The sequence below is a fragment of the Lynx rufus genome, unplaced genomic scaffold (genome assembly GCF_022079265.1).
Source record: "Lynx rufus isolate CCGP_SWC_20201006 ecotype Redwood Valley unplaced genomic scaffold, mLynRuf1.p SCAF_8, whole genome shotgun sequence".
NCBI lineage: Eukaryota > Metazoa > Chordata > Mammalia > Carnivora > Felidae > Lynx > Lynx rufus.
In genome coordinates this window covers 27794844-27856063 of record NW_025814896.1, presented here as the reverse complement: position 1 = coordinate 27856063, position 61220 = coordinate 27794844, and the positions used below count along the sequence as shown (strand labels likewise).

The 61220-nt window shown below is 52.3% G+C and overlaps 1 protein-coding gene and 1 non-coding gene across 2 annotated transcripts; one reads left to right on the top strand and one right to left on the bottom strand.

The window, feature by feature from the left end:
• Positions 1-15187: 15187 nt before the first annotated feature.
• On the bottom strand, positions 15188-15295 carry LOC124504460 (U6 spliceosomal RNA). Its single transcript, XR_006960435.1, has one exon. It is a non-coding gene; the product is annotated as a U6 spliceosomal RNA (small nuclear RNA).
• Positions 15296-31900: 16605 nt separating this feature from the next.
• Positions 31901-37823, top strand: TCF15 (transcription factor 15). Its single transcript, XM_047069848.1, has 2 exons — positions 31901-32419; positions 37399-37823. The coding sequence occupies exons 1-2, from the start codon at positions 31901-31903 to the stop codon at positions 37471-37473; spliced, it is 594 nt and encodes a 197-aa protein (XP_046925804.1). The 3' UTR covers positions 37474-37823.
• Positions 37824-61220: the final 23397 nt, after the last annotated feature.

Sequence of the window (61220 nt, the reverse complement as noted above, 5' to 3'; positions counted from 1 at the left end):
TGTGCTCTCTCAACTGCCCCCCCCCCCAGGGGAGGGACTGCCTAGCTGACACCTAGCTCAATTTCTAACTTCTAAGGTCCTAGCAGATTGCTCCCCGGAGTGGCCATTCCAAATGCCTTTTCCTCCAGCAGAGTTTGGGGGGCTGCTTTCCTTCCCTGCACTCCAACCAGTGCCTCACCTTTTGTGAGTTGAGAATCCAAAAAACAAACAAACAAACAAACAAACAAACAAACAAAACCCCATGAGCCCTTTCTCCTTCAGAAACACTAATATTTTGGGCAATTTCTGGGGTTCCTTGGACTTGATGGCCTCATCCCCCAGGGGACCCTGTATTGAAAGTTTAGAAGTCTGATTGTCCCGTTGTGTGGATGGGAACACTGAGGCACACACGGATGGGGGTGTGAATGAATGAATGAATACATGGGATGTCGTTTGGGGGGATAGAGAAAAGTGTTCAGACCCAATCTGCCTCCAGTCAGAAAAAGGGAGTGGGGGTGGGGAGGTTCCAGCCCTGCTCTACCCTGAGGACCAGAGGCTTTGGGGGATGGGCACCAGGGCTCCCTGGATTCGAGTCTAGGCAGCCCCACCTGTCAGCCCCGGACAAAAGGCAGGCCCCGTCTGGCATCCAGGGTCAAAGTGGGGAACCCGGGCAGAGGCCCTGACTTCGCTGGGCCAGAGGAAGACGCCAGGCCTCCCATGCACATGCGTCTTCGCCACCACATTTGCTTGCTTGCGACTCTGCGCCTGGGGTGCGTTCCCCACTCTAGCACTCCCACGGAGCGGGAAGGCAGGAAGGGCTCATCACAGGAAGGCCTTCGGCGGCGGAATCAGGGCTCCCACACTTGATGCGGTAGTCCCGCAGGCGGACAGGGCAGCGCGATCTTCCCTGCTGGATAGCTGGGTAAACTGAGGCCGCGGCGGCGCGGCGGCCGCCCCAGGGCATCCGGCGAGCGCGGCCTCGTTAACCGCCCGCACACACGGACCCCCGCCGGCCATCCGCCCGGCCCTCCCTCGCGGCCCCTTCCCCGGGCCTGACCCCCGGCGCTGCCTGACAGATGACCTCAGCTGCCGCCAATCCATTGGTTCCAGCTCCCGGGGGGCGCGCAGAACAAAGCGCGCTTTGTGGCGGGGCCGTCCCCTCGGCCGGCGTGTCCGCCGCCGGGACCCCCTCCGGAACTCCGAGCGACGCCCCCCGGCCGACAGCCGTGTAATGTCTTCCAGGCCGTGCGGCTCCTTGCAGAGCCCGAGGGCCTCGCTCGCCTCCCCCGGGGGGCTCCCCGGGCCGCCCAGGGCTCCCCCACCCCCGGCCCCCCAGGCGGCGGGATTGGGGGGCGCCCCCAGCGGGAGGTCGCGGTGGCCGCCAACCTGTCCTTGCGGAGGGAGTCAGGAGCAGCCAGTCCTGGCTGGCTGTGGCCGCGAGGCAGGTGCCGCCACCTGATAAACTTCCTCTCTAACCCTTGGAGCTCCCAAATGGGGTGGAAATGAATTGAGCTGATGGTGGTGGTCGTGTTGCTGTCCTTGTGGCCATTACGATTATGGTCATTGTTTCGTGTCTGAGAGGGGGAGTCACTTTAGACTCACGCCGACCTGGGTTTGAACCTTGACTTTGCCACCTGCTGGCTGTGATAGGTTCACCTCTCAGAGCAACAGCAGTAGCAGCCAGCATTGCTTGAGCACCTACTGTGTGCCGGACCCTAATCAGTGCTTAAAGGCTTTATTTAATTCGTTTAATCCTGGCCACAACCTTAAGAGGGAGGAGGTATTAACCTTCTTTTACAGAGGAGGGAACCGAGGCCCCAGCCGTCCTGAAGACAGATTCACCACCCTGAGCCTCAGTCTTCTTTTTTTTTTTTTCTTTTTTCAACGTTTTTTTAAATTTATTTTTGGGACAGAGAGAGACAGAGCATGAACGGGGGAGGGGCAGAGAGAGAGGGAGACACAGAATCGGAAACAGGCTCCAGGCTCCGAGCCATCAGCCCAGAGCCCGACGCGGGGCTCGAACTCACGGACCGCGAGATCGTGACCTGGCTGAAGTCGGACGCTTAACCGACTGCGCCACCCAGGCGCCCCGAGCCTCAGTCTTCTTGTCTGTACAATACACCCTCAACGGTCATCCGGTCTCATCGCTTCCCTCTTTCCAGATGAGAACACGGGGCTGGGAGGAGGGTGACCACAGAAATCCAGCGCGTTCTGCCCCCAGGTCCCTCTGTCTTTTGAGGGTTCCCCATGGCTCCCCACAGGCTTGTCGGGAAGAGAGCAGTTGACCTGCAGCTGGAAACCTCTCCCCGGAGAGGCAAGCTTCGCCAGTCCTGTCCCACCCTTGGGGGGGTGAGGGACGATGGCGGGAACAGAAGGAAACCATGACCAGAGAGGGAACCAGAGGGCAGGGCTCACTGCCTCCCTACCCTTCACACACCTCCCTGGACTCTCACCCTAGAAATTGGTGCGGGATACCTATGGCACAACAGGCACGTTCCAGGCTCTGGGGTCATCAGAGTATAAAACAGATGCAAAGCCCTGTCCTCTTGAGGTCCATTCAGGGGAGATGGGCAAGAAACACACATGAAACACGCACACGGTGTAAAAATGCAGTACCGAGTAGTGATAAGCGCTATGAGAGAAGAGCAGGGCAAGGCGGAAGAACGAGATGGAAAATCTTGAATTTCGTAAGGTGGTGAGCCTCTCTGAGGTGGGGGTGAACAGAACAGAGAGGAGGGAAACCCTGTAGATGTCAGAGGGAAGCATGTTCCAAGCGGAAGGAACAGCCCACGCAAAAGCCCTGAGGTGGGAAACTGCTCGGAGGGTCCAAGAAAGAGCCAGGAGGGCCCTGTGGTGGAGGCAGCCGGGATGGGACAAAGGCCGGGGCTGGCCCGGTGACAAAGCGGGAGAGACGGGCACCGTCAGCTTGGGAGGGGCCTTGTAGGGGGTGAGGACTTTGGTTTCTCCCTCCAAGGTACCTGGGAGCCGTGTGAGGCCTGGAGAAGAGGAAAGGCCTGCTCTGGCTCTAGCTGCTGAGAGGAGCGGGGATGGGAATGGAGGGGGCGGGGGAGTCTGCTGCTGTCACCAGGGCGCAGATGGTGGCTGGTAGACGGGACCAGGGTAGAGAAAAGCGATCAGAAGCCAGATGTAATATGAAGATAGAGTCCCAGGATTTTCCAGTGGGTGGAACTGAATCTGAGGGACGAGAGAGGAAGGACCCTGGTGACCCCCAGGTTTGGGAGTCCCCGAGCCCTTTCTGCAACGCTCATGCAGACCTGAATGTGGACAGAGTCCCTGAGGCGAATCCCGCTCTCGCACTGGGGTCCTGGTAGGCCTGGCCCAGCACAGAACACAATGCAGGTCCTCTGGTTCCCCCGAGAGCGCAGTGAGGAGGTTAGAAAAACATCTCTCAAAACCCGTCAAGAGCCTCCTTCGCAATATGGGCCACTTGGGACAGGCGGGCTTCGTATCACCTTCAGGGACCATTGTTTTTGAATCGGTAAATCTATTTGCTTTTGTTTTACTTAAAGACATTTTTGCGGGGGGGGGGGGGGAGGTTAAAGGAAACTTGAGAGAGCCAGACCAAATGGAAAATCAGTAGCACGTGACATCAATAAATGTGGCTGTCAGTATGAACAATGTAAACACCGGACTGTCTCTGGCTTCTCCAGATCTGGCTAGGGTTGCTCTCTCTTTGTGGCAAGGGTCTGAAGGACCCGCCCCCCGCCAACCCAGGGCCCTTTTCTTGCAGGAGTCAGAAATGGAAGAGATGGAAAAAGGATTCATCGTCTCGCCGTCTGCAAGCCTCACATTTTGTTTTGTTTTGTTTTGTGTAACCAACAGAAAGCACTTCTGATTTTGTTTAAATGCTTCCCGGGGCGCCTGGGTGGCTCCGTCGGTTAAGCGTCCAACTTCGGCTCAGGTCACGATCTCACGGTCCGTGAGTTCGAGCCCCGCGTTGGGCTCTGTGCTGACAGCCCAGAGCCTGGAGCCTGTTTGAGATGCTGTGTCTCCCTTTCTCTCTGACCCTCCCCCGTTCATGCTCTGTCTCTCTCTGTCTCAAAAATTAATAAACGTTAAAAAAAAATGCTTCCCAAATACGAAGTCATGTAATACAACAACCCCATGAGGTGGGCACACTTCTTATCCCCATTTTGCAGATAAAGAAACTGAGGCTCGGAGAGATGAGGTCCCCGGCCCACGGTCACACGGCGAGGATGAGGCAGGGCCAAGATTCAAACCCGGTCAGGCCCGTCGCGGAGGCCACTCATTTCATTGACAACCACACAGTCTGTCCCTTGAAGGCATTTCATTATCCCTTTGGAAGTGCCAAACTACCGGAACTGGAAAAACCTTCAGTTAATTTTAATTCGGTAAGAGTGTCTACTAAAATGTAAGTATATCAATCATACCACTCTTTGCTTAAAAGTGTTTGAGGATTGGATTTAAAAATAATCCCAGACTCTTCACCATCATTGCTCTGAATGACCTGCCCGTGCCCAACCCACTCCAGCCCGACTGACTGCCCCGTAATTCCCCATTGCTTTCTGACCTCAGGGCCTTTGCACTTGCTCTTGCCTCAGCCTGGAACGCCCTTCCTCTGGTTCTTCCAGCTCCTTCACATCCTTCAGGACTCAGCTCAAATGCCAACTCCTTAGAAAGGCTTTCCCTGTTTCCTCATCCTCCCCATGGTCTCCCTGATATTCTAACCCTTTTTTTTTTCCTTCAGAGCTTGTAATTATTTGCTTTATTTGCCCATGTACTTGTTCTTTTTCCTGCTGCCCCACCGTGATGTATGCCCCGTGCCAGCAGAATCTGGTGGGCAGAGAAGCTTAGCATCTGAGACAAAGAACTCAGAGTAGAGCAGACTGGTGGCATTTGCCCTGTCCCCAGAGAGGGGAGTAGATGTGTCTGTGAAGTGCAAGGGGCAGGGGATCACTAGGAAAATGAACTTAATATGAGGAAAGGCCTTTCACACAGTCCTAGTGAAAGGATGATATCATAAGGTAGTGAGTGTCCCATCACAGGAGATACGCAAGTTGAGATAGGACACCCCCCGATCGTGACCATCTGATGTATGGGGACGATGCAGAGTGAACTCATCACCATAGATGAAGTAGATATTCATTCACTTGCTCATTTAGTCATTCATTCATTCATTCATTCATTCATTCATTCTGTCTCTTATCTATCCCTTTATTCATTGACTCCACGTTTCCCCCACTTTCCTGTGACTTTGGCCTCACCCACAGGGCATCTGCACTTAATAGCTCATGCACGTATATCTTATGTACATAATATCTTCAGTCAGCCTTGGGAGGTTCTACGTGTTCTGAAATGAACTTTGTTGAGGTATGACGTGCATACAGCGAAATACCTTCATTTAAAGCGTTCGGCGTGATGCATTTTGACAGAGGTTCACACCCACGTCCAGACGCAGAACGTCTCCACCACCCCTGCGCGCTCCCTCGTGCCCCTGTCGTCAGGCCCCCATTGCCACCCTGGCCCTGGACCATCACTTTATCAGAAAGCACCAGCCGCTTCAGAGTTTCTCCAGGACCGGTTGGCACCACCCTCAGCCATATCCACACAAAACCGAAACATCGGAATCCCTTGCCACACATGAAAAGTAACTGGCCCAAAGGAATAAAATGGACGCAAAAAGAATATTCTCAAGTTCTAGCTGGTACCATGGCGTGCAGGAGCCCCAGGCCCCAGACCAGCTTTCTCCAGGTTATAAGAAGAAAGAGAGAGAGAGGCAGACACCCACGGGTGTTAGAAAGGTGTTACTGGCATCTTGGAGACTTGCTCCTGGCCTAGGGGAAGGCCTGGCAGGTACTGAAAAAAGAAGGACTTTCTCACTGTGGACGTGTGATTTAAGACCATGCTGCTGTTTACCCACATCGGCTTTTGTCCGCTCCCCCCCCCACCACCACCACGGTGATGCGGGCTCCACATTTGGGACACATGGCAGCCCCCCCGTCTCCTCTTTCATCGGCCCACTCCTTCATTTACCCACATAGCGAGTGTTTGGGGCTACAGAGAAAAGCCGTGTTCCAGGCACTGTGTCAGCCTTGAAGGTGGCGTGGCACCAGCACATAGTAGATGCTGAGCAAATCTGCTGAAAGAGTTGCTGTGAGACGAAAGACACAACCACCCGTCTTCTTTTTCATACTCTGAGCCATCGCCCTTAGCAAAATCTTCACGAGCAACCAAGGAGGACTTCCTCGAGGAGGCGGCCCTCGAGCCAAAAACTTGACCCCCTCCTTCCACGCACTCACGTGGCAGGTGCAGAAATGGAGACAAAGAGGTGAAATGACTTGCTCAAGGCCACACAGGGAGAAGAGAAGGAAGAGGGCCGCATCCAGGACTCAGGGCCCCAGCCCCCTGTTTCTCCCAAGCGCTGTGCTAGGTCCCAGCCCAGCAGACAGGACAGCCGGCCTGGGGAGGGAGCTTCTCGGCCCTGAGTCTGGAATCCATTTGCTCCGGCCCAGTAATGTTTTCCCAGGGACAAGTGGGAGGCCCTGGCCCTGGCCCTCCCTGTACCCCCCCCCCCACCATCTGCTCCCTGTTTATTTATTTATACTTAAGTCTCACCTCCCAACCCTGCCGGGGGCACCAAACATACCCGGCACCCCTGCAGAGAGGGGGATGAGGGGGACAGAGGCACTGTCAGCCCCCTTGGCCAGGGGAAGCCCCGGTCTGAGATCAGCCAGGATGACTGGGGGTTCAAATCCCAGCTAGTGGGGCTTCCCGGCTGTGTCAACTGCTCTGACTTCCACCTCCCCCTCTGGACAATGGGGTTCATGATCGTCGTCACCTCGTGGGGGTGATGGTGAGGATTCAGTAAAGTGCGTGGACGGGGTCTGGCCACACGCACTCAATGGGTATCTGTGTCAGACTCTCTCTCTCTGGCCTATGAGCAGCTAGCCGCAGCTTCTCAGGGCCTCCGATGCAATGTCCCAGGATTTGGGAGGGCTTTGCCAACGCTGTCCCCTCCCTGGAACGCGCACCCCTGGTGTCGGGATAACTGATGCCAGCCCCCTGCCTCCAGTCGATACCGCCCTCCAGCCATCTTCTAATTTGCAGGGGAGGCCACCGAACACCTTCCCCAGCCCGGCACGAGGCCAGGGAAGCCCTTCCAGCAATCTACCTCTGTCCCCTGAATGGCGCCCTCTGGAAGGCTAGCGCCACCACAGAGGTGCTGATATGCTGACTGCGGTTGCGAATTCCAGGAACCTGTGCCCGGCTGCTCAGTAAGGACCATCTGCCCAGGGGCTGTGTGCTGGGAAGGAGCTGCTGGCCTGGGCTGCTCCCCCCCCCCACCCCGGGGGCTTTATTCTGGTGCCACCCTCCACTGGAATGGCCTCCCCCGCTGCCTGAGCCACAGGGGGCTGTGTGCAGTCATCCCTTCCTTTGTTTCCCCGTTCTGCTGTATGGGCCTTTAACCTCCCCCCCCCCACCCCCCACAGATTCCAGTCCCCTCCTGGAGTCTACAGCCCTCCATCTGAGCCCCACTCTCTCCCTGCCCTGCTCGCTCCTTCCTGTGCCCTGAGCCTCTCTCGGAGACCCTGTCACCCTCACCAATTGCCTGTCTATTTCACTGAATCTTCTTCCTCGCTGTGTTCACATCTCTGAATGTCTCTCACTGAGCCCCACTCCTCTGCCCCCCAGCCTCCTCTCTGAGCCCCCATGCGCCCCTAGCCCCCCACCTCCATGCATGCCACACAATGCTTGGGTGCCTACCAGAGATGCCCATGCCATCTAAAGGTCTTTGGGGGGGGTGGGGGTCACAGGGCATATAGGCAGACTCCCCACTCTGGGGACCACACTGCCTTGAAGAAGCCACAGGGGGGCAGATTTCTGCAAAGGAGAAAGGCAGAGCTCAGGGGCCACCTCGCTAGGGAATGAGCGGCCATCACCAGAGGCCATGGCTGTGCCAGGGCTCTCCCAGCACGTGATGCGACAGCTCCAGGTGCCCCAGCCCAGAGGCCCCATTGGGTCAACAAGCCTGACCCCAGGAGCTGTGTTCCTTCTGGGGTGCGGAGAGTTGGGGAAGACGGCTAGGGGCTTCCAGAACCAGAGAGGGACCAAGCAGTGGGAGTTTTAAGAGGCCAGTAAGGGGCCATGGGGACATATACTGGCCATGCCCTGCTGCCTGCTAGACCCATGTGAGGCCTGTTTCTTCCTCACTGCCCGAAGGCAACTGAGGCTCAGGAAGAGGTATCATCTGCCTGACTCTCACAGGAGGGCCTGGGCTGCCCGTCAAACCAAGCAGGGTGCATTTCATATCTTGACTTCTCTCCGCTACACCCCAGGCCTCCCAGGCCAGGGGAAAGGAGAGGCCATGGGGTGAGCCCCACCCCACATGGGAGGAGTTGGGGGGGAGTCAAAGTTCTGAGGAGGGTGGGAATGGTGGGGGAGGGGGAGAAGAGGCAGGTGTCTGTGGGATCCTCTATCCTTGCCTTCCTCAGTCTTCCATCTCCCACCCAAGTGGGCCCCTGACCACCCCCCCCACCCCGTTCTCATCTGGCCTCCATGTGCTCAGCCTGCACCTGAATACACACTCCCCAACGATCTGTCTTGGGCTGTCAGAGGATCAATGGGGCTCCCAAGGCCTGGCCCAGCAGGGAGCTGGAGGGAAGTCCCTAACAAGAACTAAGAAGGGGACCCCGGGGATTGAGGAGGCAGTGGGGACAAGCCAGGCTGGGAACGCAGACGCGAGCCTGGGTCTGGCATCTTGTTGGGGCAGGCCCCCGAAAGGCCTGGCTCCCCGGTGGTGAGACCTGTCAACTCCCTCGTGCAGGGGTCCTGGACTGCTTTCCAGGTCTGTTTTGCCTTCTAACTTTGGGGACCCTGCCCTCCCTCACTCCAAGCCTCCGTTTCCTTATCTGCGAACATGAAGCGTTGCATCTCAGGCGGACATAAGGTTCTAAAACCAAGAAGAGATCGCTCTTATGCAAATAGAAAATGGCCTCCAAAATGTCAAGCAAAATAAAGCAAGATGCAGAGCAGTGTGTATATTCACTTACCTGTTATGTGCATGTAACTCTAAAAGAGGATACATGTGTGTATCAGCTTGCCTGTGCATAGAACAATCTGGAAGGACACAGGAACCAGCAGGAGAGGACCTGGGTGGCTGGGGGAGGGAGTAGGAGGGAGACTCGCGTTATACTTTTTTATACTGTTGAATTATCGGCAAATGCTCGTGTACTCCCTGGTCGAGTAATAATTACCTTTAATGCAAAATATATCATTCTACTAGGAAGTATGTGGGTAGAAGTATGAAGAGCGCAGAATATTTGCATAGTCTCAATGTATCTCCCCACAGATATTTATTAATTACAAAGAAAAATAGTGCCTTTATAGCGGTGAAAACGGGCAGACAGCACCTTAACCAAGCGATCAAGGTGAACATCACTAGCAACAGGGCAAATTGACATCATGTGCCCCCCGACAGGACAGACTGCGAAATACACAGCATCACTGCTGATCTGAATCTCATTATAAGGAAATATCAGAAATACGCAACTAGGCGGACGGGTTACTAAACAACTGGTCTATGCACATGAAAAATGTCAAGGTCAGAAAGGTAAAAAAACAAAACAACAATAAAAAAAAACTGAGGAACTCATTCTAGATAAAAGGAAACTAAAGAAACATAAACTAAATGCAACATGTATCCTGGATCGGATACTGGATCAGAAAAAAAAGTTTGTGTGCAACATTTCACAGTGTATAATATAGACAATAGTATTGTAACAATGTTGATGTCCTGATTTTTGTATCTGCACTGTGGTTTTTTTAAGAATGTTCTTGGAAAAAAAAAAAGTTTGTGTGCAACATTTCACAGTGTATAATATAGACAATAGTATTGTAACAATGTTGATGTCCTGATTTTTGTATCTGCACTGTGGTTTTTTTAAGAATGTTCTTGGAGGGGCGCCTGGGTGGCGCAGTCGGTTAAGTGTCCGACTTCAGCCAGGTCACGATCTCACGGTCCGTGGGTTCGAGCCCCGCGTCGGGCTCTGGGCTGACCGCTCAGAGCCTGGAGCCTGTTTCAGATTCTGTGTCTCCCTCTCTCTCTGCCCCTCCCCCGTTCATGCTCTGTCTCTCTCTGTCCCAAAAATAAATAAACGTTGAAAAAAAAAAATCTTTAAAAAAAAAAAAAAAAAGAATGTTCTTGGAAAAAAAAAAAAGTTTGTGTGCAACATTTCACAGTGTATAATATAGACAATAGTATTGTAACAATGTTGATGTCCTGATTTTTGTATCTGCACTGTGGTTTTTTTAAGAATGTTCTTGGAGGGGCGCCTGGGTGGCGCAGTCGGTTGAGCGTCCGACTTCAGCCAGGTCACGATCTCGCGGTCCGGGAGTTCGAGCCCCGCGTCAGGCTCTGGGCTGATGGCTCAGAGCCTGGAGCCTGTTTCCGATTCTGTGTCTCCCTCTCTCTCTGCCCCTCCCCCGTTCATGCTCTGTCTCTCTCTGTCCCAAAAATAAATAAACGTTGAAAAAAAAAGAATGTTCTTGGAAAAAAAAAAAAAGAATGTTCTTGGGGCGCCTGGGTGGCTCGGTTGGTTAAGCGTCTGACTTCGGCTCAGGTCATGATCTCACGGTCTGTGAGTTCGAGCCCTGCGTCGGGCTCTGTGCTGACAGCTCAGAGCCTGGAGCCTGTTTCAGATTCTGTGTCTCCCTCTCTCTGACCCTCCCCTGTTCATGCTCTGTCTCTCTCTGTCTCAAAAATAAATAAACGTTAAAAAAATTAAAAAAAAAGAATGTTTTTGTTTTGGGGTGCCTGGGTGGCTCAGTCCGTTAAGTGTCTGACTTTGGCTCAGGTCATGATCTCACAGCTGGCGAGTTCAAGCCCTGCATCGGGCTCTGTGCTGCTGACAGCTTGGAGCCTGGAACCTGATTGGGGTTCTGTGTCTCCCTCTCTCTCTCTGACCCTCCCCTGCTCGTGCTTTGTCTTTCTCTTGCTCTCTCAAAAATAAATAAACATTAAAAAAATTTTTTTAAAGGATGTTCTTGCTTTTAGGAAATATACATGAAATAATTTAGAGATAAAGAGGCATCCTGTCTGCAACTTACTCCTACCCACACAGAAATGTAAGCAGAGAGAGAATGATAAAGCAAGGGTAGTAAAATGTGAGCATTTGAGGAATCTGGGTAAAGGTATACAGGAATTCTTTGTATTATTTTTGCAACCTTTCTGTAAGTCTGAAATTGTTTCAAAATAAGTCCTGGTATAGATATAGGTCACTGGCTTTGCTAACACTTAGTAGGTCTACATGATGTCCAGGGGCTGTCACAGATGCGAAGATGAAATTTGTCCCTGTGTGCCAAGCACTTAGACACCACATCTGCCTACTAAAATGGTAGTATTGTATATTAACATAATGGAATATTAGATTATAACATACCCAATATATTACATTATAATACATGTAATATATAACATTATGTCATTAATCTAATGAAATATTATATTAGTGAAAAAGAACCGCAGTTATCTGCCTCAATAGGATGGATCTTCAAAGCATATTGTGGAAGAAACAAAGCAAGTAAGATAGGACCATGTTATAAATAGAAATGTATATATTATATCGTGGGCATTTATTTCTATACTTCGGAGAATGAAATATAGTCCTCTACATTGTGTAAGAATTTATGTATATGTTGGGGCACCTGGGTGGCTCAGTTGGTTAAGTGTCAGACTTCGGCTCAGGTCACGATCTCGCGGCTTGTGAGTTTCAGCCCCACATAGGGCTCTGTGCTGACAGCTCATAGCCTGGAGCCTGCTTGGGATTCTGTGTCTCCCTTTCTCTCTCTCTCTCTCTCTGCCGCTCCCCTGCTCTGTCTCTCTCTCTGTCTCTCTCTCTCTCAAAAAAAAAAAAAAAGAAACATAAACAAAAATTTAAAAAAGAATTTATGTATGCGTAGTAAAAGTTAAAACATTCATGGGAATGGTAACTATCGGGATCGTGGTTTCTTTGGGGTGGTGAGGGGGACTCTTATTGGGAAAGGCTACTGGGACCTTCTGTATTAGCTCTTTATCCTGCATAACAAGTAACCCCACAGCATGGTGCTTTAAAGCAACAATAGCCATTTATTACATCTCATAGTGTCTGAGGACCAGGAATTTGGGAGTGGTTGAGCTGGGCAGGTCCGGTCCTCAGGAGGCTGCATTCAGATGTCAGCTGGGGCTGCACTCAGCCGAAAGCCCGACTGGGGCTGAGAATCTGCTGCCAAAGGGGTGCATTTGCATCACTGGCAAGTTGGCACTGGTTGTTGGCTAGAGACAGGGAGCAGGGGAGAGGAGAGGGCCTCTCCATGTGACCTGGATTCCATCACATCATGGTGACTGGATTTCAAAAGTGAGCACTGACAGCCTGGGTACCTACTCCTCTGAAGTCCCCCCACCACTCCTGTTCCCTACACTTGGCTCTTGTCCCCAGAAGCAACCACTTGGATTAGTTTCTGAAATATTCTTTTTTTTTTTTAAGTTTACTTATTTTTGAGAGAGAGACAGAGTATGAGTGGGGAAGGGGCAGAGAGAGCGGGAGACACAGAATCTGAAGCAGGCTCCAGGCTCTGAGCTGTCAGCACAGAGCCTGACATGGGGCTCAAAACCATGAACCATGAGATCATGACCTGAGCTGAAGCCGGATACTTAAGTGACTGAGCCACCTAGGCACCCCTCTTTTTTTTTTTTTTTTTTAGTTTATTTATTTTGAGAGAGAGAGTGGGGGAGGGGCAGAGAGCGGGGGAGAGAGAATCCAAAGCAGGATCCGAGCTATCAGCGCAGAGCCCAGCACGGGTCTCAGTCCCACAAACTAGGAGATCATGACCTGAGATGAAATCAGGAGTTAGATGCTTAAATGACTGAGCCACCCAGGGGCCTTTGGGATATTCTTCCATAGAGATGCCACTTGTTTATAAAACGTATATACAAATACACATACTTTCATTCCCCTCCCCTCCCCCCCCCCCCCACTGAATGGAAGCCTATGATACATACCCTTCTACATCATTTCTGCTCCCCATGGATAGACCTTGCAGACTCTTACATATTACTACATAGCAAACCTCAACATTTGTTTTCATGGCTTAATAAGTACTCCATCATGTGGATGTGCTGTAATTTATTCAATCAACGCTCTATTTATGGACATGCGTTTTGTCTACCTTTGCTATCACTTTTTAGGCTTCAAATGTGGAGAGTTGAGTTAAAAACAAAAAACAAAACAGTCCTCAGTTCATGGCAGATTATCATGTTGACCCCTGTATGCCCCTCTTTTGTTTTTCTCTATTCTCTTTCATCCATTTCCCCTTCCCATTTTAAGCTCTTGCAAAGACCCATATTAGGGGTGCCTGGGTGGCCCAGTCGGTTAAGCGTCCGACTTCGGCTCAGGTCATGATCTCACGGTTCGTGAGTTCGAGCCCCGAGTCGGGCTCTGTGCCGACAGCTCGGAGCCTGGAGCCTGCTTCGGATTCTGCGTCTCCCTCCCTCTCTCTCTCTCTCTGCCCCTCCCCTGCTCAATCTGTCTCTCTCTCCCTCTCAAAAACAAACATTTAGGGGCGCCTGGGTGGCGCAGTCGGTTAAGCGTCCGACTTCAGCCAGGTCACGATCTCCCGGTCTGTGAGTTCGAGCCCCGCGTCAGGCTCTGGGCTGATGGCTCAGAGCCTGGAGCCTGTTTCCGATTCTGTGTGTCCCTCTCTCTCTGCCCCTCCCCCATTCATGCTCTGTCTCTCTCTGTCCCAAACATAAATAAACGTTGAAAAAAAAAATTAAAAAAAAAAAACAAAAAAAAACATTTAGGGGCGCCTGGGTGGCGCAGTCGGTTAAGCGTCCGACTTCAGCCAGGTCACGACTCGTGGTCCGTGAGTTCGAGCCCCGCGTCAGGCTCTGGGCTGATGGCTCAGAGCCTGGAGCCTGTTTCCGATTCTGTGTCTCCCTCTTTCTCTGCCCCTCCCCCGTTCATGCTCTGTCTCTCTCTGTCCCAAAAAATAAATAAACGTTGAAAAAAAAAAAAATAAACATTAAAAAAAAATTTTTAAAGACCCATTTTAATGGGCCCCACATGTTCTTCAGTGTGTGAGTCTTCTTGAAGAACACAGCATGTTTGTATGGGTATTGTGGCTTTCTGTGTGTGTATTTTATTTTATTTTACTTTATTTTACTTTATTTTATTTATTTTATTTCATTTTATTTCATTTTATTTCATTTTATTTTATTTTATTTTATTTTATTTTATTTTATTTTATTTTATTTTTGAGAGATAGTGTGAGAGAGCACATGAGCATATGCGTGCACAAGCAGGGGAAGGGCAGTAGGAGAGGGAGAATCCCAAGCAGGCTGTGCACTCAGCTCAGAGCCCACCCTGGGGCTTAATCTCAAGACCGCAAGATCATGACCTGAGCCCAAATCAAGAGTCGGTCGCTTAACTGACTGAAACCATCCAGGCGCCCCTGTGAATGCATGTTAATTTATTTTTGCTCCAATGCTCATTCCCTGTTTAACATCAGTCTGGGTTGTGGCTTGACTTACGACTTCTAGGCGCTAACTAGGACCCCTTGGTTTGCATCCACATGTTTTCCCCTCTACTACCCCAGGAATGGGCGCATGGATAGTCCCTAAGTCTTGGCCACCATATGGCCACTACCCTGACATGTCCTTGTCTGGGATGGCATGAGAATCTTATCTGGACAAAGAGTCAGGGGTTCAATTGCTGGGTGATAGGGTCTGGTTATCTTTTGCACTACAATAAATTACCCTCAGTTCAGAGGCTTTCAACAACACTTTGTTTTACTCATAATTTTGTGGGTCGGGAATCCGGGAAGGGCTTGGCTGGTCTGCATGTCTCTGAACTGTGAGTGTGGTGTCACTGAGACAGCTGGGGTTGGAGGTCCCCTTCCGAGATGGCTGACTTCTTCACTCATGTCTGCAGCCGTGATGCACCTGGTGTTCCCCTCTCTGTCTCTGTGTCCCTCTAATGGTGCCTCATCCTAGAGGACACCTCTCTGTAGCTAGCTAGACTTCCTCACAGCATGGCAGTCTCGGGGGTGGTTAGACTTCCTTCATGGCAGCTGGCTTGTCCCCAAGGGATCCTGCCAAGAAGGAGGAAGTAAAAGCTGCTAGTCTTTTTTTTTCTTCTCTTTCTTTCTTTCTTTCTTTCTCTCTTTCCTTCTTTCTCTCTTTCTTTCTTTTTTTCACACGGAGCGCTTCAGGAATTTGTGTGTCATCCTCGCACCAGGGCCACCCTAATCCTCCCCGGATCGTTTCTTATTTTAGCGTATGTGCTACCGAAGTGAGCACAGAAGCTGCTCGTCTTTTAAGATCTGGGCCCAGAAGCTGTCACAGCATCACTTCTGCCCACAGTATCGGTCAGAGCAGCCACAGAGTGCCCCGAATCAGGGAGTGGGCGCGGGTGCCCAGACCCCACCTGTTGCCGGGGAGACTGTCAGAGAATCGGCGGGCGTCTTTCATACCCTCCGTTACATATTCAGCGTCCCAGCTTGCTCCCCAGATGGCGGCGCCTGCCCCCCCACTTCCGCGGCGCCAGCTCCACATCCCCACCCACACTTGGCCCCAGGCAGCCTGTTCCCCTTCTGCCCGGCAAATCGGCACCCCTGCATCTGGGTCATCTCACGCATGTGCAAGGATAAATGCGGGATGAAGTCCCAGAGGCAGATCCGCTCGGTGAACGGGCACGTGCGCTGGCCATTTCGACAGAAGCCACCCGCTCTTCAGGAGCCCCTGAGCGCCACCGCTCCACGACAGACGGAGACTCTGAGCACGTGTCACCGCCTCTACCCACACCGGGCTGGAGCAGATCACCCTCCCTGGGCTCCCGGCTCTCGCCATGGACCCCACAGTCCATTTCTCCACGCGCAGCCGGAGGAGGTCCCCTGGAGGCCCAGGTCAGATCCTGTGCCCTCCGCTGCTCCGAAACCTCTGATGATCCCCCACATTACTCGGAGTAAAACACTCCTCAGATGGCTCTGAAGCCCTGCGTGTCTGACCCCATGACCCCTCTCACCTGTTCCTTCTGCCTTCCGCCTCTCTGTCCCACCCGGGGCTCCTGGCAAGAGTTTGAACCTTCCAGGCCTTTCCCTTCTCAGGGCCTTTCCCTTCAAGTCCCTCCACCTGGAATGTTCTCTCCCTCTGCATCTCCTACTCCATCTATGCCTCAAACCAAACATCACCCCTCCCCACTCACGCCCCCCCCACCCCCACCCCCAACCCCGCAGGAGTAGATCGAGTTGTATATCCACATCGGAAGGGCAGGGCCGAAGGATGTGATGGGGTTTGCTGGCTGCAAACCCTCCACAGCAGCCCAGCACCCTTCATTTAGTGGGGTCTCTGCAAATACATCTTGATTATCTGTGGAATTCAGTCACCATACCAAGGCGCCCCCCCCCCCAGCGATGTCCAGACCCCAGTAACAGGAAATAACCCAAACGCACTGCCAGACTCCCGTCCCTTAAAGTTCATGCTTCCCCTGCTCAAGAGCCTTCAAAGATTTCCCATTACCTTGCGCAGTACGTCTCAAACTGGAACCCGAGACCTTTTCACACAGGGCTAAGTGTTTCCCCAGATTTCTGAAAAGAAGTTCCTGGGTGAGATTTTCTTGGGACAACGTTAAGTTGTCCCCTTCTCCATTTTTCTAAACTTACTGGCATATGGACTCCCACTTAACAACAACAAAAACCCACTAAGGAATAAAAGGTGTCTCACAAACCAGTAGGTTCACTGGTTGCGGTTTCTACCCGTGTAATGAGACTCATCGCAGCTCAGGGCCAATAAACATTCCAACTGATAACCTGAACCAGGTTATTTCTCCTGGCTGAGCCTCAGTTTACCTATTGGTGGGATGAAGATAGTAACCCTCTTCCATATGATCTGCTTGCTAAGTGCCAGGCACAGCACCAGGCCCTGGGCACATTTTAACTCACTCGATCCTCACGGCCGCTGTAAGAGGCCAAGGTTATTATAATTCTACTTCCTCAGAAAAGGAAACTGAGGCATAGAGCAATTGGCGTATCTAAGTTTCTACAGCTTGGGAGAGGCAGGGCCTGGATTTGAACTCCCCACACACCCACTCCCAGGCTGGCCTCAAGGCCTGATATTCACTCCTTTGGAATATTTTAGGGAATAAGTGTGCTCATGGGGATGGCCTTGCTGGAGGCAATGGGCGGAGGTGACCTTGTGCGTGGGAGTCTATGACCAAAGTGAAATGTAGGGGGCTGAAGTTGTGCTCCGTGGAGCCCACGGTCACGGTCCCCTCCGGGCTCCCAGATGGCTTCTCAGTAACTTTTTACTCCCTATCATTATTAGAATGATTACCGTCAAGAGATGCCTGGGTGACTCAGTTGTTTAAGTGTCTGACTCTTGGTTCAGTTCATGGGATCGAGCCCCGCATTGGGCTCCATGCTGACAATGCGAGAGCCTGCTTAAGATTCTCTCTTCTCTCCCTCTCTCTGTCCCTCCCCTGCTTATGCTGTCTCTCTCTCTCTCTCTCGCAAAATAAATAAACAAACTTCGAAAAAAAAAAAAAGAATTATTATTAGGGCGCCTGGGTGGCTCATTCGGTTCAGCGACTTCAGCTCGGGTCATGATCTCACAGCTCGTGAGTTCGAGCCCCACGTGGGGCTCTGTGCCGACAGCTCAGAGCCTGAAGCCTGCTTCGGATTCTGAGTCTCCCTCTCTCTCTGCCCCTCCTCCCCCCCACGCGCGCTCTGTCGTCTCTCTCTCAAAAATAAACATTAAAAAACATTAAAAAAAGAATCACCATGAATAAAAGCAAACAACTCTTGCACGTTTACTGAGTGCTAAGAATCTCCTTTGCATTTTGAATCTTTCAACAGCCCTAGCACATTCAGCCCATTTTGCAAGCCATGAGACTGAGCCTGCTGGCAGAGCTAGGGTTTGTTCCTTGGGCCTTTACCCCCTCCTGGGTCCGTGGAGCACTTCTGTTTACCAAGGACTTCCATGCCATTATCTCATTCAGCTTCACGGCCCTGCCTTGAAATCCGTCCTCCTATCATTCCCATTTTGCTGACGAGAAAACTGAGGTGCCGCGCGTGCTGCTCAGGGCCACACACAGTTCTTTGCAACAAACCTGCCCCGCCTCACCTCCCCCAGCAGCATCCAGGGGGTCACAGATGGAAGGGGCCCGATTTTATAGCACAGGAAGGAGCGAGTCAAGGCCTCAGGGGCAGTGGGCAGGGTTCTCGGGCAGATGCCCTGAGATCCTGGTTACCGGAAGTGCCTGGAGGCACTCAAGACCAAGGAGGAGCCGCCCCACGTTTGTATCTTCAAAGCCTCGCCCTCTGACTCTCCCATCCTCAGGGTGCCCCAGGGGAGGTGGGGGGAAGGGCAGCAAGCTGTCACTTTCACGGAATGTCCTTTAGCCCCGGTGCACTGGCTCCACCCGGCCTCTCCACCCCTGCTCTTCCCTGACCCCCATCTGCCTCCCCACCTGGACGGCCCCATGTCTGGGCTCCTGCAGCTCATTCATTCAGCAAACCATCACTGAGTGTCAGATGCTATTTTAGGCCCCAGGGATACATTCAAGAATAAACAGTGATCCCTGCCCTGTAGTGTTGATAGTCAACGGCAGGGAAGAGACAGTAAATATTAAATACACCAAGTAAAGTATATAGGATGTTAGACAGGTAGAAGGACCATGGCAAAATAAAAAATAAAGTAAGGCAAGTGGTTTGGGAATGAGGAGAACTCAGAGGGTTCAATAGGGCGGGCCTTCACTGAGAAGGTGACATCTGAGCAGAGACTTGAACAACATGAGGCGGTGAACCAAGCGATACCTAGAGGAAGAGCGCTCCAGGTAGTGGAGTGCTGTCCACAGCAAGTGCAAGTGTCCTGAGGCAGAGGGTCCGGTGTATGAAGAGTAACAAGACCAGTGTGGCTGGAGAGGAGTCGGTAAAGGAAGAGGGTGGGAGACAGGACGGAGGAGGAAAAGGGTGGGGGACAGGGCAGATCACACGTGGCTCATCATAAAGATCTGGCTTTTTACTCTGAGTGAACTGGAAGCCAAGGGAAGGTTTGGTGCCGAAGAGGGACACTGTCTGCTCTGTGCCTTACAGGACGCGCCTGACTGCTGTGTCAAGAACACACTGCCGGGGGTGGCGCCTGGGTGGCTCAGTCGGTTAAGCGTCCGACTTCAGCTCAGGTGACGATCTCGCGGTCTGTGAGTTCGAGCCCCGCATCGGGCTCTGGGCTGATGGCTCAGAGCCTGGAGGCTGCTTCAGATTCTGTGTCTCCCTCTCTCTGCCCCTCCCCTGTTCATGCTCTGTCTCTCTCTGTCTCAAAAATAAATAAGCATTAAAAAAAAATTTTTTTTTTTAAAAAAGAACACACTGCCGGGGAACCAGGGTGGGAAATAGAAAGTTCAAGGAGCCCTGGGAGGAGACCACTGCAATAACCGTGGTAAGAAACCCCAAAACTCAGTGGCTTCATGCAACCACCGTTTTAGGGTGCTCGTGACCAAGCATGGTGGGGATGGCTAGTCTCTGGTCCCTGGTGTCTCCGTTGGGAGACTCGAAGCCTGGATGTGAATCGACAGCTGAGGGCTGGAATCACTTGGAGGCCCCTGGACCAGGACCGCAAGCGGGACCTCCCCGGGTGACCTGGGCTTCCTCACAGGATGGCGGTCTCAGAGCACTTGGACTTCTTCCAAACTCAGGGCTCCAAGAACAGGTGTTCCAGTGAACAAGGTGAGGCTGCATCACTGCATCACCCTTTATGACTCCGCCTCGGATGTCACCTAGATTCTGCCATGTTTCCTTCGTGAACGCAAGTCTCAAGCCCCCCCAGACTCAAGTGGAAGGCGCAGTGGACCCCACCTCTCAATGGGGCCATGTTCTAAAACTGCTACGAGCACTTAAAATCTTCAAGGCAAATAGAAAGTTCCCCTTGTTGGCAGGAGGCACAGGGAAGAACTAGAAATGGCAGTGGTCACCCAGGACTCACAGCCCAGGAACCAAAACCGTTACCTCTCAGGCGCACGGGCAGCCAGAGAGGAGCCCTAATCTGGCTTGGCTAGTCAGGGCAGGCTTCCTGGAGGAGGTGACGGCACAAAGTGAGTCTTAAAGAGTGAGGGATCAACCAAGAGAAATGGGAGAGGGCAACCGAGGACAAGGAGAGTAGGGGCACTCACACTGGGAGGCTGGAGAGGGGGGTTGGGGCACTGACTGTCTGGGCTTCAATCCTGTCCTGCCCCTTCTCGTGGGCAACATTGGGCAGGCCGCCTTGCCTCTCCGAGCCTCAGTTTACGGTAAAACAGGAGTGATAATAATTGCACTGTCTTCAGGGGGAGGAAATGCGTGCAAAGTGCTGGCCCGCTAGATAGAAAAACCCCTCAAACTGTCCGCTCTGCCTGGGAAATCCTCAGGTTCCCTGGGTTCTCCGATGAGGAAACAGGCAGAGATTTTGCCCAACACCAAGTATAGAACCGGGGACGACCTGAATCACACCCTATTGACCTGCCACAGCCTGACCCCTCCGTGTCTACACTCACTCCTCACCCCCCAAGTTCACTTGGGGGAGGAGGTGTCCTTCTTCCTTGTACATGCCCTCATCCGAGAAATCTTGCGAGGCCTCCAGAGGGGATCCCTTGACCCAGAGGTGGAGCCTTGAAGACGGGAGCGGTCTCTGCCCTGATAAGGGCTTCCCCGCCCCCCACCCCCCACCTCCCACCTCCCACCCCTGCATTCTCCACGTCCCCCCGTTCAGCATGAGTTCCGGTAGATTTTATGGGCCGGCCACAGCAGACAAATGGAGAAGAAAAACATCCCTCTGGAGCTCTGCTCCCCTCTCAAAATCTGATTTCCGCTCAGCCGGAAGGAGGTTGGGCTGCTTTAACCCTCTGTGGGAGGGGACCACGGGGTCTGATTCAAGACCTTCCTAGCTCCCTGCCTTCCAACGACACAGACTCTTTCCTTCCCTAATGGCTCTTACTCTGCGCCTCCCCAACCCTGCCCAGGGTTCACCCTCCCCCCTCCCTCTCTAGAACTGCCTCAAAGACCCCAGATCCCAGGTTAGGGTCATCAGCAAAGCGTCCACTTACTGTGAGCATGTGATACACCAAGCGTCTTATAAACATGGGCCCTGGAGCAGTCTGGAACAGAGTGGGAAAGAACATGCGTGGGAGACTCAGACAGAAAGGGGGTCCAGCTTTGTCTGGTCTCGTTTGTCAGATTTGGGGCAAAGTCCTTAACCTGGCTGGGTTCGAGCTTCCTCATCTATAAAATGGGCTTAATAATAGGATCTATCTCATAAGGACTGTTGTGAGGAGTCGATGAAAATAGGCATGTCACGTGTTCAGTATGCAACCCTCATAAATGATGGTTGATGTCATTGCTACGACCCCCTCCCTTTGCAAACCATCATCACCCCCACTCCCCAAATGAGAAAAGCAAGGCTCTTGGGATACACCGTATCTGCTCAGTGTCTCACTTCCTCCAGTTATCATTAATCAGGACCACAAGTCCTGAATGGATTAAATAATACTGTCAATCCTTATGTTTTCATGTCTATTTACTTTGAGAGAGAGAGGGAGAGTGTGCATGTCTGTGCACGCATGCACGGGAGAGGCAGAGAGAGAAAGAGAGAGAGAGAGAGAGAAAAGGAGAGAGGGAATCCAAAGCAGGCTCTGCGTGGACAGCACAGAGCCCCACGTGGGCCTCGATCCCGAGAACCGTGATATCATGACCTGAGCCGAAATCAAGAGTCGGTCGCCTCACCCACTGACCCATCCAGGCGCCCCACTGTCCACAAGTCCTTATTATTCAAAGAGTCCACACTAACGAATTTGCCTCCTCTCTAAAATGTACTTGCAACCCTGGGGCGCCTGGGTGGCTCAGTCGGTTGAGTGTCCGACTTCAGCTCAGGTCATGATCTCGCCATCTGTGAGTTCGAGCCCCGCGTCGGGCTCTGTGCTGACAGCTCGGAGCCTGGAGCCTGCTTCGGGTTCTGTGTCTCCCTCGCTCTCTGCCCCTCCCCCACTCGTGCTCTGTCTCAGAAATAAATAAACATTAAAAAAAAATTTTTTTTTTTTTTAAATCAACTACTCTCAGGCTTTTGGTGCTCTTAGGTGTGAGGATATTCCAGAGGCACTGGAGTGAGCTGCAGTCACCGTTAGTATTGCTGTGGGACAAATTACCCCACCACTTGGTGTCTTAAAACAACCATTTTCTTATGCTCACAGATTCTGTAATTCAGGTTTTGTAATAACGGGCACAGCAGGGAAGGCTTGTCTCTGCTTCCTGATGGCTGAGGCTTCAACTGGAAAGACTCGACAGCTGGGGCTAGAATCATACAAAGGCATCTTTACTCACATATCTGTCCCCTGGGCTGGGAGGACTGGAAGAACAGTACAACTCATCAGAAGCATCTCCATGTGGCCTGGGCTTCCTCTCAGCGTGGTAGTCTCCGGGCATTTGAACTTGCTCCAAGGCAACTCTGAGCTCCAGGCAAGAGGGTTCCAGTGAACCGGGCAGAAGCTGCATCACCTTTTATGACCCAGCTTCAGAAGTCACAGGGGGGTCACTTCTGCCAAATTCAAGTGGTCAATGCAGCCACAAGCCTGCCCAGACTCAAAGGGGAAAGGACATAGACCCCCCCCACCCCTTGATGGGGAGAATGGAGGTCATGTTTGTAAACCACTGGAGCTATTAATACAGACTTAAGAGAATTAGAGACTCAGGGGCACCTGGGTGGCTCATCAGTTAAGCGTCCGACTTCGCCTCAGGTCATGATCTCACGGTTCGTGGGTTCGAGCCCCATATGGGGCTCTCAGCTGTCAGTACAGAGCCTGCTTCGGATCCTGGATCCTCTGTCCCCCTTTCCCCGCCCCCCTGCTCCTCCCTGCTCTTTCTCTTTCTCTCTCAAAAATGAATAAACATTAAAAAAAGAAAAGAAAATTAGAGATTCAGGTCCAACTCTTGACCTGCTAGTCTCCTAGCCGGGCCATCTTGGGCAAATTGGTCAGTTCCTCGGAGCCCTGATGTCCTTTTCTGTAACGTGATGGCAATTACAGCGTCCAGCTTCTACCATGGAGAAGATGAAATGAAACAATGTATCTGGCACAGAGGGCACCGTAGATGGTGGTGTTACAGATATCATTCATGTTGAGACCCAGATGTGTTGATTATGTATTTGGCTGCATGTAACGGAAACCCAATAGACTAGCTTCACCAAATAGGAATTTTTTTTAACTTTTCAAGAGTTTAGGGACTAGTGTGGCTTCTCAAAGAAATCATCAAGGACTCAGGGGCCCTCTGGATTTCCATTCTGCCATTCTTAGCATGTGACTTTTGTCCTCATGGCACCACGTTGGCTGCTATAGCTCCAAACATTGCGTCTCCATTCCAGGCAGGAAGAGGCTGAAGGTTAAGGGGCAAACCTTCCTGGGAGACTCTGTAATTTCATTTGGGAAAATGGGTCTTTCCCTGGGAGCTTCTCTCTTTAGCTCATTGGCCACAACGAGCCACATGGCCGTCCCTTGCTGCAAGGAAGGCTGAGAAAGGGAATGTTTATAACTAGACCCACGGCTGCCCAGGACAAATCGGGGTTCTGTTGATGGCAGTGGGGAGGGGCTGGATATTGTGTGTAGATAACAGTGTCTGCACGTCAATCTCAGAGAGCAACCTACAAATGGCTCTGCTGTGCCAGCATCACCACTGACCACGGAGGATAGACCAAAACACATCTTCATCATGGGGTCTCTTATTTAAGGCAGCTGAGACCCCCTAAGCTTGATCCGGGAAGCCTTTCCAGACTGCTCTAGGTCCCTGATCTTGTTCTTCTCTAAAATCTTACTGTCTGGGCTGAGCTAGTAAATCTGGAATGGGGGTGGGGGGGAGTATGATCTGATGTCAGAGTTCTCCCGGGGGCCACTCCCCCAGCCTGCGCACACCCCTCCCCCACTATCTAGCTTGCAGAGGGGAAGAGAAATGCCCAAGGGCACGATCGGCAGCTGAGTTCAGGATGGGCCCCGGGCCCCTGACACCTGGCCTTGAGGATTTCAGCAGGCCGCCTTGAATTTTCAAAAGACTCCTTCAATAGTGGTTTCCTTGAGCATCCTCTTGCTCTTCTGCGGGATCTCGGTGACCGTCACCTGGCACAGGTGTTAGGGCCAACCTGAGCCCGGTAGGTGGCCTGGGAGGGCTGAACTATTGAGCACTTCCTTCAATGTCATGGTCTTGGAGCACCGCCCAACATTTCTTTGGAGGGATGGAGCTGAGGGAGGGCACGCATCGCTATCTCAGCTTCCCTTCGGTAATTGAGCAACTCCATGCTGGCCCCAAACTTGCATCCCCTACTCAACAAAATCAGAGTACGGCAGCTAACGGGCCCTTTCTCCCTAGAGCAGAGTTCTGTAAGCATCTAAGCTTCAACTACCCCCAGAGTGGGGCTCTTCCCACCTCATTCTCACCACAAGCAACTTATCAGACAATTCCTGTCCACTCCCTAAGCTGTGTGACCTCAGGCAAGTTACTTAACCTCTCTGTTCCTTAATCTACCCCTCTGTGAAATGGGAATATTAACAGTACTTAGCGGGTCGTGATCTCGCAGCCCATGCTGGGCTCCGTGCTGGGCATGCTGGGCTCCACACTGGGCATGCTCAACTCCTGCTTAGGATTTTCTCTCTCTCCCTCTCTCTCTGCCCCCTCCCCCACTCACACACCTGGTGCTCTCGCTCTCAAGAAAAAAAAAAGTACTTAACTCATGGGGCTGTTCTGAGGGTTAAATGAGAAAATGCACTCAAGTGCTTAGAAGAGTATCTGGCATGTAACAATCCCTCAATAATAATAAATTATTGTTGTTATTATTATTATTATTATTTCCATTTTCATTGCACTTTCCCCTCATAGAAGTGCCAGGAAACACATTTTTTTCTCCCAACATGTAACATTTCCAATGATGTTTTAGTGTCCCTTAGAGAGTAGGGCTCTGGGGAAATGCCTGGAAGTCCGCTTCTTAACCCAGCAGTGCCCGGTAACCAATGCCCCCTACTCACTACCACCTTGCTCCTATCAGACATGCTCTCAAGAAAGGGTAGGGTAATACCCACTCACACTAAGGTGGACATCACTGATAACAGCCTGGAGAAATGTCTACAGTCTCTATCAGGTAACTGATGTGGGGTGAGGGTACGGGTTTGGGTGGGAGGGTCTGTGGTCACATAAGCCTAGAAAATGCAGATTGGATTGCAGCCCGATGCGTTGATTTGCTGCAGGATTTCTCAGCACCTTTAACATGTGGGAAGCGCTACAGTTCTCTAGAAGGGGGATGCCAAATGTAGCTTCCCAGACTTTTAAATCATGGAAAGCTGGGCACCTTCCAGAACACTAGCTGCCAGGAGTTCACTCTTGAAAAACGACGGCCTGGAGGGTCCTTGAAGGAGTGAGCTCTAGCGGTGGAATCGAAGGCACCAGCCCCACGTGACGGAGGTCAAGGGCGCTTTCTCATTAGCCTGAACAGCGCGACAGAAGAAAACAAAACCTGGCATCTCCGTGGCTGGATGCTTAGTACGTGCCGAGTACTGACCTGGGTCTTGGGGGAAATTGCTATCAAGCCACCTTCTGCTTGCCTCACTTAACTGATCGTGTGACCTTGAGAAAGCACCTTGTAAAGATGAAATAATGGCAACAGTGCTCGTACAGCACATGTCGGGTGCCAGGACGGTCCCGCTTCCTCCTCCCAACCACGCTCTGCAGGCAGGCTCTATGACGATCCCTGTTTTACAGATGAGGAAACTGAGGCACAGAGACACCCGGTAAAATTTTCAAGACCATACAGCTGGTAAGTGGCAGAGGTAAACCCAACCCACCAGGCTCCCCAGTCTGCAAACTTAACCATCCGACGCTGTGTTAACTCCAGAGATAACACCTACGGCAGACTTTGCTAGTTGTTACCCGATAGCTGGTCTTTTCTTCTCTGCTAATTAGAAACCCCACGTCCGGCCAAATGGGTGGCTGCCTGCAATGAAGACTACATTTCCCAGCCTCCTTTGCAGTTAACCTATGGGCAAATACAAGATCTGGTCAATGGGACAAACGCAGAAGTGAGGTTGTAACTCCCAGACAGGTGTCCCCAAAGGGTGGAGTGTGCCCTTCCTCCTTCGTTTCTTTCTCCTTTTTTTCTGGTTGGAAAGCAGACAGAATGGCCCCTGCAGCCACTTGGGTCCATGAGACAACTTAGAGAGCGGAAGCCACATTCGACGGAGCAAAAAGATAGACAGAGCCTGGGTCCCTGACGCCATCTGCTTTAGCCGTGTAAGGTTGCATGACCAAAGACACTAAACTTAGGGACTCACAACACCAATAATTATTTATTGTCTCTGTCTTTGCCTTTCTGTATTATCTTGGCTATTTTTTGCAGTTCCTTTAGCTCAGGAATTCAGGACCCACATCCAAGGAGGCTTACTCACACGGCTGGCAAATTGGTGTCACCTGTAGGCTGGGGACCTTGGTCCCTCCCTACGTGGGCCTCTCCACAGGACAACTTGAGTGTCCTCATCACAGGGTGGCTGCTGTCCCCAGAGTGAGTGATTCAAGAGATCAAGGCAGAAGCTCAGTGCTTTCATCAGCTAGGCAGAAGGCACACACTATCACTTCTGCCAGACCCTTTGGGCACACAAGTCAGATGTGATTCAGTGCGGGAGGGTCTACACAAGGGGGCAAATAGCAGGAGACTAGGATCACTGGGGGCTATCTTAGGGGCTGGATATACCACAGCACAGAACACCAGACCTGCAAATGCCTTGAATATGAGAGAGAAATATATTCTTATCTTGCCTGACTGAACTTAAGATGGCAAGTAATAGGGGCACCTGGGTGGCTCAGTCGGTTGAGCGACCGATTTCGGCTCGGGTCATGATCTCACGGTCCGTGAGTTCGAGCCCCGCGTTGGGCTCTGTGCTGACAGCTCGGAGCCTGGAGCCTGCTTCGGATTCTGTGTTGCCCTCTCTCTCTGCCCCTCCCCCGTTCATGCTCTGTCTCTGTCTCTCAAAAATGAATAAACATTAAAAAAAAATTTATAAAACTAAACATACTCTTTTTTTTAATTTTTTAATGTTTATTTATTTTTGAGAGAGAGAGAGAGAGAGACAGAGTGTGAACAGGGGAGGAGCAGAGGGATAGGGAGACAGAATCTGAAGCAGGCTCCAGGCTCCGAGCCATCAGCACAGAGCCCGATGCGGGGCTCAAACCCACAAGCCGCGAGATCATGACCCGAGCCGAAGTCGGACGCTCAACCGACTGAGCCACCTAGGCGCCCCAAAACATACTCTTATCATACAATCCGGCCCCTTGGTAGTTACCCAAAGGAGTCGAAAACTCATGTTTAGTCAAAAACCTGCACACAATGCTTATAGCGGCCTTATTCATAATTGCCAAACTTTGGAAAAACCAAGATGTCTTCCGTAGGTGGATGGGCAAGTAAGTTGTGATACATCCAGACAATGGAATATTATTCAACGCTTAAAAAAATGCGTTATCAAGCCGTGAAAAGACGTGGAAGGAACATAAGTGGATATTTCTAAGTGAAAGAGTCAACCTGAAAAGGCTACGTACTGTATAATTCCCACTATATGACATTCTGGAAAAGGCAACAGTACGGAGACAATCCAAGGATCAGTGGTTGCAGGGGAGGGGTGTAGACGAACAGGCAGGGTACCGAGGATTTTTAGGGCAGTGAAAATAGTCGGTAAGATACCATAATGATGGTATGATGACAACATCATTATAAACATTTGTCCAAATCCACAGAATGTACAACACCAGGAGTGAATCCTAAGGTAAACTGCAGACTCCGAGTGAAAATGAAGTGACAATGTAGATTCATCGATTGTAACAAACGTGCCACTCTGGTGAGTGGTGTTGATATTGGGGAGGCTATTCATGTGGTGGGGCAAAGGGAATATGGGAAGTCTCTGTACCTTCTCAATTCTGTTGTAAACCTAATACTGCTCTTTTAAAAAAAAAAAAGAAGAAGTCTTTAAGGGGCGCCTGGGTGGCTCAGTCGGTCCGACTTCGGCTCAGGTCATGATCTCGCGGTGAGTTCGAGCCCCACGTCGGGCTCTGTGCTGACAGCTCGGAGCCCGGAGACCGCTTCGGATTCCGGGTCTGCCTCTCTCTCTGCCCCTCCCCCACTCGTGCTCGGTCTCTCTCAAAAATAAGAATAAAATATTAAACATCTTTAAGGAAATGAAGTCTTTGAAAATAGATATGTTAGAGCACGTGTCCTGTGCAGGGAAGGAAAGGAGAATGAGGAATCAGAGACAACAGGAGAGAAATCAAAAGACAGTGTGTGATCAGCATACCAGACTTGCACCAGGTAGAGGAGGAACAGCAAAGCGGGCTTCACCGAGAAGCTGCACTGAACTTTGGCAGAGGAGTAGGGCTGTTGGTAAGATGGAAGGGTTGAGCGCTCCAGGCAGGGAGAAGAGCTGGGGCAAAGGCAGAGCTGGCCTCAGAGAAACTCTGAGTATTTCAGGGGGATCGAAGCCCAAGGTACCCTGGCCAGGAAGGCAGGGGGCCAGCTGCTGCCTCTCAACCCGTAGGACCCTCCTCCTCTTACCCGAGGGGCTCCTACTCAGCCCTTCAGCCTCTGTGTTGCCAGAGAGACCATATGGCCGGGGAAGGGGTCTGACTGAACTGAGCTCCCCTACGGCCCACTGTGTGACCTCAGGCAGGTCACTTTCCACTCTCGGAACGTCAGTTTCTTCATCTGTAAATTGGGAATAATAATGACACCTACCTTGGAAGTTTGTGATCCAGAAGAAGTGAGATGAGCAAAACACAATGTCCTTGCCCCATGACAGTTATATTCCAGTGGAAAGAGACAAATAAATGTGCAGTATGTTCACTGCTGTGTTTCCCAAGAGCTGGAACTATGCCTGGCACATAGTAGGTGCTCAATTAATATGTGCAGATGAATGAATGAAAGCGGTAACAAATGCTATGGAGAGAAGGAGATCAGGATAAGGTGGAGAGGGAGAGCCACAGGGATGTTGGAGGGGGTAGGAGCGGTGAGGGGCGGTGGGGGAGGGGGAGCCCTCCCTTAGGAGGTGAAATTTAAGTGAAGACTTGGAAGGAAGTGAGGGATTAAGCTATGGGGATATCCAGGGATGGGGCATACCAGGCAGAGGTGGGCTCCACAGGTGGTGAGGAGGCCAGTATGGCTGGAGCAGGGGACCAGGAGACAGAGGACAGAGGATGGGAGGAGCTGAGCCCCTTCTGTGTGCGAGCTGAGAATGTGGCAAGGGCCCCATCGCTGCTCCCAGGGGCGAGGCTGAGAACAGAGTCAAAGATGCAGGTCCTGGGTTGCTCCTCTATCTGGGGCCGTCCCCCAGGCCCCCAACAACCTCAGCACAACGTCCTCTCCCGTGTTGAGTGCTCGACATGTGCCAGGCCCCGGCTTTACTGGCATGAACTCACGGAACCATTACCAGCCCTCGGAATGGGTGCTATTGTTATCCCCAGTGTCCAGAGCAGGAAACTGGAGACTCCAAGAGGCAGCTACCCTCGAGCAGGACCCGGGGTTCTTTGATGCTGGAGCCCAGCTTGCGCCTACCACATTGTCCTGGAATTCTTTGTTTACAGCTCGCCTTCCCCTCTTGGCTGCAGAAGGCCCAGCTCAGTCTCATTCATGGTTTTATTTTACTCCCAGGGTCCCTTGTGTCAAAACCTGCCTGCGGAGCGAGTGAATGAATGAGCCTACCAAGTAAGCCCTCCCCGGCTTCCGGGCCCGGTTCATGCCCCCGGTTGGCTTCTCCAACCAGGAGCTGCAATGGGGAGGGGGCTGGACAGAGGAATTTCAAGCTGCCTGACGACTGAGAGCAGAAGAGAGGGGGAGCAGGGGGAGAAAGTGAAAGTGAAGGGAGCCGGGAGCCCCTGTGAGGAGGCGCAGACAGGGAAGGAAATCTCCCGGTAATAACTCATCGGCTCAGGAAGCAGCAGCCTGGCCTGGGGCTGCGTGTGGGACTGGCCCTGTGGGGAGGGGGCCGCACAGGCTCCTTCTCCTCCTCCCCAAAGCCCAGCCTGGCTGGGGTCACGGTCAAATGAGGAGGGGTGGAGGAGCCAGGTGTGAGAACAGAACTTCCCCTGACGGGGGGGGGGGGGGGGGGGGGGGGAGAGGAGGGGGGGAATTTGAGGACTTCAGGGGCGGCTCTTCCAGCAGCCAAGGGAAACCCTCGAGCTCCCCTCCCCCATTCTGGCCTGGGTGAGGGAAGCCAGGAAAGCACAGTGTGGCATCGCCCAGAAAGGAAAACAAGCCCAAAGGCACCTAGGAACCTTTCGTCTTCACTCCCCGTGCCCTGTCCACCACACAGATGCGTTAGGGTTGAAGAAGAAGTTATTTTCAAGGCCAAGCCACACTGGTTGGGCAGGTCCCCAGGATGGAGCTGGGCAGGGGGCACGACATGGGGACCCCACCCACCATCAACAGTAATTCTTCCCAGGGCCCCAGAGAAGAAGAATGTGTCAGGCTGAACAATCTAGGTTTCCCAGGAGGAAGGAAGGCAATGAGGGAAGACAGTAGTGTCTCCCTCCCCCCCACCATGTGTGTGGTGGCATTCCAAAGAGGGAGGGGGGCACGGATGTGGAGCCAGGGTGGGATTGTGGGGAGTGTAGGAAAGCAATTTGCATTTTAAAAAGTTTTTTTTTATGTTTTACTTTAGTTTTTGGGGGGGAGGGGCAGAGAGGGAGAGACACAGAATGCGAAGACAGGCTCTGAGCTGTCAGCACAGAGCCCGATGCGGGGCTCGAACCCACTGACCCCGAGATCATGACCTGAGCTGAAGTTGGCCGCTTAACCAACTTAGCCACCCAGGCGCCCTGGAAAGCAATTTGCATTTTATTGGTGGGGGGGGGTAGTGGGACAGGGGTGATAGTGAAGTCACAGGCTGGGGCTAATGGCTCCACTCACTTCTTGTTAAGACTGAAGGCCAGAGCTCTCTCATCTGTAAATCGGGGTCGGGGGTACCCCCCACAACTTCAGCAAGGAGCAGTAAAGATCAGTAAAGTACTCAGCACAGTGGGTGGCACACAGTAGGACGTCAACCAAAATGTCAATTCCATGAGGGCAGAGTTGGTCACCTCTCTATTCTCAGACCTAAAACCATTCCTGACATAGCAGGGATCCAAGAAATACTTGTTGAATGAATGAATGAATGAATGAATGAAGCTACTGGCGTTTGTGTTGTTTTTGTTTCGCCTTTTTTTTTTTTTTAAGTTTGCTGTTAAGGATGTGACACTGTGGAATCCTTAGTTGGAAAGATTCCAGTGTTTCTCTACGTGTTCTTCGTGGACACCACCCTAATGCAGATTCCTGGGTCCCATTCCAGACCTGCTGAATCAGAACGGGGGGGGACCCAGGAATCTGTCCTGTCAACAGCCCCCCTTCCCCAAGTCTTACACAAACGAAAGTTGCCGAACCGCAGTACTAGAATGTGAAGGCGGGAAAACCCCAGGCTAGTTTCTCTGCAATCCTCTTTCGGAACGAGGAAACTGAAGCCAAGAGAGTCCCCCTGCGGGTCTAGACCGCGGATAAAGGGTCCAGACCTGGGCACACCCACCCCAAACCCCCAGACCCCCCAGCCCCTCGCCCCGCTCGCCGGCGGGGACTGAAGCCTTCAGGGCGGGTCACTTAGCTCGCGGGCTGCTTTCAACCTGGGGAACCGGGGGCGCGGGCGCTTCGCCATTGGCCGGGGCGCGGCGGGCGCCTCCCCATTGGCCAGGGCGGCGGCCTCCGCCCCCGCCGGGGCGGCCTCGTGATTGGCCCCTCCCCGGCTATAAGGCGGGGGCCGGCGGGGCCGTGGGAGCGCGCGGCAGCGCACGGCGGGGCGCGGCAGACGCTGGGACGCGGCGCACGGAGGGACGCGGCCGGGCGCCCATGGCGTTCGCGCTGCTGCGCCCCGTCGGCGCGCACGTGCTGTACCCGGACGTGCGGCTGCTGAGCGAGGACGAGGAGAACCGCAGCGAGAGCGACGCGTCCGACCAGTCGTTCGGCTGCTGCGAGGGCCTGGAGGCGGCGCGGCGCGGCCCGGGCCCCGGGGGCGGGCGGCGGGCGGGCGGCGGCGCGGGCCCCGTGGTGGTGGTGCGACAGCGGCAGGCGGCCAACGCGCGGGAGCGGGACCGCACGCAGAGCGTGAACACGGCCTTCACGGCGCTGCGCACGCTCATCCCCACCGAGCCGGTGGACCGCAAGCTGTCCAAGATCGAGACGCTGCGCCTGGCGTCCAGCTACATCGCGCACCTGGCCAACGTGCTGCTGCTGGGGGACGCGGCCGACGACGGGCAGCCGTGCTTCCGGGCGGCGGGCAGTGCAAAGAGCGCGGTCCCCGCTGCCCCCGACGGCGGCCGCCAGCCGCGCTCCATCTGCACCTTCTGCCTCAGCAACCAGCGCAAAGGGGTGAGTGCGCGGAGCCCCAGGACTGTGGCCGCGGGGCAGGGGTTGGCGGGGGGACGGGGCCTCCTAGGGAGCAGAAGAGGAGCAGGGACCCCAGTTGAAGAGAGGGGGAAGCGACAGGAAATTCGTCGGGGGGCTGGGGGGGGGGGGTGCTGCGCTCCAAGCCCAGGGTTTGGTGTGGATGGAACAGAACCGCTCGCTCAAAGTCCCCCAGACACAAGTGGTGCAGGAAAGCCCAGAGCTCGGGCATTTCTTTGAGAGCAGACATTGCTCATTGAGAGACACCCCTTTCCCTGAAGGTGTGCTGGGGAAAGAGCGTGAGAAAATGGTCACAAAGGCCATCATTTAATGGGCTCTTCCTGTGTGCGAGGTGCGTTCCTCGTCCCCTTTCACCTTCCCAAGAACTCAGCCAGGCAGGTAGTTATTCTGGCCATTTTATCCCTGATGAATATCCGAGGCTGGGGGGGGGGGGTGTGATCCCATGCCCACAGTTACTCACCTGGGAAACTGGGATGCAGGCTCTGTTGCTCGATACGTGCCTGTTGCCCCGAACTACCCTTCCCAGTAAAGTAGTGGTCCCGCATCCTAAGACTTGACCCGAGGGCAGGAGACTGAGAAGCAAAAGGGACGCATACCCCCAGCTAAAACTCTGAGGCAGCCAGCGATGAGCAGGAGTGAAGACGGGGGGTCTCCTGAGGGCACCCCAGCCCCAAATGGGATGGAGTTGTGGGGCAGAGTCATTGTTGAGTCCGCTAGACAGAGGTGGAGACCCACGCGCGCTGGTGCATCCCACGCGCGCTGACAAGGATGAGAGCCAGCCTGGGAGCGGGTGAGGGGGGCTGGGTAGCGGCACAGGTTGCCTGGGGGCTCTCCTGGTTGAAAGCTGGCTCTCCTCCTGCCTGGGCCCCAAGGAGCCCGCTTCATCCCTCATCTTTCCCTCTCGGTCCTGGAGACTGGGAGAGCCCCTGAGGGGCCCACAGCCTTTTGGAAAGTGAAAGGCCGCGAGGGATTGGAGCCAGGCCTCTGAGACCCCCATTCTTCGGTTCTTAACAGCTGCTCTGGGTCCCCCGCTTCACTCTGTTCTGGGGAAGCCTCTGGGTCCTGGCCTCAGACCACCCTCCTCTGACTCATCAGACTCCCAGTCTGGCCGCTCACCCCCATGGCTGCTTCAAATTCCCTGAGTCAGTTTTCTTAGGCTCTGGTTTGTACCCTGCCGCTCCCAGCCGTGGGCCCTGGTCAGCGTTCCAGGCTGGGAGGGGAAGCCAGGTGGGCCTCAGGCCTCCAGATGTGAAGGGCTGGCTGGGCCCACGGTGATGCGCTTCGCCTGTTCATTCAGTTCATCCAGCCTTATCTACCCAACAGTCGCCTTTTGGTGGCCCTGAGAACATTCCCAGAGAAGCAGGTTGTGGGTCCCCACCCATCACAGTCAGGATCTCCCAGTGCAGGGGCAGGGCCAGACCAAGGGCATGGAGACAGGGACGCTGCACTCTCCTGGTGGGGAGGCGGAGCACCAAGGGACTGTCAGAGCCCAGAAGGTGCCCCCAGCCAGGGGCTGAACTCCTGACAGATGCTTGGGAACAGAGACAAGGCTGGTGAGGGGGTAAGGAAAGGTGTTCTAGGGACAGGGCACTTCGAGAGTTGGCATCAGGATGCGTGACGTAGAGAAGGAAAGGGGCAGAGCACAGAGGGGAGGCAGCCTTGTTGGGCACTGATTTCCTGTGCTAAGCACTCTTCACATATTATGGTTAAAGCCCCTCAGTGGCAGTGGGGGAGGGAGGGCCTCTGGTTATCCCCACCTGCCTACCAATGCTGTCGCTGGTTCGGAGACGCCGTCCGTGATGAGGTGAGGGTTCGGATTCAGGCCTGCCTGATTGGGAAGTGGGAAAGGTTAGTCGGGGTGGGGGACTGTAAGGGCAGGCCTCAGGGGAGAGGGTGTGCCTACCATATGCCCCAACACCAACAGCAGGTGGGGGAGTTCTTTCTGCTGGTTTCCACCTATCCCATGGATCCCAGGGACGCTGCCCGGGTCTGCCTGTTTCCCTGCGATCTGTCTACAGGACCAAGAACCTAGCCAAATTTGGCTGCAGAAGCCAGGCTCATCCCTACAGGCTCCCCTGGGATTAGGCGAGAGGGGCGATCCTGGCCAGCTCTGGCCCCTCGAAGGCTCCACTGAAAGAAAGCTGGCTGTCTTGTGGGGCCACTGCAGGGGCTCCCTTCTGAGCTTTGGGGGCCAGACAGCTCCAAGACCCAGAGTCTGCCACTCTCCTCTGAGCCCCTCCCTCCCACATGGCTGAGGTGGGGGTCACCGTGGACCTTCTGTTCTCTGGAGCATCTTTCTGTTTAAGGAGGGGTTTGGTGTGGCCCTCTGTGATGGAAATAGCAAGTAGGAGATGGGAGTGGGGTTCTTGTCCTCCCATTTTCCCTTCTGTCACCTGGGGGTGGAGCTGGATAATATCATCTTGGAAGGCACTCCCCAGTTGGCATAAGCAGCTCGGGAGCTGATGTGGCCCGGCGGGTGGTGGGGCAGGGGGGTACCGTTACCAGGTGATGCTGATAATGATACTTGTGAACATCTATTTAAAAAAATTTTTTTTTAATGTTTATTTTTTGAGAGAGAGAGAGAGAGAGAGCGTGAGCAGGGGAGGGGCAGAAAGAGAGGGAGACACAGAATCCGAAGCAGGCTCCGGGCTCTGAGCTGTCAGCACAGAGCCCGACACGGGACTTGAACTTGTGAACCGCGAGATCACGATCTGAGCGGAAGTCAAGCGCTTACCGGGCTGAGCCAGCCAGGCGCCCCACTTGTGAACACCTATTAAACACTTGGGGTGTGCGTGATGCTGTGCTAAGGGCTTCACCTATAAATACGTATAATCAGTCCTCACAGCACCTCCACGTTTCATGTGGGGAAACAGGCTCAGTGAGGTGAAGGCACCTGCCTGAGGTCTGACAGGTAGTTCGAGGCAGAGCGGGGGTTGAAGCCCAGATCTGTTTCACTCCGGCCCAGCTCCTAACCACCGTGCTTCCCAGAGCCCTGGGCGCTGAGTTCCTAGGGGACAGAGAAGCTGGGGCCTAGTCAGGGCCCTTCTAAGTGCTTTTGGCACTTTGCAAGTCTCCTTCACAGCTGCATTTGCATGACGCTGCATCCTGGGGCGGCAGTAGAATCACTGTGTCCCCACGTCAGAGACAAGACACTGAAGTTCAGGGAGAGGAAGGGTCCCAGCGTTATCATGAGACCAGGGTCTCCTCATGCCTGCCAGACTTGGGGTAGAGGAGTCTCTCCCCCTCCCCCCCCCCAAAAAAAACCCCTCTGCCCGTCCCGAGGAAATAGAGTGAAAGAGTGAGAGGCCAGTGTTTTTACCCCCCAGCACGCTACACCCTCTTCCTCCCCACTCCTGTCCCCCTTTCTCAGCCCCTCCTGCCAGATTTGTGTGAGAAGCCTAAGCCCCAGGCTCTGCTGGGACGGTGGCCTCAGCCCTCAAAATAGCCCTGCCTGTGAATGAACATGTTGTCCCTGGGCCCGGAGAGCCTCGAGGGAGGCTGGGCTCACATCTGGATGGATCTGCCCCAACCTGGGCCCAGGGGCGGAGGGGACAGGGGGCAGAGCTCCCAGATGGTCGGCTGTTTCTCTAGATGGCTGACACAGATGCCTGTCCTGCCATCTCCTCGCCAGGCTTGGTGGGGTGAGCGTTTGCAGTGGGATTTCAGATACCAACGTGTCCTGGAAGCAGAACTGACTGTCGGACAACATGGATTTCTAGCCCGGCTTTTTTACCAACTGGCTGGGTGCCTCTGGGCCAGGCATTCCACGGCGGGAGCCTCAACAGAGGGGTTGCTCTAATGCCCATGACCTCACTGACTTAGAGTGAGGATGAAACCCACGTGTCAGACCTCACAATACCGGGTAGGGACAACCCCCGCAGGGTGAGGGACAGGTGGCTTCGGGGGCTGCCATCATTTGCCCATCTTCCAGTGGGCACCACTGATTCAAGCAGCATTCGTCGGTGCCTGCGCCACACCAGGCTCAGGGCTACAGAGCGAAGGACTTCTCCCTACCACCCCCTGAGCCCCCAGCCTGATGGGGAACAAAAAGAGACCCCGCCGTCCCCTTCTGAGTTTTATCCTGGTAGAATGTCCCCAGAAGTGCCGGGTAGTGGCAGGAAGAGAAGCCCTCCCAGGGAGACAGGACCAGAGAGCACGTTCCTGGTGGAGAGAACACCTTAGGGAGGCCAGAAATCCACAGTCTACTTCTGAAGGTTGATGAGTAAGCCACTGGGTGGACGATGGGGCAGCAGGGAGGATCCACTGTGGGGTTTGTTTGTAAATGTAAAATATTATGATTTAGAATGTATTGGATTAAAAAAAAAGAAGAAGAAACAACAAATTACATGGGGAAGAAATGAAAAAGGTAAAATGTGGGGCGCCTGGGTGGCTCAGTCAGTTGGGTGTCCGACTTCGGCTCAGGTCATGATCTCACGGTCCGTGAGTTCGAGCCCCGCGTCAGGCTCTGTGCTGACAGCTCGGAGCCTGGAGCCTGCTTTGGATTCTGTGTCTCCCTCTCTCTCCGACCCTCCTCTGCTCATGCTCTGTCTCTGTCTCAAAAATAAATGAAAACATTAAAAAAAAAAAAAGGTAAAACGTTACATAGCATTAAAAAAAGAAAAAAAGTCTCCCTCCCATCCATCTTGCCTCTTGCCTCCTCCTCACGAAATTCCTCTCCTCTGAGGAAACCCATTAGCAATTTCCCTTATGCCCTTCTCTCCAGAAATCTCAGCACACAGGAACATCCACTCGGTTCTTGCCTTTGTCCTTGAATGATGTTATCTCTCCAATATTCCCTATCAGTCCTGAGGAGTCTCTTCTGCCTTCTGCTGTGGAGAAGTTTATTGTGCGGCTGTGATTTATTTACGAGGTCCCCTAGTGCTGGACACAGAGGTTAGTTCCAGCGTTCATGGTGACCTGATCGGACTTCTTTCCTCCTGCAGGGTGGCCGTCGTGACCTGGGGGGCAGCTGCTTGAAGGTGAGGGGGGTAGCCCCCCTCCGAGTGCCACGGAGATGAGCCTAGACCCCTATGGCAGCTATTCACGCAGGACCCCGGAGAAGGAGGCCAGAGGGCGGCCGCTGGTTGAACAGGGGAGAAGACCCCAGGAGCCCAACCCAAACCTCTTTCGTGTTGGGACCTGAGGACCACGGTCTGGGCCCATGACCCTGTGGGCAGGCTCCCTGGGACATCTCCACCACACCCCAGAGAGCCACGAGGACCCATGCAGCCAGTCCCAGCCCTAGCTGGTCAGAGACAAGGCAGAACTTTTGGAAAAACAAAGACTGTTGGTGACAGAGGATGTGTGCATATCTGTGAATGAGTGTGTGTGTGTGCGTGTGTGCGCGCATGTGTGAGAGAGAGAGAGAGAGAGAGAGAATTGGTGGGTTTAAAATAAAAAAGTATTTTTAAATAAAAGATATTCCCATCTGAAGAATGGGGGAGGGGGACTCCCAGCAGAGGTCGGAGGTGGCCTCTCCCCTAGACCCTTGACAGAGGCCCAGATGCCGCAGGTGCTCCCCTGTGCCCTGGAGGGTGTGGGGCCGGGGGGACGTCAGGAGGACCCCTCTCCGGAAGTCAGAATGACTAAACTTTCCCCACAGTCTTCGTGAACAGTCACTAGCTGTGTGATGTGGTTGGCAAGAAATGTTAAATGTATTTATTTTTGAATAAGGGATGTATTTATTCACATGGTTCACAAGTCAAAAGGTACAAGAGGAAACATGGTAAAGTTCCCCTCCCTCGTGTCCCCCAGCCACTAGTTCCCCCGCTGCGGGCAGCCTTGGCCACCAGATTTTGTGATGTCCCATTCCCTATGAATAACCAAGCAAATGCAGAAAAAATATATATGTATGTATATACTTTCTTCCACTCTTTACCCAAACAGTAGCATGTCGTCCTTGCTTTCAGCTCCTTTGCACTCTGTTTCCTGATCTACGTTGGCTGTCATCCCAAGTCAGCACACAAAGGTAAAGGGTAGCCTCCTTCCTTTAGTAGCTACTTAACTCCACTCGAATGTGCTAGACTGTAACTCGTCCCTTCTCCGTGTCTTCACAGACAGGGAGCGTGTGCTAAGGGGGATATCCTTACCCCTGTTTTAGCTGAGATGATTTGGGGGGCCAGTGACACCCAAAGGCATGTGGCAGGATGGTGATGTGAGGTCCGTCCACCCCTAAAGCCTTCCCCTGGCCTGGAGATGCCCCACTGGAGGGCCAGCCCCCAGGTCCCGGTTGTGCCCCAGAGGGCCCCGCGTGGTGAAGGCTGCTGTTGCCCCATTTCGCGGATTCAGCCGAGATGGTGATGGAGGCAGCTGGTCAGTAGGACCAGGTGCGCTTGGCTCTTGGGCTGGGACTGTCCCTGTGAGGCCAGGATCAGAGAGGCTCAGGAGGCTGGAGGGAGGGAAAGGCAGAGAGAGAGAGAGAGAGGGGGGCCAGGTGAGGCGAAGGGCCAGGCAGCCACCCTTCCTTTCCTCAGGGTACACTCATGCCTGTTTTTTGAACGTATTTAACAAGCACTTGGAATGAGCGGTTACTGACTGAAGCCTGGCCAGTCTATGCTCGGATCCACTGGGCCCTGCCACCCACCGCACTTGACCTTTTGATGGGGCCTGACGTGGGGCTGCCGTTTCGCAGATCCACGGGTTCCTGGGCGCCCTCTCCGTGCCGGGCGCTGAGCCACGCCCACCCTGCCTGCCTCGCAGATGGAAACGGAGGCCCCAGGAGAACGAGGGGGTCAGTCCAGGTTGGAGTGGCTGTAAAAGCACCGCATGTAACCTTTGGTGTGGGAAGTGGAGGAAGGAGGGCCCTAAGGGGCTGCGGTCCCGCCTGGGGGAGCTTCCCAAGCACCCTCACTCCATTCCCCCCGTTTCCCTGGTGTTTCAGGACACTGCTCTTGCCTATCCTGTCCCGGTGCGGTCCTGCTTCCCAGTTGGGGAGCTAATTAGGAAAGCACATTGCATTCCCCGTGTCTGCCCAGGGCCCGGGCCAGGCAGCCCCTGGCAAAGCCATAGGAAAAGGACTGTGACTTTGTCAATGGCAGGAAACCTGGGAGTGGGGACAAAGCAGACACTTGGGTGCTCTGGGCTGGAGGCTCACTTCTGCCACCAGGTTTGCCAGGTGACCCCAGAGAAACTGCCCGACCGCCACCCTGCCCAATCTCTAACCAGCACGAATATAGGACAGAATGATAATCAGTCGTTTTGCCTTGCTGGATAGTTTTTAATAGACCACACTTACGCACTGGGCGAGGAATTCGAGTTGAATCCAACAGTGCGCAGTGAAAAGTACATACCTCCCTCGGGCTCCTCCTCTTGGGGTTGGGTCCCGGGGATCCCAGGGTCTCCGGGATTCCTGCAGAAACAGTTGGCATATATGTAGGCAGGCCACACGCACACCGTGTTCCCACACGAGTGGGAGCCTGGGACACGTAGTGTTCTGCACAACAGAATTTCCTTACGTCTTGGAAAGCCTTCAGCGTACAGAGCCACTTTGGACTTGTTCACGGCTGCAGAGTGCTCTGTCCTGTGCATTTTGCAGCTTTTGGGCTTCCCGGAGCCTCCCTCCTGGGTAATGCAGAATTAATGCCCGAGCCTTGGTGAGCTGCGAGGCCAGCCCAACACATGTGACTTGGAAAAGGCATAGCCGTGGGCCAGTACCTCTGGGGGGCGGGGGGAGGGGACACTTGCTCAACATCCCCACCCCCAATGCATGCGCTTCCCCCCCCTCGGGATGGGCCAGCCCAGCCAGGCTCCCCAAGGGTCCCTGAGCGACGGCCAGCTTGGAGCCAGAGGAGCAAAGGAGTTCAGGGAAAAGAAACCGAGGGTCGAGGCGGTGACCAACTTCAGCCAGGCCGTGTGGGACCCTGAAGGGGAGGCTTAAATTTCAGGTCGCACTCTCCACTCAAGCCTTCTTAGACACCAGGAGCAACCGCGTGAACGTGATCTCATAGTCCCTCATTTCACAATGAGGAGACTGAGCCGATACAGAGGGAGCAGTCTGCCTGGGTCTCCCAGAAAGCCCCTGGCCCTGCTGGGCCACTAGGAACCCAGGCATCCTTCCTCGATACACAGGGCTCCCATCCCTAACTTCACAATTGCAAGCAAAAGACCTCAGAGGTTGCCGGGGGCAGTGAGGAAACCAAAGCCCAGAGAAGGGCAGCAATGGACCACGGTTGCACAGCATTTGGATCTGAGCAGGACTGAGAGTGCAGTACCCCTTCCTCCAGCCAGGGCTCCTCCATTGCATTAAGCTCCCTTCATTAGCCCAATTGCTTCCATTTTATGAGGCTCCTGTTAGATTAAAAAACACCACAAAACAGAATTCCAAAAAGTATGGTGTATGTAGCAGGTTCACTTTTTTTTAATTAAAAAAATTTTTAACGTTTATTTATTATTGAGAGACAGAGAGACACAGAGCATGAGCAGGGGAGGGGTAGAGAGAGGGGGAGACACAGAATCTGAAACAGGCTCCAGGCTCTGAGCTGTCAGCACACAGCCCGACGCGGGGCTCGAACCCACGAACTGTACAATCGTGACCTTAAGCGTCTGAAGTCCTCGAAGTCGGAGGCTGGCTTAACCGACTGAGCCACCCAGGCGTCCCTGTAGCAGGTCAACTCTTAAGCACCCACACGCAGTCACAAAGACAATGCATTATCATGAGAACATTAAATAGAGGACTTACCAAAATATCAATTTACAGGACGTACATGTAGGGTCGAACGTCTGTGTCGCCGGCTACTGTGTGTTTCTACCCCATGTGCATATGATATCAAAAGTTGAGACCCGGAGAACAAAATGCAGGACGTGACCCTGCGCTGAGGCCTGTACTGCAGGGGAATATACCACAGAAGACAGTTGACAAAATCGGAATAAGAACAATAGAGAAAAGTATTGTAGCAATGTTACATTTTCCGAATTTGTTAACCATATGGTTATGTAAGAGGATATCCTTGTGCTTAAGAAATACACCCTGTGTGTGGGGGGGGGGGGCGCCTGGATGGCTCAGTTGGTTAAGCATCTGATTCTTGATTTCGACCCAGGATCATCTGACGGTTTGTGAGTTCGAGCCCCGCATCGGGCTCCACACAGACAGTGAGAGCCTGCCTGGGATGGTCTCTCCACAATTCTCTCTGCCCCTCCCCTGCTCACTCACATTCTCTCTCAAAATAAACATTAAAAAAAGAAGGAAGGAAGGAAGGAAGGAAGGAAGGAAGGAAGGAAGGAAGGAAGGAAGGAAGGAATACATCCTGGGGCGCCTGGGTGGCTCAGTCGTTTGAGCGTCCGACTTCGGTTCAGGTCATGATCTCGTGGCTCGTGAGTTCAAGCCCCGCGTCGGACTCTGTGCTGACAGCTCGGAGCCTGAAGCCTGCTTCGGATTCTGTGTCTCCTTCTCTCTCTGCCCCTAACCCACTCGCATTCTGTCTCTGTCTCTCTCAAAAATAAATGAACATGAAAAAAAAAGTGTTTTTAAAGATTTTCTCTCTCCCTCCTTCCCTCTGCCCCTCTCCCTCTCAAATTAAAACAAAGAGGAAGAAAGGAAGGAAGAAAGAAAGACACCCTGAAGTATGGTTGAGGGGTAGAGGAACGCGATGTAGACGACTCACTCTCAAATGGTTCCGCAAAAACGTCTGTGAGCCAGGGAAGGATACAGCAAATATAGCAAAGTGCTCAGAGGTGGTGAATCCAGGTAAAGGGCGTATTGGAGTTTCGTGCACCACTTTCCTCTCCTCTGTATGTTTGGAAATGATTGCAGAATGAAAAGCTAAAACGAAGTTGAGGCTTTGGCCTGCGAGGATATGAGGTCTGCCGAACGGTCTCCTGGCCCCCTCTGACTCACCCTTACTTCAGCTGCAGACAGAAAATACCCCTGGTGGACCCAGGCATCCCTGCCCATGACTCTCGGGCCCCTGTGCCCTTTGGGAGGCTAGGGTGGTCCCAGTCCCCGAGCCTCCTGCCACCATGATTTATGTCCCTGTGAGCCTCAGCAGCTGTGAGCACGGGTCCCGCCTGGCAGCCTGCTGGGGGGGCCAGCGTTTACTTCTCAGCGTGTCTAATCCAGACCAGACTTGCAGACCCCACGGGCTTGGGATCAGGCTCCCAGGGGGCCAGGGTCAGAGGGCAGGCCAGCAGGGCCTGGAAACCGGGGAGGCGCTCAGGGTGAACCGGCTGGAAAGCAGGAACCCTGGCCTGGGCTAGCTTGGCCAGGGTTCCTGTGTGACCTGGGCTGGGTATCGCCCCCTCTCTGGGCCCTGGTTTTCCTCATCTCAGCACATTCTGCATATGGTGGACTAGAAAGGCTTTGTAGACTGGGGGGCAAACTGACCTTGTAGGAGGGAAGGCTGGTGGAATTCAGGAGTTGTTTTTTCTTTTTTTTTTTTTTTTAATTTTTTTTTCAACGTTTATTTATTTTTGGGACAGAGAGAGACAGAGCATGAACGGGGGAGGGGCAGAGAGAGAGGGAGACACAGAATCGGAAACAGGCTCCAGGCTCTGAGCCATCAGCCCAGAGCCCGACGCGGGGCTCGAACTCCTGGACCGCGAGATCGTGACCTGGCTGAAGTCGGATGCTTAACCGACTGCGCCACCCAGGCGCCCCAGGAGTTGTTTTTTCTTAACGCCCAGAGCTTCCGAGCTTGGAAAAATGCCTCACTTTTTGAAAGCCTGCTACGTATCGATCCTTGGTCCGTGTACTTTACATAAATTAATCCATTTAGCCTACTCTACAGGGCCGTGCTATTATTGCCCCATTTTGTGGATAAGAACTGAGACGCAGGGAGGTTAAAGAACTTGTTCAAGGTCACAGGGAAGCTGTTAAGCGAGTGGATTTGAACCAAGTGTTCTGGCTGCCCTCCATGGCCTCATCAGGTGTGTGTCTGGTCCCATAGGACCCCAACTAAACCCGGGCTTCCAGAACAAGACAGAAAAGGGCACTGCCCAGCCTAGGTTTCACCCCTGTCTCAGGGGTGAAATCCTCAGAGGACCCCAGGGTCCAGCCTGCCGTGGATGGGTCCCAGAATCTACCTCTTCCACGGGCTCCCTGGTAGTACTCATGCTCCCAATACTGGAGAGGTTTAAACACAGACTCCTGGAGGGTCTCAGTGCAAGGGCCTCCGGAGCTCATCTCCTTGGAGTTTCCACCAGTGGGGAAACTGAGGCCCAGAGCGGGCAAGGCGTATCCCCAATGTCACCCAGTGAGTCAGAGATGAGTCAGAACCAGATTCCATGTGTCCCAGTCACTGTTTTCATTGCCTGGTGACACATCCCAGAGCAGAGATTAGCATGAGAGGAAGTGACCTTGACGGGGCTCACTAGTCCGAGGCACTGCTCTGAGAGACTTCCACAGAAGGCCTCGCTTAATCCATACCAACACCCCTGCATAGGTAGGTTCTGTGATCATCTTTTTTTTTCTTTTTTAATATTTTATTTATTTTTGAGAGAGAGAGAGAGAGAGAGAGAGAGAGAGAGAAGAACGCAAGCAGGGGAGGGGCAGAGAGAGGGGGAGACACAGAATCCGAAGCGGGCTCCAGGCTCCGAGCTGTCAGCCCAGAGCCCGACGTGGGGCTGGAACCCACGAACCGTGAGATCAGGACCTGAGCTGAAGTTGGATGCTCAACCGACTGAGCCACCCGGGCGCCCCGGTTCTGTGATCATCTTTACTTCACAGTCTAGAAAACCAATTTCGAGGCTCCCCAGCTAGGTGATAGCATAGCTGTGATGTAAATCCAGGGTGTCCAGATCCCATGGCCTGAGCCACAGAGAGGAGGTAAAACTCACTGGGAGGCATAGGAGAGAATTTACCGTCATAGACCAGCTTAAGGTGGGTGGTTCGGCCTGTCAGTCAGTCATTCAGTCAATCAACAAACGTGTATTGAACCGCTCTGTGGACCGTGCGAAGCTCCAGGGCGATCAGCAAATAAGACAGATGTTGTGCCCCCCCTCCCACCCACCCCCCCCCCCCCCCGTCGTGGAGGCCACGGTCTATCAAAAAAAAGCAGGCTCGGAGCGAATAAAAATGTGACGACGCGTGCTTTCAAGGCGTGGGGGGCTGTGTGAGTCTGGAAGAGCGTAGAGGAGACAGGGATGATGCTCTGAGGCCCGAGAAGGCTTTGCCGGGTGTCAAAGTTCCTGCAAAGTTGTCCAGCCCACCCTGCAGCAGATGAATGATGGGGCACCCGTGGGTCCCAGGGCCCCCCCGAACTTAACCCAATAATCCCTGATACGTCTCCCCCCCCCCCCCCGCCCCGGGCACCCAGAGCAGCTCAGTGAGGCACGCAGGCGAGCGATGGTGGACAGAGGAGAATAAGAATATAGCCGAGGCTGACAGAGCGCCAAGGCAGTTCGAGCGCAGCAACTCGTATACACTCCCCGCCGCAGGGAGGCAGGGGCTGTCATCCTCGTGGCTCCCCCAGATCACACAGGGTCCAGAGCCCCTCCCCCCCCCACCAACCTCCCTCCTTTCCTGCCCAGGGGCTAACAGCTGAGATTTCGAGGCAGGCCAGGGCCTCTGCCCACCGCACCCTACGCGCTGCAGCATCCCCAGGGGCATCGGCAGTGCCAGCACAAAGCAGGTGCTCAGCAGACGCCGCCCCAGGACCCGGAGGCACCCGGCTGTCTCCCGCAGTCTGCGCACCACGCTGCAGGGGCCGTTTCACCCATGTCACAGAAGCAGTGGCTCCCCTGAGGCCACACAGCTGGGAGCGCAGTCAGGCCTTGAACCCCGATCTGTGGTTCAGCCGTCTGCAGAAAACCCACGCAGCCTGGAAGCTCAGAAGATACTGGCAACAAGCCTTTAACCAAAGAAGACAGCGGGATGGGCCCAGAGCTTAGGGAAGAGGAAAGGCCTGACCAGCTGGGAGCTCCGTGGGAACGTCTCTTGCCCCCCAACCCCACCCCACCCCAGTAGGTCCCCCAGGCAGCGGCCAGGGCCGGGGGAGGAAGGGGTCGGGAGGCGGGCCTTGGATCCCCAAGGAGCACACCCCCTCCCGCCCCCTGTGAGATGGGTAAGGGAGCCCCGCTGGGCCCTCTTTTGCTCTCACTACTCTGCATCTTGAGGCGGCCCTCCCCACTCCCTTGCCCCCTCCCCCTGCTCCTCCCTCCCTTTCAGCCCAGGCCCACCGCCCCCCAGCCCGTGGCTCTCAGAAAGCCCTGGAAAGGCTGCTTTCTTTGAGACAGGAAGGTGTCCTCAAGTCTCAGGAAGGAAAAACAGTCAAGCTGAACCCACCAAGACCGTCTCCAAGGGGCCGCGGCTGGCGCCTGGCCAGGACTGACATCACCTGGGAACTGCCGAGGCCCGCAGCTGCAACACGCCTCCTGGGGGGACGTGCTTTGGCTATTTTAAAAAAATAATAATAATAAAAAAACGTTTCCAGTCTGGTGTTTTTAAATGTGCTTTTTATAGTGGGCCCTGGGGCGTGGGCGTTTTGGTGTCCCCCACCCCCACCCCCACCCCCTTCTCCTCCCCTCCTGATTTTCACACCACACAATGTAGCCTTTGACCAACTCCAGCTAATTCCCGGGGATTCTGGGCGGGACCTCCTTCCAGGCTCTGACCCCCGCAGATTATCTTTTATCTATCTAGATACATTTAATTTTAACTACAAAAAAAAAAAAAAATTGAAATGTTGGCCCGAGGTACCTAATTCGAAAGGCGCCCAAGAGCGTTGGGTGAAGAAAAGTGAAGTCTCTTCCCAACGTTTAGTTGCTCCTTCGGTCCCCTGAGACAGCCCCTCGCCCATTTTATTCAACAAAATCTCCTCCAACACTTATTACATACCAGGCACTCTTCTGAGCAATTATAGAATATTAACTCATTTCATCTTCATAAAACCCATATGAGGTAAGGTTTCCATTGGCTATCTTCTTTTTTTTTTTTTTAATATCTTTATTTATTTCTGAGACAGAGCATGAGCAGGGGAGGGGCAGAGAGAGAGGGAGACACAGAATCGGAAGCAGGCTCCAGGCTCTGGGCTGTCAGCACAGAGCCCGACGCGGGGCTCAAACTCACGGACCGTGAGATCATGACCTGAGCTGAAGTCGGTCGCTTAACTGACTGAGCCACCCAGGTGCCCCTACATTGGCTATTTTCTTGTGAATACTGCTAAAGATAGTCTGTGCGTATAGAAACAAACCTAGATCTGTAATCTTCTGCCCCCCTTTTAAAAATCATAAATAGAAGCTTATTATGCCGTCTCGTCTGCACTTTGCTTCATTGACTTAAAAATACATCCTGGACTAGGGGCGCCTGGGTGGCTCAGTCAGTTGAGCTTCCGACTTCGGCTCAGGTCACGATCTCGCGGTCCGTGAGTTCGAGCCCCGCATCGGGCTCTGTGCTGACAGCTCAGAGCCTGGAGCCTGCTTCCGATCCTGTGTCTCCCGCTCTCTCTGACCCTCCCCCGTTCATGCTCTGTCTCTATCTCAAAAATAAATAAACATTAAAAAAAATTTTTTTTAAATACATCTTGGACTCATTCCATATGGGTGCATAAAGAGACTTCTCCTTCGTCTTTATAGCTGCATCGTATTCCCTTCTGTGGACGGATGTAGCGCAATATAATTAACGGGTCCACTCTTGGTGGACATTAAGGATGTTTCCAATATTTTCTCTTATGACTAATGTTGCAATGAACAGCCAAGGTAATTCTAAAAGCATAGCTTGGGCCTCATCGGTACACTTTTCAAAAACTCCCCATCTTTCTCCTTTGCGAGCAGAAGAGCCCCTTAAATGTAGGGATTATTAAGAACCCCTCTGGGACTGTGATGAAAGCCACAGACCTGTTCCCCCCAAAATACTCATGGGCAACTGAGCTTCGTGGGGGGTTCAGGGACTTCCGGAAACCCGGCCCATGGACACAATAACGCCAAGACACCTCTCCCGGCTGTGGTGTGCCCATGGCTTGGGATTGGACATTGTGGACCGCCAGGTGCGCTGGTCCTGAGCTGCAGGGCCTTGGGAAAGCTCACGTCCCTCCCTTGCCCAGCCCTGCACCGGCCTCCCACCGCCCTTACAACCCCATCCAAAGTTCCCTCTGGCGTGCCAGCTCCCGCCACCCCTGGAGCCTCATCTCCCTCCCTCGCCCAGCTTGCTCTCTGGGCTCCAGGCACATCAGTCTCCTTTTAGTTCCTACAACACAGCAGGCACACGTCAGCCTCCTGGCCTCTGCTCTCGTTTCCCTCCCCCTGGAATGCTCTTCTCACCGCGTCTTCAGGGCTTGCTAATTCCCTTCATTTGGATCGCTGCTCAAATGCCTCTTCCTCCAGGAGGCCTGCCCTGACCACCCTAGCTCCAAGAGCACCCCTCCACCAATCCTTCTTATTGTTATTGTGGTAAAATACACATAACATACAAATTCACCGTTTTGACCATTTTTAAGGGTACGGGTTCAGTAGTATTAAGTACGTTCACAATGCTGTGCATCACCACCAGAAACATCCAGAATTTTTTCATCGGCCCAAACCAGCTCTTTACCAGCCTTTAGCCCCTTTACTTGCCCTCGTTTTTCTTCACAAGTTATTGCCACCCGACACAAATTATTGCTGCCTGATACTACAGATAAGTTACTTATCTATTCATCATGCACAATTCAGGCCAGCCTCTCTTCCCCTCACTTGTCCACCCCTCCTTCTTCCTCCTGATGGAACTGTGCCCTGCAGTGCTCCCCTGAGCACCCTCTGCCCAAGCTGCTCCCCTCACTGGAAATAATGTTCCTTCTTTGGGCATCAAAAGCCTCTTCAGTTTTCAAAACGTTGCTCCCATCCCACCTCCACAGGAAAGGATTCCCAAGCAAATCATCACCCCAGTGGCTCGCCCCCTGCAACTTGCCCAAGACACTGTTTCTGCCTGGAATTGGCCAGGTCTTTCGTGGTGTAAGTAACAGAAATCTAGCTCAAAGGGGCCAATGGGGAAGGGAAAAAAAAAAAAAAAAAAGGTAAGTTATTGGTTTCCAGAACTGAGTTCAGGGCACTGATTTCGTGGCCGAATGCAAGTTATCTTAGGACATCATTAGAACGCTCTCTCCCCGTCCCTCACCCCTGCTTTCCTCAACGTCAGCTTTATTCTCAGAGAGCTTCTCCTCCTGTGGCAGCAAAGACGGCGGCCAGCGACTCTGGATCACGAGTTATCCTATCAGAAACGCCTTTAGAGTGAGCCCTTTCCCTAGCAGTTCCAGCGAAAAGTCCCGGGGCAGGTCCCCATTGGCTTGCCTGGAGCCACTGGCCCTAGCGGCCAGAGGGATAAAGCATTCTGATTGGCCAGGCCCGGTCACGTGATCACCTCTGCCACAAATGTGGGTTTGCCCGGCCTGGAGCGGTGGTTTTCCAAAAGGAAATGGGGAAATAGCCATTGGGCAGGCCAAGGCCTCAGCTGTCACTAGCAATGCCTGCGTTGGAGCATTTGCCCCGCTGCCCTTGGGAACTTGGGTTATTCTTTGCAGGATGGGTCTTCTCGCTGAATCTGTGAGTTCCCCGAGGAAAAGTCCAGCCTCCGGGGCAGAGTCGAGCACCCGGAAGGCGCTTGATGAACACTCCGTGCTTCCCTCCTCTCCTTCGGGACACGGAGTCCTGTTTGCACTCGGTCTGTGACTTGGCCAGATTTGGAGGACCCGATCCCTACCCTACCACTCTGGCACATCATGTCCCCGCCGGAGGTGGCTCAGAAGTTTAGTTCTCAGTCCATGTCATTGGTGTGACCTTGAGAAAGACTCTGTCCCTCTGTTCCCCCCCCCCCCCCCCCCCCGGAGCCTCGGAAGTCCTTTCTGTTAAATAGGGGCTGGGAGAGGCATTTGGCCTGAGAGCCTTCGTCTCCTTCTCAGCCCATCACGTCCCTCTTTATCATTTTTTCCATGTCTGGCTATCACCTGTGCTTCCAGTTACATAATTTTTTTTCCCTTTAAATGGATCCTCTTTTAAATACGTAAATATATTCATTTCAGAAGGGAACTTTGGATCCCTCCATAAATGGAAAGCCAGTATCTCGTGCCATAAATAGAAGGTAACCATAAAAATAAGTACAATGAAAACAAAACAATGTCATTAAATTCTTGCCAGATCCGGCTGCTTGCTGAAAGCTGGGAGGTGGAGGCTTGCGCTCTGTTAAAACGGGAAGTAAGTGTTGAGAGAGGTGTTAAAAACACACCAGCATTCAACGGAGACTTTCTCCTTAATAACAAGTTGAAGGAAAACTGGAAAGGGAGGAAGGTTCTTGCTCTGGGCTTTTGTAGCTCGTCAGTGAGGTGGGACTGCCGCTAACAGCAGCTCAGGGGGGACCTGTCACACCCCCAACCCACTCTTCCGGAAGTGGTCGACCTGGCTGTCCCGTCCCTTGGAGCGGAATACAATATATTTTTTTCATCGGCATAAATTTGCCTGAAGAAAACTCTGGAAAGATCAGAGATGCGTAAAGGTGGTCTGAACCAAACAGATGGGAAATTCAGTGGGAATGAGGCTCTTCACAACATCCCCCTTTCTGCCTTTTGAACCACATTCATCCGTGACTTCCTCAAATGTTGAATAATACGAACGGAGATTTATTAGCACCTGTTCTGTGAGCTGACTTGATGCGAGGCCTTGTGAGTTCATTCGTTCATTCATTCGTTCACTCACTCACTCTTGTGACCTCATCAAAACTCAATGAGCGTTAGCACAAACCACAGATGGCGAGCCCTGTGCTAAGCACTGTGACTTTGGCTGCGATGAATCCCTACGAAACGCCTGGATCCATTCTATTTCCAGTGCTGTCTTTGCCTTCTGCCTTCCTGTCTTGCCCAAATGGCTACTCTAGCTTCCTTGCTAGTCTCCCCCCTCTATCTCGTCCCCTCCAATTCACAGCAGCCAGAGTTACAGCTTCAAACCTTCCAATAGCTTCCATTGGATAGAATGGAAGATGCCATCAGGCTAAATCAAAACTCCTTGCCGTGGCCCACAGAGTGTCGTGCGACCCGGCCTCCGCCAACATCACTGGCCTCCTCTTTTACCACACTCTCCCTCAGTCACTCCACCTCTGGCCACCCGCCCCTTTACTGTTCCTCAGGTATACCCAAGTCTTTTCTACCTCAGGGCCTTTGTGTATCCTGTCCTCTCTACTTAGAATGCCAGCCTCTTATGCTTCAGGTTTCATCTTAAACATCATCTTCCCAGGAAAGCCTTGCGCAACCTCGTCGTTTAACGCCGGGATCGTCAAACAACGGCCCGCATTCCAAATCTGGCCCACCACTTGCTGCTGTAAATAAAGTTTTATTGGAACATAACCGTATGCATCCACATACACGTGGTCTATGATTGCTTTCTCACTACAGTGGCAGAGTCGAGAGCTGTAACAGACTGGACGCCCCTCAAAGGCTAAAGTATTTACGATCTGGTCCCTTACAGAAAAAGTTTGCTCACCCCTGACCTAAAGCAATCCTACCCTCTTCCCAAGTCCGTCTCTGTTGTATTGCACCACTTACTTCACACCGCTGGCACCAATCTGCAATTACCTCACCTGCTGTGGGTGTGCTTAGTTGTTTGTTTGGGTTTTTAAAAAATTTTTTAATGTTTATTTTTGAGCGTGAGAGAGACAGAGCACAAGCAGGGGGAGGGCAGAAAGGGGCGGGGGGGGGGAGAGAAGAATCCAAAGCAGACTCCAGGCTCTGAGCTGTCAGCACAGAGCCCAGCATGGGGCTCGATCTCATGAACCGAACCGTAAGATCATGACCTGAGCTGAAGTTGAACCCTCAACTGACTGAGCCACCCAGGTGCCCCTGTGCTTAGTCGTTTTCGCTCAAGAAAATTCGGAGACAACAACATTTAGAACTCAAATAAAAGTTTACCCAAAAATAAGTTTTACAAGAAGTTCCAGGCTTTAGAACCAAAAATCACCAAATAAAAAATACAACAGATTTTCGGGGCATCTGGATGGCTCAGTCAGTTGAGCGTCCAACTCTTGGTTTTGGCTCAGGTCTTTATCTCATAGTTCATGAGTTTGAGCCCGCGTTGGGCTTGAGGCTGCTTGGGATTCTCTCTCCTCTGTCTCTCACTGCTCCTCTCTCTGCCCCTCCCTTGTGCGCATGTGCTGGCTCACTCTCTCTCTCTCTCTCTCAAAATAAATAAATAAACTTAAAAAAAAGTACAACAGGGGTGCCTGAGTGGTTCAGTCGGTTGAGCGATCTCCTTCAGCTCAGGTCATGATCTCACAGTCCGTGAGTTCGTGCCCCGTGTCGGGCTCTGTGCTGACAGCTTAGAGCCTGGAGCCTGCTTCGGATTCTGTGTCTCCCTCTCTCTCTGCCCCCCCCCCCGCTCATGCTCTGTCTCTCTCTGTCATAAATAAATAAACATTAAAAAAATACAACAGATATTTTGAGGGAAAACAAATTACCAAGGATTAGTCTGTCCAAAGTAGACAAAGGAGCAATTTTCTCTTCTGATAATTATATCTGCAAAGCTAATCACATATTTTCAGACGTCGTTTTGCAGAAGTAAGAAATAGCGTTGTTTTGTTAAGGAGTCAGTAACTTACAGGAAAGGCTCAGGCTTCAGTTATTTGGGGATTTAGAACTAGACAGAGGGGCCCTGTTTGTTCTCAGCCTACAAAGTGCTTCTATAGTCTGACTGTTAGACAAAAATGGGAAAGACCTAGTTTGGCTTCCAGCCGCTGTCTGTACCCCAGCCCTCCAGCCGACTATTAGAACAGAAGGGAAATAGCATAACCTTCCCCCGAGGGAGATACTGGGTATGTATGGTTTACCTCTGTGTTACCAGTACCCAGCCCAGGTCTGACTCACATCAGGGAAAATTCTAAAAGGCTCTGAGATGGCAAAAAATTAAAATTACAATTAAAAAATATAGAGGTATATGTATATGCATATTATTGGATATCCTATGACACGTTATGCATTATCTTCACCTCATTTCCGGTTAACGGATTTTACGGTGATCCATGCCTGTCACTGTCTTTGAGCTATTGTGCATCTCCGTAAGTTGTGACAAGACTGACAGCAATACGAAGAATTCTTGTGCAAAGAAGTACAGATAGATTTTATCTGCTCGAGGCGCAATTGACCTGTGTCCCTCCCAGCGCTCCTGGAAGAAAAGAGTTTCACATCTTTAGCATATTAACTTCAACATCTCTCATTTGCACATCTATCTATCTATCTATCTATCTCTTTGGGTTCTCATTTGAACTAGCTTTTTAACACTCGTTAAAAAAAAGTGAGGGACTTGGTTGCCTCATAAATTAATGATTTAAATAAAAGCTTTAAAACATATTTTTAGGGACGCCTGGGTGGCGCAGTCGGTTAAGCGTCCGACTTCAGCCAGGTCACGATCTCGCGGTCCGTGAGTTCGAGCCCCGCGTCAGGCTCTGGGCTGATGGCTCAGAGCCTGGAGCCTGTTTCCGATTCTGTGTGTCCCTCTCTCTCTGCCCCTCCCCTGTTCATGCTCTGTCTCTCTCTGTCCCAAAAATAAATAAACGTTGAAAAAAAAATTAAAACATGATATTTTTATATTTGAATGAGAGGCATGGTTTTATTGTTTTGTAAACCCTGCCTTCTAACATACGTAATCTCTCTGGTTAGATATTTGTACAACGAATGCTGAAATTATTAGTGAATGTGCTTTCATAGCACTAATTTAATAATTTCATAATTATCTGTGCATTCATTTGCGTATTATCTGACCCACCATAAGCTCCATGAGGGCAAGGACCTTGTCGGATCTGCTTGCTACTGACACTATCATGGTACCTCCTCACGCATAGCAGGTGGTTATATATACGTGTATGTGTATGCATGTGTGTGCATATATACCCATGTGTATGTGCATGTATGTTTATGTGCATACACGCACACAGTACGGGTTACGTGCTGTTCGGTTTAGAGCAGATTTGGACACCTCTTGGAAGCTCCCAGTATACAATGGAATCCCTTCTGGAAGAAGGATTCAAATTTCTGGGATGAATTTAATAAACAAAGGAGGAAAGAAAGAAAGGGCGAGGGAGGGAGGGAGGGAAGGAGGAAGGAAGGAAGGGAGGAAGGAAAAGAAGAAGAGAACCGGTGATCTCTCTGATGGAATGTGCCAGTGGCCTCGAAGCCACACCCACCCCCAGCTTCGGGCACCATCCAGAGGCCAACATGCTGGGTGGACAGCTGAGCATTCTACTGAGGAAGAGTCGTGATAACTAAGCCAGCCCTTCCTCCCCCCTCCCACTGCCTCCTCCTTTCCAGCCTCTTCTCTGCCCCTTTGCCCAATTCAGGCCTTTTGCAAGTTACCTTCCTGTGTCACTCCACCATTGTTGGCTGTCTCTCAGAGCCCGGCCTGAACTTTAGCCCTCTCCACCTTGATCATCACCAGGCCAACGCCTTCTAACCCACTTGTTCTGATGCCATTGAATCATCGAAGCTCTGTCCAGGACCTGAGAGGTCATCTTCCTTAAGTGTGTGCTAGAAGCTGCCAGAAACATCAGAGTGATTAAAATAGCCCTCCTCAGGGGCCAGTGGGAGAGATGATGTCTGTCCCTATGGAGTCCTCACACAATGGAGGATGCCGGTGCCCACACATCCTCTTCTCACCTGTGGCAGGGACCACCCGTCACCTCTCGTGTCCATTCTCCCCTTCTCCTGTAGAAATAAGACCTCTTCTGACTTTTGGCTAGACCTGTAGCCACACAGAATAAAGACTACATTTCCCAGCCTTCCCCTTGCAGCTGTGGTAGTCACGTGACTAAACCCCGACCAATGATATACAAACAAAAGTGATGTGTGCCTCTTCTAAGTCATGGCTGCCCCTTGCCTCTCCCCGTGCCCGCTGGCTGTGGTGTAGATATGGGGGAGCCATCCGAGACCGCGATCAGGGCAATATCCTAAGGATGGCTGAGCCACAAGAGAGAAGAAGCCTAGGACCCCATCTCCACTGAGCTAGTCCTGGGTTATTTATACCCAAGCCTGAGAGAAATAAACGTCTATCTTCTTTATGCTATTACTACTTTGAGTTTGTGGTAGAACAGTTGAACCTATATACTCTATATTCTAATTGTGCATCCATTTTCTTTGCCATAGAATTCAAGCAAGAACAAATATGGGTTAAATGCCTAGTATGTGCCAGGCTCTGTTTAAAAGTCTGGGTATACAGGGGCGCCTGCGTGGCTCAGTTGGTTAAGCGTCGGACTCTTCATTTCAGCTCAGGTCGTGATCTCACAGTTTGTGGAACGAGCCCCACACTGGGGCTCTGCACTGACAGCACAGAGGGTGCTTGGGATTTTCGCTCTCTCCCTCCCTCTTTCTGCCCCTCCTCTGCTCTTGCGCGTGCGCGCGCTCTCTCTCTCTCAAAATAAATAAATATTTTTAAATTAATTAATTAATTAAAAAAACAAGGGGCGCCTGGGTGGCTCAGTCCGTTAAGCATCCGACTTTGGCTCAGATCATGATCTCACCGTGTGTGGGTTCGAGCCCCACGTCGGGCTCTGTGCTGACAACTCAGAGCCTGGAGCCTGCTTCAGATTCTGGGTCTCCCTCTCTCTCTGCCCCACCCCTGCTCACACTCTGTCTCTCTCTGTCTCAAAAAAAAAAAAAAAATAAAGATTAAAGAAAAATATTTTTAAAAAGTAACAACTATGATTGAATGGGTGGATGATGATTGGATGGTTTCTGGGGGTGGGAGACAAAATGAGCTAAGGAATGGACAGCTTATAGCACTCAATAATGGGGAGCTGAGGTCTAAGGAAATTCTCTTCTCCACCCAGTCTACAGCCAGATCCCGAGACTGCAGCTTTCGCTCACCGTTCTGAGGTGGGCTTTCCTCACTACTTGTCCTCCCGCATTGTGGGAGTGGGAAGTGACGAGTCTAGAAAGCTGGGCCCGGCTGTAAGTCTCCACCCATCGTGAACTCTCAGTATGGTTGTGCCTAGTCACTTCCCCACTTTAGGACTCCATTCCCCGCCCCCCCCTCCCTCAAAAACTTACCAAACTTCTACTCATCGCTCAAGACCCAGTTCAACTGCCACACCCCTCTGTGAGCCCCCCCACCCCCCAACCCCTCAGTCAGAGTTTGTGGTTCTCTCCTCTGTGTCTGTCCCATGGTATGATCATTCCTCTATTATAGCAGCCATCAGGCTATGTACAACGACTTCCTGTTCCCTCCTTCCAGGATGAGCCTGTCTGTCTCTACTAGACATTGAGCCCCTTGAGGACAGAGTATAGCTTATACGGTCTCTATCCCTAATGCAGATTACCTGGCAGGTGATAGACAAAATGAAACATAAATGGATGGATGAGGATTGGATATGTGGATACAGAGGGATGATGAAGTGATTAGCTAAATTATATGTGGTTATATTGACGTCAGGTGCATAGATGATGGTAGATGTGGCTAATGAATTGTAGATACTTAATGAAAGAGTGAATGGAGGATGGATGGTGGATGAAAGAGGGATGGATGAAGAATAAATTGGTGAGTTCGTGATTGGCTTGTGAATGATAGATAGATACAAAGAAATGGATGAGCGATATCCGGTGGATACTTGATGCATGAGAAACGGTGGGTGGATAAATGATGAAGGGTATAATGGATGGACGGATGAAGAATAAAGAGATGACTAGATGCATAAATAATGGATGGATGAGGAACTGATGAATGCATGAGAGACGGTGATGGCTGTTAGTGGCTGGTGAACGGTGGGCAGATGAATGATGGATACATGGTAGGTGGACAGACAGATGGAATAACGATGGCTGGCTGGGTGGCCGGCTGAATGGATGCATGGATGATAAATAGACTGATGAGGGATGGGTATAGAATGGAGGATAGGTAGATAGACAGTGGGTTGGTGGTGGATTCATGATGATGGATAAGAAATAAATGGTGAGTGAAAGGTGAATGGATATTTGGCTAGATGGGTGGTCAGTGGGTGATGAATGAATTGTTGGCATTTGAATGGATGTATGAAAAATCGATAAATGGTAGTGGGATAGATTGATGGATGATGTGTGAACGGTTCGTGAATAGGTGTGTGCATTACCACAGACATTCATCGAGCCCTGATATTTCATGAGTCCTCACTCAGGAAAGAAATGAAACTGATACTTGATTAAGCTTCCATGAGCCAAGTGTCTTCATGGGTGCTTGACTTATGTCATCTCAAATAATCATTGTGACAATTTTACAAGGCAGGTATTGTTATTACCTGGCTTGCTTTACTAATGAGGAAAATAAGGCTCAGGGGTGGAAGCCTTGCTTCCGTGTTCTGTTTTCTCCTTCTCCTTCCAGTGGTACCGCATCCCCTCTGCTAACCATTTCACACAGCCCTGCACTGTTCATGGCTTGCCTCTTCCAGCAGCCTCCCCATATCCTGGCCCTCGGGGATCCCTCTTTTGCACACTCTAGACCTCCTGCCTCTGCCCTTCTCTACCTTTCGTTTGATTCCGACCATGATTCCCAGTCTTCATCAATGCAACCATTTACTGATCACCCACCACATGCTTGGCATTGATCTTGGACCTTCACATGTACTACCTCATGTTATTTCTGTGAGGGCCCTGAAGGTAGGTACTGTTAATCTCATTTTAAATGTGAGAAAGCCAAGACTCAGAGAAGTACAGTGATTTGCCCAAGATCGCCAGCTAGTGAGGTACACCGTTATTTAAAGGTGTAACTCTGGTCAGTTCGATTCCAAAGTCTGCGTCTTAAACTTTAATGCTATATTTCCTCTTGGCTACCATCACATTCCATTATCCGTGTCTGTTTTTGGGTATGTAGGTGTAAGCCCGTGTGTTTGTGCCTTGTCTCTCCGCGGACTGGAACAGAGACACTTCATCACACATTATCTGGAACTCTTTCGGTGTCAGACACAGAGAAGAACCACAGACCATCATGGCAGGAAGAGCCATCTTGGACATGGGGGAGTTCGACTCCTTTATGTTCCCAATGAGCTCACTCAGGCTCAGAGGAGAGACGCGGCATGCTCAAGGCCACCCAGCAAGTTGGTGGCTGGTCTGGGACCTGACCTGGGCCTCGGTCCTCAGCAAGCATTTACTGGTGAAACTCAGAACTCAGCCTTCTGGAACTGCTGGGCTAGTTTCTAGGAATAATAATAATAATAATAATAATAGAAACAGATATAAGTCAGTCCATAACCTTCATTCTACTGGGTGGTAGAAACTTAATCTTGGTCAGTTCTGGGTGACTTCTTTCACTTTTTCCTCCCCTGAGTTCACCTATTGTCCCACTTCTTGTGCGTGCAGGAAGGGACCTGGCCCAGGGGGCCTACACATCTACTCAGACATCTAGGTTTGCAATTTCTTTAGGTCGACTCAGGAGTGAGGTCCTGGGTCTTTCTCTCCAATCCCTCAAGATTACCTGAAGTTTCTGTGTTCTCTTTTCAGGGTCACTCACCAGCTTCTCCACTCATCATAGCTCCCTAAATCTGACCCTCTGTATTACTTGGGATGCCAATTTAGCTGTTGTAACACAGGCCAAACTAACTGGGTCCGAACAAAGATTGAAGTTGGTTTCTCCATCATTAACGAGTAAAGGGGAAGCAGCCCAGGCTGATGTGGAGTCCCATGGTGTCAGGGAGCCTGTCTCCTTCCATTTTGTTGCTCTGGCCTCCTTCACATGCGGCTTCCGTCTTGTGATCTAAGATGGCTGCTCCAGCTCCCACCACAGGGTCAAATTCCAGCTGGCAGGAATGGGAGAGGAGGAGTGGTGAGAGAAAGTCCCTTTTTTCTTTAAATACATGACTCAGAAGTTGCACACACCACTGGGTTCACAGACCCTGTCGGAACCGGGTCGTGTGGCCGCCCCTACCTGCAAGGGAGACTGGGAAATGTAGTCTTCAGCTGTGTGGCCATCTGCCTCTCTAGGGGAAAAAGTCTGATCATTGCATGACAACTAACTATCCCTGCTACACTTCCTTCTCCCCCCCTCCCAGACAATCTTTACCTCATTTTCTGAACAAGAAAAGCAACTTGACTCACCTTTCCTCATTCTTTTAGTTGTGAAGAAACTGTATACCCTCAAATTGCTCAGGGTCTTGAAGAAATTTCCACGACTTGCAAACCAAAGGCTTTGGCCTCTGGAGACTCAGAAAAAAATGTCTTCCATTTCTGCCTCATTCTCTCTTCTCTAAGGTGATGGAGGCCGTTAGCAAATAGGGAAAAGGTCGCGTGCAAAGAAATGCAAGAGATGCTGTCAGTGTTACAGAATGTTTTACAGTTATGGATACAACTCAGGCATCTCTCTTTCCTGCTCAGTATTTTGGTGACTTCCCCCGATCCTAGACTCTTAGTCGCGGCTCAAATGACAACTCTTCCAAGAAGCATGTTTGGCCCACCCTGTTTGTTTCCTTTATAACGCACCTCACAATATGTAAGCTATACATCTATATGCTTACGAACGACATAGAGGAAGGGACCACCTCTGTCCTTCCATCTTGGCATCCCCGGTGCCCAGCACAATGCCCAACACATGCTAGATTTTTGGCAAATTCACCTGATTGAATGATGACATTGCGTACCAGCGTCCCACGGGGTGCAGAAAATTTTCATATCTTTTTCCCAGGTGGCTAAAAATAGAGTGGATGTGGCTCTACTTACGGTCAGTGGCCTAGGAGGAACTGTGGTTCTTTGAGCCTAGGGGTCAAGTTACCGATGTAGGTGGGGCTTGTCCCAGCATGTACCAACGGGGGAGGCGTGCTGGAGGGGCTAGATGGGCTATTACATCTTGAGAAGCACCCCCCACCTCGACTCCCAACCTGTGTCCAGTTGCCCCCACCCATCCAGGACTTAAATCAACCCAGGAGAAAAGGGCAGAAGCTTGACTCAATTGTGTTCAAATCTGAAATGACTCGTTTTTGTCTAGACTTGACTGACATCTGCATTTTCTGGCATCAGGAAAGATAGGCACTCGGGTGAAGCAAAAGTCAGTTACAGAAAATGGGGTGTTTGGGCACCTGGCTGGCTCAGTCAGTTAAGCATCCCGCTCTTGATCTCAGGGTCATGAATTGGAGCCCCCTGTTGGGTGTAAAGATTACTTAATAAGTAAGTTAAATACACACATACACACATACATACCTACTTAGAAAAAGGGGTGTTACATTCCTTGCGTAACTGAGTACCTGGCTGATAGATGTGTTTTAGTCACATTAGAATGATGTCATTCTGGAATCACAGATGGGTTAATGTATGAAAACTTACATCACAGAGTTAGTCAATCGTAGAATCACATAAGATTATGGGGCGCCTGGGTGGCTCAGTCAGTTGAGCGTCCAACTTCAGCTCAGGTCATGATCTCGCGGTTCATGAGTTTCAACCCCCCATCAGGTTCACTGCTCTCAGTCTATCCGTGCAGAGGCTGCTTCAGATCCTGTGTCCCTCCCTCTGCCCCTCCCCCACTTGCACTCTCCCACCCCTCCCAAAAGAAAAGAATCACATGAGATTAGAATCATAAACTGTATTCAGAAAAACCATTAGAGATTGTCTTAGTTTGGATTCCTCTGAAAGCAGAGCCTGAGACAAGGATTTGGGTGCCGCTAGTCCAGGAAGCCAGAGAGATTCTGAGAGAGTGAGACAGAGAAGAGAGGAAAGGCAATAGAAGGTGAGCTATTGAGCCAGTTTCCAATACGGGCAGTAAGTACCCAATCTCACTGCAGACCTTCTGAGAAACCAAGGAGAACCATCTCCAATGGATATGAGGCTGCGACACTCATCCACCAACTCCCAACCCCAGTGCTTGATGATTGCCATGGGGAGCACCGAACGCTTCCCAGATCCTGGTTGAGGCAGGTTCCAAGGCTTCAGAGAAACCCGATGACAGGCACTTGAAAAGGAATGCTGTCAGTGTGCTGGGAAGGCCCCGCTGCTGGTAAGCTAAGAGGTGTGGGACACCAATAACAATTAATGATCCAACAGGACCCCAGGACGAGAATTCCCTTCCAAAGGTCTCGACTGGGAGTCTACAAGCTGCTTGAGTCTGGGGGACTTATTTTGTTTCATCAGCACTTTGTTAAAATGAAGTTGGAATCTAAAGGCATCTCGGAGACTCACGCCGGCTTCATTTTGCCACACGCCCCACCTCTCCCCGTTGCTCACAAGCCTTCAAATTTCCGTCACCTGCCTGGTTCCCAGAGGCATTTGACTTTGAGTCCCCTGCATCAGCTACGGGATCCTTAAGGTCTTTGTTTCACATCTGCATCTCGAGGTCCCTGACACGCAGCCTGGCCCATGACCGGGCCTAATCAACTTTGCCGGTAAATGTAGCCTCTGCTTGCATTTTTCTCTGCCTGGGAGCTCACCCCTTTCAAGGCTGCTCGTTGTATTGTCTCCGAGCTTCCCCCACCCCCTCCTGCCAGGCCCCAGGCATTCCCAGTGGGGACGGGGGGTGCAACAACTCCCTGCTTGGGGTGAGCAGCAGGTTAATTTCCTCCTGGAGCTTCCCTCGGCAAACAATGAGACAATGGCCAGCCGGAGGTGGCCTGCGTAAGACAGCCGCAGAAGGGGAAGTTGTAATCTGTGCGTGAAGCCAGAGGGCGGGCAAAGGGGCGAGAAAAGCAACCCGGCCAGACTGGGCCCTCCACCCAGCTGGCCCCTGGGACTGCTGCAGGCCCCAACCTGAAGGTCACCTGAGTCGTTCTTGAGGAAAACAGCCACAAACCACCATCCTCGAGGAGAAAACACGGATGGGTGGGGTTCCTCCCCCAAACACCCCCTTCTCCGTCTGGATGGTCCCGGCTCCTGTCTGCGTAATCTCATCTGCCCACCTTCTGGGCCCTGCTGGCAGGAAGACATCCCCCCAGACAGACACTGTCCGA

Bases quoted from the DNA above. Each gene is read 5' to 3' on its own strand.
- TCF15 (XM_047069848.1), top strand. From the start codon at position 31,901: ATGGCGTTCGCGCTGCTGCGCCCCGTCGGCGCGCACGTGCTGTACCCG. The intron at 32,420-37,398 runs GTGAGTGCGCGG...TTCCTCCTGCAG, and splicing joins TCAGCAACCAGCGCAAAGGG to GGTGGCCGTCGTGACCTGGG.